The sequence below is a fragment of the Medicago sativa genome, chromosome 2 (assembly GCF_051527215.1).
Source record: "Medicago sativa cultivar Bolivia chromosome 2, Bolivia_mono, whole genome shotgun sequence".
Classification (NCBI taxonomy): Eukaryota; Viridiplantae; Streptophyta; class Magnoliopsida; order Fabales; family Fabaceae; genus Medicago; species Medicago sativa.
The window spans coordinates 52,359,643-52,422,660 of NC_140750.1; the positions used below are offsets into that span (position 1 = coordinate 52,359,643).

General features: G+C 33.7%; 2 protein-coding genes and 1 long non-coding RNA gene across 7 annotated transcripts; 2 read left to right on the forward strand and 1 right to left on the reverse strand.

Annotated features, from left to right (window-relative positions):
* The first annotated feature begins 3,624 nt into the window (after nucleotides 1–3,624).
* On the forward strand, nucleotides 3,625–8,770 carry LOC146948793 (YTH domain-containing protein ECT2-like). 4 transcript variants are annotated; one of them, XM_085744992.1, is made up of 9 exons: nucleotides 3,625–4,023; nucleotides 4,155–4,225; nucleotides 4,398–4,566; nucleotides 4,820–4,907; nucleotides 5,502–5,936; nucleotides 6,196–6,714; nucleotides 6,838–7,050; nucleotides 7,160–7,312; nucleotides 7,952–8,770. In XM_085744992.1, exons 4-9 carry the CDS (start codon nucleotides 4,821–4,823, stop codon nucleotides 8,075–8,077), a joined length of 1,533 nt encoding a protein of 510 aa, XP_085601118.1. In that variant the 5' UTR covers nucleotides 3,625–4,023; nucleotides 4,155–4,225; nucleotides 4,398–4,566; nucleotide 4,820; the 3' UTR covers nucleotides 8,078–8,770. The 4 variants fall into 4 exon arrangements, with proteins under 4 accessions (XP_085601118.1, XP_085601116.1, XP_085601119.1 ...); XM_085744990.1 differs by having other exon boundaries at nucleotides 4,831–4,907; XM_085744993.1 differs by having other exon boundaries at nucleotides 4,161–4,225.
* A 1,095-nt stretch (nucleotides 8,771–9,865) lies between these two features.
* On the forward strand, nucleotides 9,866–10,287 carry LOC146948794 (uncharacterized). The gene is made up of 2 exons (XR_015027022.1): nucleotides 9,866–10,005; nucleotides 10,109–10,287. It is a non-coding gene; the product is annotated as an uncharacterized LOC146948794 (long non-coding RNA).
* Nucleotides 10,288–12,679: 2,392 nt separating this feature from the next.
* On the reverse strand, nucleotides 12,680–44,177 carry NUA (nuclear pore anchor). 2 transcript variants are annotated; one of them, XM_085744994.1, is made up of 46 exons: nucleotides 43,764–44,177; nucleotides 42,415–42,789; nucleotides 42,209–42,301; nucleotides 42,055–42,120; nucleotides 41,184–41,273; nucleotides 41,001–41,078; nucleotides 40,593–40,702; nucleotides 36,987–37,107; nucleotides 36,799–36,891; nucleotides 35,072–35,120; nucleotides 33,413–33,516; nucleotides 33,270–33,338; nucleotides 32,218–32,358; nucleotides 32,026–32,130; nucleotides 31,813–31,926; nucleotides 31,455–31,533; nucleotides 30,150–30,202; nucleotides 28,902–28,975; nucleotides 27,196–27,298; nucleotides 26,978–27,112; nucleotides 26,788–26,886; nucleotides 26,674–26,715; nucleotides 26,534–26,587; nucleotides 24,654–24,833; nucleotides 24,515–24,562; nucleotides 23,857–23,901; nucleotides 22,630–22,713; nucleotides 22,478–22,552; nucleotides 21,779–21,963; nucleotides 21,600–21,702; nucleotides 21,090–21,206; nucleotides 20,179–20,271; nucleotides 19,528–19,683; nucleotides 19,385–19,438; nucleotides 18,707–18,820; nucleotides 18,476–18,553; nucleotides 18,162–18,311; nucleotides 17,988–18,059; nucleotides 17,247–17,402; nucleotides 17,107–17,160; nucleotides 16,873–17,002; nucleotides 16,495–16,562; nucleotides 16,296–16,424; nucleotides 14,997–15,101; nucleotides 14,356–14,512; nucleotides 12,680–14,184 (listed from the first exon to the last, which is right to left on the reverse strand). In XM_085744994.1, exons 1-46 carry the CDS (start codon nucleotides 44,067–44,069, stop codon nucleotides 12,833–12,835), a joined length of 6,258 nt encoding a protein of 2,085 aa, XP_085601120.1. In that variant the 5' UTR covers nucleotides 44,070–44,177; the 3' UTR covers nucleotides 12,680–12,832. The 2 variants fall into 2 exon arrangements, with proteins under 2 accessions (XP_085601120.1, XP_085601121.1); XM_085744995.1 differs by lacking the exons at nucleotides 26,534–26,587; nucleotides 26,674–26,715; nucleotides 26,788–26,886; nucleotides 26,978–27,112.
* Nucleotides 44,178–63,018: the final 18,841 nt, after the last annotated feature.

Sequence of the window (63,018 nt, forward strand, 5' to 3'; positions counted from 1 at the left end):
ATGTGTCAATAATGCATTATGGGAATTGAAAGGTTTTGCCTAGAACCTATTATTTGTAGGACTTTTGTTTAAGGACAAAGAAAGTTCTAAGTTTGGGAGAAGTGATAAGTCCAAATGAACCTTATTTTATCTATATAAATCATGGTACTTATTGATTAATTTTGCAATAAATATCATGAAAACCCCAAATTATTGTAATTATTAGAGTGCCAAGATTATATTAGTACTACCTAGCCCAACATAATGTGCATTAATTCAAAAAAGAATGAAAGCTGGAAGCATGGAAAATTAGAGACTAAAGCTCAAAGTAGGCGAGCCACGTCATTCACCCAACAAAGACAAGTCAGAGACTAAAACTCTAAAAGAGAGGAAAATTTCCTAGTGAAGCTACTAAGTTTCCCATCAGAGAAAGGTGGTTTAGTAAGATGGAGTTTCACCCATTGAAGCTATTAACTTGCATGACGAGTAAAGTTGTTCTAAAAAGTCCCACTTGGGCTGATGTGGCAGAATTTCATTTGAGCACAAGCGGTTGCTCGCCCATCAAACACTTATTCACCTAACGAAGGGTGAAGTCCATAACCTATAAATATAGGTTGCAACTAACTTGTAAAATTTTGTAAAAAAAAAAAAAAAAAACTTGTAAAATGATGCATTCAATACTTAAGTTAGAGAAAGCAAGCATAAGAGAGTACTAAAGGGTAGAAGAGGGGTGGAAACATCGAAGGCTTTAAGATCAAGTCGGCTAATGCAACATCTCGACATCCTTTCTTATGTCTTGTAAGTTATACACTATGTGTATATAATTTCTCTTTGTGTTAAGATTAAATGTAATTATTTAGGGATCCAATGTAAATATTTAGTCTGGCTGGCTATAAACTAATCAGATTTCGTTATATATGTGCTCTATTACAATTCTTAATGCTACTCCAACGTGCAATCCAAGATTGATATTTTAACTTGGGGCATGCTAGACATAGACATCCCTTGTAAGGGACATGAGTTGGGGCATTTGTAGATGTTATTTGCGAGACATCGGGCTAGGTTTACAATCACACACACTGTTGAAACTTAATGTTTCTCTATTAGCTAACTAAGCGAGACATTAAAAGTTAGAGACTAAAGATGGTATCCCATTATTTGTGAGACAACGAGATCTATGGAGGGCGATAAGTGAAGATATAATTGGGATAAGAGGAGTTTTTAGTTGATTAAGGAAAGACATTAGTAAACAAACTAATGAAGATTAACCCTGACACAAATTGTTAATTGTTTGTTTCAACCCACTCATATTCTATCAATAAACACCTACAATCAACTAAACACTACCTGTTATAAGTATAAACCTTTTAATAATCAAACAAACCAACAATTTATTACCAAGTCCATGTGGATACGATAAAACAAAATACTTTGATGTCATATTGCTACATTACAGATTATCAGCAACTACCATCGTCAATAGCGGTTGGGGGGCAACACGCCACATCTTTATCTTCTCCACTTACCTAAAATTTAAACCCAGAAACACATGGAAGCATATCATTCAAGCAAAACCTATCACATACCCAGAATTCGCCCAAAAATTTTATCAATAATCCAGGAATTCTTATAAACCCAAAAGTTCATACATCATACCAAAGTCCACTTAACAATTCTGACAAACAAAAAGACATTATGATCACCACATACCTTAAAAACTCTCTTGTCTCACATTATTGAAGAGCATGTGATTGTACACAGATCAAGGGGTGTGGGACTTCCATATAACGAACTCGTAACACATGGATCGTTGACCCTATGCTCACGATAATAGGTCTGATTACAGAAGGTCCGACATGAAAGTTGGTCCCTTTTTGAGACCCGAACCAACGAGAGCAAGGAACAAGCTATCACATTATTACATCAATTAATAGCTTAAGGGGCAACTGTACCGAACTGAGCCAAGATCCATTTCCCAAAAAAGGACGAATGTTCACCTCGCATATAATGTGTGGGCAGAATATCATGGACTCTCCCTTGAAAATACTAGCTCAAGGCCACAAGGAAACATCCAAATCGTTCATCCTGGATCCAATGATAACTTGTCATAATCTGCTCACAGGTGTCTCTAAATGACAACATCTCAGGTTGCAGTTTAAGGGTTTGGAATCCTAATTCATTATTATAAAGGCTTAGTCATATCCTTCATCGAAGTACTCTCACTTTTTATCCTAGATGCACCTACAACGCTTACTGACTTGATCGTCAGAGTGTTTGCAGATACATTTTTCTCTAAAGAATAAGGCAACTATTTATGAAGGCCCTCCGACAAAAATCAATAAATAAATCTAGGGATATAAGGATGGTTTGATGGCTCAGATGAGCGAGTTAAGAGATTAAGTGATAAAGAGATCATTATTTCTTTATAATGAAAACTATCATTCATGTTTACGATGTATATAAACAAAGATAAATTTTGTATTGAACTTGAGAAATACATTTAACTACTATTTGATGAAGAAACACAAAATTTAATCCGTAAAATATTACTCTATCACCAATTTAGTTACTAAACTATTAAAATCAATTAAAAAGTTTCTAAGCTATTATTCCACCAAACTATTTTACTCCTTAACTAACAAAATTGCTTATCTCTTATAATAGTTCAAGGACTATATTAATTAAATTTACACAATTTAAGAAATTTTGAGTTAATTTTAATACTAGTTTAAATACTAAGTTTTTTGGTGGTGTCCGGGATTTAAACCCCGGACCCAGGGGCGGATGCATGTTGGAGCTATGTGGGACTATAGCTCCACATGCTTTTCCCTATTTTTTTATTTTTAGTAGATAAAACACATATAGCACACACGCACGGTAGCAACTGCAAGTGTTGAACATATTTTTTCAGCTATGAAAGTTGTGAAGAGTAATCTATGTGATAAAATGAGTAATCAGTGGTTAAGAGATGCTCTATTAACAATTAGCAATGATGTCATTTTATCTCATTTTCAACAAATGGATATGAGATGATTTTCATTGTAATGTATTGTATCAAACAATGAGTTAATAATATTTGTCGATTAAAAAACATTGTTTGTATTATTATTTATTTGAAATTTTAGCTCTACATGTACCTAAAGTCTGGATCCGCCCCTGCCCGGACCTTGTTTATATTATACGTTGTCCTTACCATAGTTAAATTCACGGGGACAGCTTAAAGACTAAGTTATCAAGATAACAGTAGTTTTCCTAAAAAAAAAAAAAAAGACTAGTTTAGAAATGAAATTGAATGCTTATCTTAAACCTTTTGAATTGAATTTACGCGGTTAGTTTCTGATGCAGACACAACAATTTTACAAATTAAGTAAACTCAAAAAAGGAAAGTATATAAAAAAAAAGCTGTAAAATCTTTTCCTTTCTTAAACCAAATTAGTAATTAAATCACTTTCCATAAAATCAATAAAGATAATGACGTGGAACTTTCTCCACCGTCCCTTTTTCCTATTTTTTATAACAAAAAAAGATACCATTTTCTTTTTCTTCTCCATTGTTCTTCATTTTCTCTCTCTTCTTTGTTCTTTCTTTCTCTCTCTTCAGCAAAGAAAAGCCTTTATATAGACATTCTATTCAAAACAAAACAATATCTTCCAACCAACATAATAAGATTATCCATTCACCGTGTTTTTCTCTTTCTTCTTTTTTTTCCATCTCTCATTTTTACACCAAATTCCATTTTTTTAGCACCCAGAAATCTAGACACAACAAAATCCTAAAATAGTTCTTGCCCAGATTTTCTTTTTCAAAAATATCTTCTGGGTTTTTTCTCTTTTTTTATTTTTTAAAATTTCATTTTTTTTCACCTTTTCAGTTGAAGAGACAAAAAAAGATTAATATAATTTTTTTTTAAAGAAAATATTGTTTTTTGTCTTTTGGGTTTCTTGCATGTAGTGGATTGTTTTAAGAGGTTTTGAGAATTTTGGTTGTATTATAAGAGCTTTTGGATTATAAGTGCTTCTTCTATGGCTGCTGAATTGAAAAAAGGTATTTGTTTTCTTTGTTCTTCTTGTTTATTTTTTGGTTTAGATTTAAATTTTATTTCAATTTGATTATGATTTGAATATTTTGATTTTTTTTTTAATAAAAATGAGATTTTTGCTGTGTTTTTTTTACAGCTGCAGATGAAATGAATAAGAAGAAGCTGCATGGTGATTCTTCTACAGCTGAACATAATAATTCCAACATGGTAATCTTGCATGTGATTTCTAAGTATTTATTTTATTTTTATGTTTTATCTTTTTATTTTGTGCCTTAATTTTGAATTTTGAAATTAACTGTTTCATTAGTTATATGCATGAAACATGAAGAATTACATGTTTTCTTATTGTGTTTTTGGATTTGTTGTATGTTATATCAAGGTTTCTTCAAAGGGTGGTGGAAGTTCACCATCTGATGCAAGATCATGTGTATCATCAATAGGAGATACTTCTGGTAGTTTTAAAGAAGGCGATGTCGATCATGAATTCCAATCCACTGATCAGAATGTTGCTTATTCTGCTGGTAGTTATTATGGATATTACTATCCAGGTTAGCTTCCCATCCATGATTCCCTATTCGTCAGTGTTGTCAATTGCAGATCGCGGAAACTAGCAGTTTGTTCAAATTATGATATGCTATATCGCATCTGTTGATGCTATTTGACAACAGTTTGTTTAAAATAGAGAACAATAGCGATTTGTTCAGATTCCGCTATGCGGTAGCGTTAATGTAGCTGCTATTTGACAACACTGCTATTCGTTTATGTTGATTGTATATTTATGTTTTTCCTTTCTTACGGTAGAATGATTACAGGTTATGGTGGATTTTATGGAGAGCAAGAAAATCAAGGATATTATGTCGGCGCTGATGCTATGGATTTTCAGTATCCTGTAAGTTTCTTGAGCTGGTTTATGGTTTTTTTGTCATGATAATTGTGTTATTATGGTTCAGTCTTTCTATGTAGTTGCCTTGTTGCATATCTGGTCAATTCAGTCTATGCATTTGATGCCTGTATAAATACTTGAATCTGATAATTTGCATTGCATTAGGCAAGTCTTTAGAATCATATTCCATTGTTTCATGTTGTTGTGAGAAACATGCATGTGTCTCAAAGAATCGTATTCTTTAAGCATATATCTTAAGAAAGGGTTGAATAGAAAATAAAACTGTAATGATGATGTATAATGTTTTTTAGCACATTTTGAATTCTGAAATAAATTTGGGATTGGCTAATTTTGGCTTGAAAATAACATGTTAATAAAAGGCTTCATTCATATTGCATTACACATGAAAATGGTTAATATTTTAAACTACTATTTACCCGACATCATCTCTGATGTCCTGTAACATTCAAGGAAAAAATGTGGCTAGTAAATATGATTTCATGAAATGATAAGAATTCATTATGCAGACATATACTTGATCTCTCATATGTTCTACAACATATATATGTAAATATCTAAATTTTTGTTGGTTTTATTTAGGTCATGCAAGCAGATAATGGATCTTATGTCTATCTCATGCCAGGATATCAGACTGGCTACTCTTCATACTTTCCTGTGAACACACCTGGTGTCGATGTCCAGTATCAGGTTTACCCTCCCGGTTCCGTCTTTCAACAACCAATTGGATCCCCTGGCTATATTTCACCTTATGGTGAGTTACTTCCATCAACATACTCATGGGATTCATCTTTAACCACACAAGATGTAGCACAAGGGAATCGTTATAATGAATTGGCCAGTAAACCGAGTGGTAGATCGATCTTTTCTTCGCAGAGTCGTACTGGCAGTGGTATTGTGTCAAAGTCTGTGCCCTCATCTAATGTGAGCAACTCATCAGAAGTGAAGGGTTCGCCACCAATATTAGATGTTTCTTCAACACATGTTAAGCGCAACCAGCCAAAACAAGCAAACAAGGTAACCTTACTTCCTCCGTTCTGTTTTAACTATTGTTTTTGTTCCTGTTTATTTGTCGCTGTCTAAGTTCAATGCAATATTAACTATTGTTTTTTCGATATATGCTTACCTTATAATTTTAGAAAGAGAAATAAGTGAAACTATATATTGAACTGTTGGGGATTTCGTAGGAAAACAACAAATAATTTCATCAAAAGTAACAAAGTTTATTTGTTATCCTTAAATTAGATTATTCTAAATAGTTTGTGGTGTTTTTCAGGCATCCATTTCTGGTCCTGTTCTCCATTCAGATGCAATGCCAAAGGGTTCTTTTCCCGTCGCAAAGTTTTCTACATACAATCAAGGAAAGAGTGGGTTCCCCTATCAAAACAACTTTCCTAATATGAAAGCAACAAGTACCAAGGGATGGGTTAGTACTGAGAAGCTGAAACTCAGAAACAAGGTTAATGATTCACTTAATGAGCAGAATCAAGGTCCTAGAACAGTTAATGCAAAAGGTACTTTAAACTCTGGAGGTAATTCTGGAGATAAGAGTGTCAATGGTGACACCAAAATCAGGACAGATCAATATAACCTTCCTGATTTTCCAACCAAATATGATCATGCACTTTTCTTCGTCATTAAATCGTACAGTGAAGATGATGTTCATAAGAGCATCAAGTACGATGTATGGGCGAGTACACCTAATGGCAATAAGAGGCTCGACAATGCATTTCAGGATGCACAGAATCGAATGGAAGAGAAAGGAAGCAAGTGTCCCGTATTCCTTTTCTTTTCGGTATGCTATCAAGTTCAATCTCTGTTCTGTTAAGACCTACGGCCCGTTTGTGTTTTATTTGCTCATTTATTTATCTTAGAAAAATACGACTCACATCAGTGTTTTGATAATTGTTGAGTTCAGGTCAACGCTAGTGGTCAATTTTGTGGAGTAGCCGAGATGATTGGACGAGTGGATTTCAACAAAAGTATGGATTTCTGGCAGCAAGATAAATGGAACGGATATTTCCCTGTCAAATGGCACATTATAAAAGATATTCCAAATCCTCAGCTACGGCATATTATCCTCGAGAATAATGATCACAAGCCTGTAACAAATAGTAGAGACACTCAAGAGGTTTGCATTTTTTAACATTCTATTAAAGCAACTGTTTACAGAAATGTCCTAGTTATTTCTTCTGTATCTTCACTATTGTGTTAATTGTGTTAATGTTTCGACTTTCCAGATTCATTTTCCGCAAGGTATTGAAATGCTCAACATTTTCAAAAACTATGTATCGAGAACATCGATATTGGATGATTTTGATTTTTACGAAACCCGTCAGAAGGTCATGCAAGAGAAGAAAATAAGACAACCTATGCCACATACCAATGTACAGGTTTGATTTTACACTTGTACCTTGTTCTTATTCCAAAGTTCTTACTTCTTACTAATGATAGCACTAGCACTAGCACATATTGATTCCAATGAATTCTTTTTTGACATTATTGATGGATGAGTGCATGTGATTGTGGGACCATTTTTACATAATTGTGGTTGGAGGAATCCTTTCACAATATTTAATAAATGCCTAGTTGACAAACTATTCTAAACTTGATACCCTTTTTGGAATAATTTGGAGTTGGGAAATCTCAAAGTAATTAATAACTCTTTGGAGCATGTTCTTTTATTTATCTCTTTTGTATTTCCCAATTCTTTATTTTTCTACTATGGTTGATGTGTTCTTTTGGTGTCCAATAATTTATTTAGAAGTCTTAGACCCACCTTTTTAATTGTGTTACAATTATGTCCCTTCTTTACTTTTCATTTATATAAAACTCCCAAATTTTCATAATCTACTCATAATTTTCACACATTTAATCAGCTAAGTTTTTTTACACTTATTTTTACTCGAAACTCGGCAAAACAATTCAAGACTAATAGTTGCGCATAGTCCAAACTAGTCCGACCGAAAAAACCATTTCATTTCTTTAGTTTTTACTTTGATCTCTTTGCTTATATATAATTTTGGTTGCAGCATATAGAAGACTTAACAAGTGCACTTGGATCAGTAGACATATCAGCTGTAAAAAACATGGAGGATCCTAAGTTGGTTGTAAAGAACATGGAGGATCCTAAGTTGGTTGAGAAAGTGAATGACTGAGGAGAATGCAATCTTATGCTATTCTTGTGGACCCCACCATATCATCAAGCTGGTGCTATTCCTGAGCTATGAAGTAAGAGATCATGAATTTCAAGTTGAAGTTCTAAGAAAAAAATTCTTGCTGATGCTTTAGAAGGGAGAAAAAATAATTGATATGAAAAAGTGATGGTAGAAATCCAAATTTTACAAAAAAAAAATAACACAAAGTTGAATTTTTCTAGTGGGAAAGAACAAGGTGATTGTTGTTTCAAGGAAACATTTAGTTTAGTTTTGTTTCTTTTCTTTATTTTGTGCACATAAAAGGTTCAGTTTGGTTCCTTGTTCTTGGTATTTTCACTTTTTTTTTTTTTTCTTCCTTGTAGTTGTAGAATTGAATAGTATATAACAAAAAAAAAATAATAATATTACCTTGATTAGGACATGTTACTTGCCAGAAATAATATGTTGAAAATGATAGGTTGTTCAATGGATGATAGAGAATTATTGGAATTGGAAAGTTTCTAACCAATCATAATTTGAGGTGTATACTTGTGGCCTTCAACACTGTATTTTTCTATGATGAAGATAAGTGGTCCGGCTATATGAAGTCGGTAGAGGGGTTATTCACCATCTAAATTGATAAAATAAATATAACTGTAAACTGATGCAAAAATTTGAAATTAAATAAAATTGAATTTATTCATTTTTTTTCAATATCTTTATGTAAAAGTTGATCAAATCGTTTTTATTTTGTTTTAAAATATACACTAGAATAATTTAATTTATTATTTGTTTAATGTAAATATATAAGTATATATCTAATGAAGATTGAGTCTACCAGAAGACAAAAGAGGTTAGACTCTTGTAGCATAGTGAACCAATCTTCAAATCGCAAATACGAGAGGTACATTAACTATTGAAAAATCAAAATGTTAAGAGAGAGAAAAAAAATCATATGGTAAAACTTGTTGTCATCTATTTGGGCTCTACAAGACTACGCAGTTGCACGCAAATGATTTTTAAAAAAAAATCCAAAAAATACATTATATATATTTACATACAAATTTCATAAAAAAAAAAAAATTAACGAAATTAAAACATAAATTTTGTCTTAAAAATATAAGTTTTTAAAGTTCAAAAATATGGAATGCACAATTTCCTATAAAATGTTTCTATATTTAGTTTCTTAACTTAACTTGTGCCTTAAGGTACAAGTTAGCATTTTTCTATGTTTATATGCACCATCGCTGGAGTCTAGCGTTAATGAATAGTATGTAGGTGTGAAGCTACCTATACTCTGGACTATTGAATTTAATTTTCAATGATAAAAAATATCGTTATATATTCTTTTTTTGGCAAATCGTTTTATAGTTTTTGTTGAGAGGATGTATACTTATTTATCTAAAAAAAATTCTTCTAAATTACATTTTAATTAGATTCAACAAATGAACTAATTATCAACAAATGTATTGTCACCTCTTTGATGCATTATTTCTACAATTAATTCTTTTCAATTTTTAGATTTACCTCTTTTCCGTCATGAAAGGAGATAAAAGGTAAATAAAAAACTATATAATGATATTAATATAAAAATTAATTTTTATGATCATCAAGATTTCATGCGAGATTTTTTTTCATAAGGTTAAGATAACCATTGAGTGAGCTAAAGACATAAACACAACATATTGATGTATCTTAAAGACATTTAACATTAATTTCAAATAAATAACCAATTCTTATAACTCCTAAGGGCTAAAAACATTTTCCATAAAAAAAAAAAGGGGCTAAAACATTTACTAATAAAAAGGGCTAAAACCTATCTAATTATAAAGGGATTAAAAAATTAAATTCTATTTATTACATACAAGAGAGGAAAAATATGGCTCAAATGCACTTGTTTGTTTATATTTTCATCATCATTCTTTCTCTATTTATTGCAGTAACTAATGGTATTATGTCATTTTTCACATTATTTTCAAGTTTTTAATTTATGTTATACACAATATTTTATCACCTTTATTAACGTATCTTTATTTTCATTTGACCTTGCAGCTCTCATTTTCTGCTTTGAAGACATTAATTGTCCATTAGATAGGTGTTTCCCTCCTCAACTTCCGAAGTGCATAAATTTTTTTTGTGAGTGTGTGTAAACAAAACACTTAAGTTGAAAATTAAATATCCTTTCCAAGAAAAAAAAGTTTAAAATAAATATATGTTCTGTTTTTGTTCTATTGGGTTGATGTTTTGGTTCTGAAAAATTAAATATATTGCCAAGCATATAATTGTATTTGTATGCTATACTATTTGTATTTTTATAATTTATCTCAAATTTTTATTTATGTTTTTCTAATTTTTCAGCTTTTATGACAAGCTCAAAAGTTTAGTATTATATTATGCAAGTAGTAATTATTCGACAACAACGGTTTTGAATTCTCTCTAAAAAATAGGCTTTTGTATAATTATAATTAGTTGATATAATAAATAAACTAAATTATGATTATGAAGATTAATTATTTATTCTACTTCTGCATTTAGAAAGTATTTTAAAAAATCACCGAAGACCTAAATCTAAAATAGGCCAAAAGAACATTTCATACCATATACTACTTGCAGAATCACATATAGTAAACAAATGATTTTCTGATTCCAAAATCCATAGAATGAAATATCGTACTGAAATGGCAACCTAACTACCTAAATAGCTACATCAATTGATATGGCAACAATATAATTGAAAAAATAATGAGTTTTGTTGAAGAATTAAATAGGAATATATATAATATATGAAGAAAAGACCCTCTAAAAAAATGAAGAGAAGACAAAATGTATCATAATCATGAGTTTTGTTAATGTAATTGTAAGTTTTGAAATTTTTTCCAAACTTACTCTCATAATTCAAGAACAACGGTGAGAGTCTTTGTGAGCTTAGCTCAGTTGGTATAGACAATACATAATATATGCAAGGTCCAGGGTTCAAAGTCTGGCCACCACGAAAAAAGAACAACGGTGAGACATCATGCCACAAATTATTCAGTAAATGAAAGTAGGACTGATTCAGATAAATTGGATAGCATAAAGGATTTAACTTGAGTTTCGTTCATGATAGAATATAAGTTTTACAAATTGTACGTTATGTAAATCTACACAAGATAGGTTGTTGAAGAGTCTCACGTTGAATGAAAGATGGCTTGAACAAGTATTTATAAATAGGATAGTCATCACCTCGCAAGCCGGTTTTATTGGATGAGAGATATGAACAAGTCTTTGTAAGTGGGGGCAGAACCCACATCACATGTCAATTTTGTAAGGATGAGTTAAACTCATATTTTAACATGGTACCAAAGTCTAGCGATTCACGCCACCTAACTGTCCACGCACCAAGTTCAATATGCTAAGCATGAAAATCCAAGTCCCACATTGAAAAGATATGATTCTTGATAAGAGTATAACGAGTGTGACTCCTTACATTACAAACCGGTTTTGTAAGGATGAGTTAGACCCAAATTTCAACATGGTATATGAGCCTAAGACTCGTGGACCACATGTTATCAAGTTTCTTCATCATATCATCCATCATTATATCCATACATCAAGCTCTCAATAATGCGGGACGTGTAGGTGTGTATTGAAGAGTCTCAAATGGGATGATAGATTATCTGAACAAGTGTTTATAAGTGGGAGGAGTCATCACCTCACAAACAATTTTGTAAGGTGAAATGTTTGACTCCAAATGTCATTTTTACTCCCAAATTTAGTACGCAACTCACTTTTATGCGGATGTTTCTAAACATAAATCGCCTAACATTTAACTAACTTTTAATAAAAAATCAGTGTCACGTAGAACTAACTAATCACGCACAAACTAACCAAATACATGACTTTAAGAAAGTCAAATATATTTGATCTTTATTTAAATCAAATACATGACTTTAAGTTTATATTTAAGACCGGTGAATGTACAAGCCTTGTACAATATAAAGATGCAATTTAACCTTTAAAACAATGGATACAATATTATTATTTTTTTTTTTACAATTTACCGTTTTAAAACAGTATTTTAGGAATAAACCGGAAAATGTATAGATCGCAATCATGAATGAATTTGATTACAATAAATTCAAAATCATTTGATTTTTTTTACGATTTACCTTTTTAAAACAGTATTTTAGGAATAAACCGGAAAATGTATAGATTGCAATCCATGAATGAATTTGATTTGATTTGATTATACAATCAAGTCCAATTTTAGAAAGCATATAAAGTTGAAATGCAATCAGAATTTTCAAATCAAAAAATTTATCGGTCAAGCGTACTTGTATAAAGATACAAATAGCTTCCTATTACTAAAAAATGCATGTCACTTTTGTCAATTTCCTTTGTACTTTTCCATTAGATAAATAGAATTTAAGTATAGAACTGTAATTAAATAGAATGATAATAAATTCTTTAATCGAGATAAAATAAAATCACCATTCTTTTTTCCCTAACATGAGCACCTCGATAATGGAATGTGCATGAAATAAAATCACCATTCGATTATGATACCAAGCTTGTAAATCGATCTCAATTCAGCAATAAGGTAATATGTCACGGTATAATGAAAACAAAACTAGAAAGCAGAAATAAGTGCAAAACAAAATTGTATTTACATAATATTATAACTGATTGCCATTTACACCTACTCATAAATCAACTGTTTTACCATATTAGAGGAAGTTCACAAGACCTAATGCAAAAGTCAAATAGTTTTGTCAATTACAGATGCATTCATTGCATTCATGCATCACTAGATGGTGGTCTGCGACCACGACCTCTAACCACCCGACCACGGGGAATTCTGCCACGACCTCTTGCTGTGGTGGAAAACACCCCAGCTTGTCTCAATTGAGCTCTTTCTCGGGCTCGCTCTTGTAAATTAATGGTAGTAGTAGATGACATATCACTAATTGGTGATGTTGGCTTTACCGGTGATGTTGGCTTTACGTCTTCTGTTTTAGAGGGAGACCTAGTCGCCCCTTGCTTTGAAACAGGTAATTTTGAGGTACTACTTTCTGCAACGCTACTCTGCAAATTACTCTCGCTCGCGACAGGTGCAGGCTCAACCACCTGATCGCTCTCAACTGATGTTGCTTTGTTAACATCAGCTAATTTATCAGATCCATCAGCAGCATCCTCAACCAAGTCACCTTCATCATTCTTATCATCGGTTGAAACCTCAGGCGAATTAATCTCACCAGCCTCTAAAGCATCATCATCATCAACCCTAGCTGGGGAAGGTTCAGGAGTTGCCTCCCGAGATTCTTGGTTTTCCATGTTAGATCCATCAAAACCACCCTCAGGATCTCCGGCTTCTGGCATCATCTCTCCCTCTTCTGTCTCACTACTGAGAGGCAATGTTGATTGCTGGTTGTCTATCTCAGTATGATCCCTCTGCATCTCATCAGACACCATTTGTGTTTCTGTTGGTTGATCCAGATTCTCTTCTGAAACTCCAGTCTTGTCATCTTGTAATTCCTCTTGACCAGTACCATCCATGTTTGGTGGATCTTCGGATTCTTCATCCTTCCCCACAGCATTCTCATCATCATTTTGAGCCTCGCCTACCTCCTCATTTTGGCCTTGTGGCAACTCACCACTTTCAAATGATTCTTCAGCAACTGGATGACTGCAAGTGAATTCTGGGGTTGTAGCAGGTTGTTCTTCACCGCTGTCTTCTGGAAACTCAGATCCTTTGGGCTTCTTTAACGCAGGTGCTGCTACATCAGAGCTCTTCTCACCAGGTGCCGAAGATTCTTCACGTAACTCAGATGTTGAGGTGGGAGCAACACGTTTCCGAGCCACTGGTTGAGATGATGTACCAAAATTGCTTTGGGTTTCTGCGTCACTAGAAGGTCCAGGTTTGTTTCCCCCAAGTCCTTCAGCATCAGACATTTCAGTGTCCCCTTGTGGTTCATCTGGCTTTACTAGTCGCGGCCTGACCAGTCTCCTACCAATTTTACGAGTTTCAATGCTAGATTTCGTCAGTGCAAGCCTTTTCTCACTTTCTCCAGTGGCCTTAGGTGGTAAACTGCTTGTCACAGGGGCCGTTGAGGGTAATATGCTTGGGGGTTGAGTGTGGACCAGAGACCCTGCCATGATGTGGTTATTATATCAGTATATGAAGGATTATAAGAACCATTTCAAATTTACAACATATTGAAAACTGCATACTTTGCGTCTCATCCTTTGTAAACTCTTTTTTGAAATACTTGCATTTAAAACAATCATGCTGCAAGGGATATATAAAACAATAAAACAACCTGTAGCAGCTGCTGAGCTATCTGTAGCTGTTGATGGATCACCAAGAGTGACACATACTGCATGAGCTTCCTTTTCAAAATTTTCAACAGCAGCCATATAAGGAGCAGAGAAGTCATCAACATTGGATCCCGAAAGAAGTTGAGCAGCATTGGTTCCCTAAGAAATAGCAAAAAAAGGAATGGCAAAGTCAACTAATATGTATTAAGAATTCTTGATTGATAAAATATAAATTTATATATTACAGTAACATTTTGGTTGAATAAAATAATGATTTTTTGGCGTTTGTTTTTTAATTTTTTGCTGTTTCAAATTTTAAATTTATTTATTTATTTTAGTTCTACTGTCAGACTCTCCAAGTGATGACCAGGAGGCTAACAGAAGTCCGTCAAATTCAGTTATGGCAACGTGGCATCAAATCACCTCACAATCAGCAAAATCCCTCCCCATGCCCTCCACTGAACTAGTTAACATTTGATAATTTTTCAGGTGTCTAATTTTCACTTTCCTTTGTTTTGATTATTTAAGTCAAATATAATAGCAAACAATCGAGATACGTAACATAATCCCAGTAAGCCAAATCATGTCTGTCCACTCAAAATTAGTTCAGTTGAACAAAAATTCCTTTTTTTAAATCATGTACCTCAGGAAGATTACCAACAAGAGTCTTAAGCTTTTCAACTTCATCAGACAATCGCTTCAGTGCCTCCTTATGCCTATCGAGGTCATTAACAAACTGTTTTCTCTCCTGAAAGTAAATAAACAAATATGGTTGATAGGACTGGACAAAAGTAAAGGAAACAAAATAAGATTCTGGTATCTCATTAATTCTACTGATAAGTGAACTATCAGCAGTAATTGAATTGACACAGATACAACATTTTGTCAATGCACTAGTGTCAGATATGTATCCGTGTAAGATAAGTTGGGATACACCGATGATAATCTGGCAGAAATGCTAACCCTGATAGCACATGTCACTAGCAAGCTAGACACATGACATACCTGTCCCTCAATTTACATTAACATTGAAATATGGTTTGATGTCGTTCACGATTATACACGAACATGGAAAACAAAGACTATAAAGTTCAATTTAATACAAAAAAGAGTATACAATGACCGTAGATAATTATGGGAAGTGATCGGAATTGATTTTCTTTTCTAATTTGTATTTATTAGTTGACTTGAACAATTTGAATTATAGGAAACCGTATTTTCCTCCAGATTTTACAGGTTAGAATTAATTACAAGATCAACAATTCTTGTATTATTTGAATGTATCGAGTTCATCAAGTGAAAACAGTCTTAATTTTTCCGCATTCATCTTTATACTAACAAGAATCCAAATCTGAATTAAATAAAACAGCAAAACAAATCATAATAATTGAATAGTAATATGAAAATTATAATACATTTTCATCCCTCCAAACATAATTGATGTGCCAACTACATATTTTCCTACATTATCAGAGTTGTTGTCCCATTATATGCCTAAATTTTAAGGATGCTTCGATTCACCAGATTGTGTATCTCGCATTAATCGGTTGAATAGATAACATAGTATTCTAGTCATACCAACAAACAACCAATTGTTTCCCACAAGGAATGTATAGCTACATGGATCAAAACGTGCAATAAGGTCTATAAACTAAATAAATATCTCCATTCCGAAACACTACTAATAATCAAGTGCATTTAATAATATATTTTCATTTTCTTGAAAAACCAATTGTTTCCCACAAGGAATGTATAGCTACATGGATCAAAACGTGCAATAAGGTCTATAAACTAAAAATAAATATCTCCATTCCGAAACACTACTAATAATCAAGTGCATTTAATAATATATTTTCATTTTCTTGAAATATATGGAGGTATAGCATCTAATTATGAAGAAGGAAAAAAACAAGCAAAATTTATATGGTGAAGTGGCAAATACCAGGTCAATATTTTTGTAAGAGTCCGCTATGGCCTTTTCATTTTTCAGTCGCCTATTTCTCTCCGCAGTTTTGTCTTCCTTCTCCTTGTTTAAGTCAGCTCTCACTCTCTCCAGAGTTCTTTCCAGCATCTAGCAAACAGAAAGTTGAATCACTTGTTTTCCTTCATCCTAAAAACCGGGAAACAATCCAAACACTAACCTGTATTCTGGTGTCCTTTTCTTGATTCATCGCTTGTTCACCAGCTGTATCACCTGTTGATCTTTTCCCTAATATACACCATACAATTTTAAGAATGCATTCCGCGAACAAGTATCAGATTTTTATATTGGGTCTAACTCATCCTTACAATACCGGCTTGTAAGGCGAGGGGTGCCTCTTGTTATAATCACCACACAGGCCATATCTCTAAGCAATGTGGGACTAAACCTACCCCCTCAAACTCAACACAATAAAGGTGTTGAAGGCTGCAATTAAGGCAACCCAAATGCCACAATTAGGTGGCAAGGGGCAGACCACAATGAAGGCGGAATTTCCAATAATATTAAAAAGGTACAAAATCTTAGAATGTATAATTACCTTGTTTAATTTCATCTAACTGTCTAGAAAGCTGCTGATTCTCTTCCTTTTCCTTATTTAACTGTCCAGAAAGTTGCTGATTCTCTTTCACTAGCTCTTCCTTTTCCGTATTTAATGCCTCCATCCTTCTCTGAAAGTACGAAAAAGGAAACGGAGTATGAAAACAAACGCGAAACAGGAATTATCAATAAAAAAATTTGTACTATACAGTGACAAATAGAAAATACTACTCACCTTAAAATGGGCCAGCATTTTCCTATTCTTATCCACATCCTGTTTATGGTTAGCCTGTTTGAACAACCATATAACAACAGTTTGTAAACAAAACAAAATACTTTTTTCCAATTATTTAAAAAAGACAATATGTCAAAGACCTCAATTTTCGGGATTTCATTAATTCTCTTCTCTTTTTCCACAAGTTCCAATCTGCAGTTTGAAAGGTCTTGCTCTAAACGTGAAAAAGATTCCTGTTTTTCTGAAAGAATTTTACTAGTTTCCTCAATCTGAGCATCCCTGTCTCTTAGTTTATCCTGACGAGAAAAATGAAGATATTTCTTCAAATAGAGTATAAAAAATTGAAAACATAACAAGCATGCATCTGTGCCAAGAACCGTAGACAATAAAATTGATTTGCAACTTAATTCAAGTATAACAACTTTCAAATCAAGTGCATAGCAATGTTCAAATAATCAGGCTCCACTTGTTTTCAATTTGATTTGTTGAATATGTATTTCAAGATGAGTATATGTTGCAAGTTGCAAACATAGATGTAGAACCATCTATACGTTTTGTTTCACTTATTGAATATTTTAAATATGTACACGCATGTTAACTATTTTGAATAGTTAAATTAGATGCAGAACAACAACTAGAATAATTGAACAGTAAAAAGAAACACAATGCAACTAAGTTTGTATGATTGAAATACGAACAAATAATTCAAGTGCGTAAAAAAAATTATGAAAGGAAGAGTTTTAGTCAACAGGCTATACATTTTCAGGGGACTAACAGATTTCGTGTATAAAAGGAAAAGGAACTCTTCAAAATTAATGGCTAGACAACTCCAAAGGGTGAGAGACAAGAATATGGAAAACAATGAAATTCACTATAACAACCTGCAAATCTTGTACAAGTTTCTTCACTCGATCATAATCCTCCGCATCAACATTTTTACACCTTTCAAGCAACTTAAGATGATAAAACAGAAAGTAAATTAGAAATAACAGTGGAGGTGCACTATAAAAGTGTAAAGCACGTTAATAAATTTCTAGTCTTTCAAAATGAAATACCTCTGAAACCTTGCAATTGAGATGTTCCTTTTCTGTTTTTAGTGATTCAATCTCTTTTTTCTGGCCTTCCAGTTCACTTTCTCTTTCTCTTACAAGATTCTCTAGATTATCTCTGGCAGTCCTTGCCTGTTCTGCCAGTTCACGCAATTTCTAACAAACAATCAACAAATAATTTATTAGTCACAGGAGAACCGTGTCTGAGATGAGGTTTTCTTAGCTTATCAATAGCATTTCTATGAACTGTTATGATGAAATAACAACAGAATAAATAGGAAGACCCAGAAGAAAGTATGGTAGATGAAATATTTGAATACCTGACATTCCTCAAAATTGTGCTTATTTTCTTCCCTGAGCTGCATATTACTCTCACGAAGCAAGTTCATTTCCCTGACCTAGAAATTATTTTGACAAAGCAACCCATTACTGAATTGATCAAAATAACATCATCTGGAAACACTTTTACTAGGAAAAGATCAACATCTTATACTATTATGAATAACCATAAAAAATGAATGAATTTAGTTCCTGAAAATAGGATCAATAACCTGAAGTTGTAAGGATTTGAATTCTTCTTCAGTAAACATAAATGATCTTGATTTTACACGCTGAGCTTCTAGAGATGCATGAGCAGATTCTGCTGACTTTAAAGCACTCTCAAGCTACAGAGAATCATGAGGTCAAACAACAATATACCACTTCAAAACCATCAGAATCATCAGAAAGTTTACAAAACCAAACACAATTAGCACTTGGTTCATGTATTATCAGAATAACTGTTACTGGAGATTAATATCATGAGATTAGATGAAAATAAGCACAACTACTTAGGTTTAGGACTTCACTCAATTTTACAAAACCCACTTCTAGTATGACAAATTGTCATTTATAATCTCTCTGAAGATTTTGTCTAAAGTTAATGAGGGACTTGTATTCCCCAATACGCCTGCAAAGACCCAACACAATTTGGATTGGTGTGTGGATAAGATGGTGGATGATACGATAGATCTAGGATATGATCGGATGCCATTTGAGGGTTTTTGATTAAAATCAACCCCAGATAACCGGTTTTTAGGGTGACGGTTTATAGTCAATCTTGGACTTACGTTTTCACAAAAAACTCGAGCCAGAAAACAGGACAAAATGAGATATGAAATACCAACTTAAGTTTGATGTCATTCACCACGTTATACGAAATATAACAACAGCATGTGTATAAATATTACCTGTGACTGTAATCGCAGCTTTTCCTGTTTTAATAATGAAACTTCTGTTTCTGCCTGTTAAAGAATATAAAAAGTATTAAATAACAAGATATGAACAAACAATTGAAAGAAAGAGAGAATATCAGCAACACAAAGGTGTTTACAATTTCTTTTGAACGGCGGAGATAGTTCACAACGTTTTGAAGGCCAGCATCACCAAATGTATCACCCCTACTTCCAGGTGAAATACCAGCAGCACTACGCTCCTTTTCAGCCCATTGAATATGCAATGCCTCAAGTTGGCTGTGTAAGATTTTATTCTGCAAATATGTTGACGTAGTTGAGTATGTAAATGAAATGGCAGCAACCAATACAGTAAAATATAAGACACATACGGATAAGTAAAAGCATGCATGCTTGATAACGACTAAGTTCTAACTTCCATATATTAACGATCCTCAATATAAATTACATATCATCAATGGTTATCCCTTCATGGCATATGGGCCAAATATTAATACCTATTTCACCCAATCACAATGTATATGGGCCATACATATATAATAAGGTTTGTCCATGTCATTTTATAAGCCAGCTTGAGATATGAGAAGTGTTATAAAGAATATAAATAAGTTATTTATGGTCAGATTCTGTGTTGTATATTGTTATGTAGTAAATTAAAAAAATGCCAATATTCAAGTTTATCTTTTTTCTTTTCCTTCTCCATGCACGGAATATTAGGTAAAAGAAAAAGATAAATCCTTTTGAACTAAAATACATAAAAAAAAACATTCACAAAAGATATTCGTAAAAACCTGCTCATTTATTTCATCGTATTTCTTTTCAGCATCGCACTTAGACTTCTCTAGTCTTGCTTTCTCCTCTTCCCACCTAGCCTTTAGTTCATTCTGTCAACACAATATATATGAGGTGAATTAGGTCTACAACAATGAAAGAAACAATTAAAAAAATAATGAAGTATGACACAACAACTGGAAAAACTGCAAAATTTCATAAACATAGGAGCTAAAATTATACATGCAGCACAATTAGCACTGTCATAAGCCCAGTCTAACATGTAAAACAAGGACGGTAAAGAGTTAAGACTCAAGTGATCATTAAAGTACATAACAAGAAATTGTTAAAATTAATGGCAAAAATATTTACTTGTCTGTTAATGATATCTTTTCTATAACAAGGCTATTCATGCCTAATGAAAACACAATATTTCTTTGATAAGTTAAATAACAAATTATTCACAAGGAAAATATGTTTTATACATATCCAACAACATTTCATTATATTGTCAAATCATATATGGATGCAAACCAGAACCACATAATATTTTGTGATTCTGGTTTTGCTTAAATTGATTCTGATCTGCATACATTGATGCAATGCAAACCAGAATCACATTATTGATTTCATCATATTTCTTCTCAGCATCACACTTAGACTCCCTCCATCACAATAATTATAGCATTTGGTCATTTCACATATATATTAAGAAAATATGATAAATAGAAGAAAGAGAATGGTAATTTTACTAATTTACCCTTTGTTAACTACTTGTATATTCCCATTACAATAAATGCAAAGTGGAGAATAATAATTTGGGAGTGGTGCAAATTGTATAAACACACAGGAACAATTAATATACTTGTACCTACAAAATAAATGTGAAACAGACAGAAAACATAAATATTCTAAGCGTAGGAAATTTTACATTTTCAATTTTCTGGGCATCAGCTAATTTACGTAATTTAGATGCTTCCTCCTGCAGCAAGGCCAGTGTTTCAGATGTTTTAGTCAACTCCTGAATAGTCTCGGACTGGAGAATAACCTGAGAAATAAAAGTCATCAAAGATTGGAAGCAATGAAAAGAATGCATATTAAGCAAAGATGCAATATTTTGTCTTCAATAATTGTCATATTAGATAACCAAACAAATTAGCCACTGCAGCAGTAAGAAATCATAGAATATGAGAAGTTCAACTTATAACTAAGGAAAATAAAATATTAGTTAAGAGGATGTTAAGTTTGATGACGGTTTTTAATTCCACAGGGTATGCTTTCATTTATATGTTTTTATTCTGTTTCACTTCGTATTCCCGTATTTTACATTTTTCTATAAGAAATAAAATTAATACAAAGTGGTAGATTTGTAATGATTAAATAAAATAACAATTGAAAAATAACTTATTTATGCAATATAACGAAAGAACCATGTCCTAACCTGTCTTTCATAATTCGTTTGAGCTGCACGCCATTTCTGATGCTCTTTGTCCAGGTGTTCTTTTAAACCAGATATCTGAACTTCCATTTCCGAGATTTGAGAACTGCGTGCAGAAAAATTAAGTTTCATCTAACCGAACAGCGGTAAATTTAGCAATGTGGTACAAAGATAAAACATACGTTTTTGTTAAAATTTCTTCTTTAAGATGTGTTATCTCAGCCAAAGCAGATGTCAGAGCCTCTTCCTTTCCAGCAGTTGCAGATACAACCTCATCAGATTTCAAACTAGCGTCCTTTTCGAGCTCTGAAATCTTCTCTCTAAGTGAATTCAGTTCAGCCTCTAGAGATTTCTTTGTATTGTCAACCTAAATATATTAACAATGATTACAAACAAAATATATTTAGTTATGTTTAATTACACTTTTAGTCCCCTAGTTTGGACCATGATTTTGATCACTCTAGTTTTTTTCAAGCTAACTGTGGTCTTGCTTTTATGACGGATTTGATATAAAATAATTTATTTAATATAGTAAAATTTTGATAAAACTGAGGGAATTTTACAAGATGTGATATTAGGTTTTGAAGAGAAACAAGATTCGGAATTTTTTATTTTTCCGTGAAAGTTTAAAATATTGTAGGGCCAAAATTGTTAACTCTTTGAATGGAAGTGACGGACAGACTTGATTGTATCCATTGAAAAGTTGAGGGACTAAATTTGATCTAAATATTTTAGGGCAAAAATCACTAGCAGTAGTAGACAGACTGAAAATACAAGCCTGCCCATTTAGAACAATAACAAATGGTCAACATCAAAAAAAGAACAGAACAATAAAAATCGCATTCAAAATAGCTTTCAAGATTTAATCATTGCTAGAATACCTCTATCTTGTAGTCCTCGTGTGCACTTTCTATTTGTTTCAATGCATCTTCATTCACCTCAGCAATGCTCTTATACTTCATTGTAAAATGCAAGCAGGCGGTAAGTTTAATAAAAAAATAAATAAATAAATTGAGAAGAATAAAATAGTAACCTGCAGCATGTGTGCTTTGTTGGCATGTACTTCCTCTTTCAGTTTCTCAATCTCTTCTTTTGCTGTTTGCAATTCAGCAACAACCTAAAGCATGTTATAAAAATAAACGTCAAGCAGAAACACAACACAATTACACAAGTCTAAAACAACACAGCAATGCAGAAGGAACTCGTGCATGGTTTTTCTAGCAGAACACATTCGAACATAAAAAAGGAAGATGTCAGAAGGAACTCATGCATGGTTTTCTAGCAGAACACATTCGAACTTATTTATACTGATTTTTGTATTTGATTTGAATTTTAATATGCTGTCTGGGAGGATTCACACTCCTCTAGCCTAAATCATGAAAATTTTCAGCTCAATAATAAGCTATATAGATAGAACAATAACATTCTATTCTATTCTATTCTATTCTATTCTATTCTATTCTATTCTATTCTATTCTATTCTATTATATACAAGAACAGAACAATAGACCATTATGCCATAATTCGTCTAATCAACTATTCTATGTGGAGCTTGTTTTAGAAAGAAGAAGAAAAAACACTACAACCATCATATTTAAGCCTTTGTGTTTTTAAAGATAATGTCATAAATTGTCCAAACAAGTCTATTTAAAAAGCAGTAAACTTACTAAAGCTGGAAACCATTTTTCTATTAAACTATCATTTCATAAATCCCAGAATTCCCATGCACAATAAGAAATAAATGGAAAGACTTAACAGTAGCAATGAATGTTAGCCTCTAAATCAAAAAGTTTCAAAGGTCAAAGCCCACGTAGCTCATTAATTCAAGCCATGTGCATGTTGAAATTAATTTATCCCGAGCAAACTGCTTGGCAGTTGAGAAACTACATGAATTTGTTTTATTGATTACCTCGTATATTTAATAACCTAAATTTATAACTCAGATAACTGGGTGGTTAATTTTTCAATTTAGTTTTATAATAATGATGATTTTTCAACTGCTTCATCCTGGTTAAAAAAATCAACCATTATTATATACACAAATACATAATTCTAGTAAACGAAGAGGCTTCGCCCCCAATAATAAAAACAAGCCATTTTTTAGGGGCAACAAAGTCTTTTCACTTACCTACAATATATATTCATCTAAATACAGAGCACTTTAATAGCATAAAAATTTGTTTATTTCATAACAAATAGCATAGCACCAGCAAATGCATAGCAGTAGAGGCGAAATTAAGATATAAGAATGTGCACCCACCTCATCTCTAGATGAAGATCCACTCACTGATTCCGTATTGACAAGCTATATTCAGTTAATAGAAAATGTTAGAATTAACAGAAAAAAATCATATAATTTTCGGAACGTGAATGTGTAGGAAATCAATAAAAACAGCAATTAATATAGAACATGGCACAAATCAAGGATCTATCGGTAATGAACAATATACTTCATAAAAGCTTTATCATATAGATACTACAAGACAAAATACCATTTATACTTGCCTTTCTTCATCGGCACAAAGAGTTGAGAGTTTACATGGACTTAAGTTTGAAAGTTGAGAGAAAAGAAACTCTCAGATATGAATTTTGTATTCTCTATGAATCATGATGTGTACACATGGTATTTTTATAGGAATGAGGGTTAACATGACCTAATATGTTGCAATGTAACTGAATACCAGTAAGCTGAATAAAAGGAACTACCTATAGAATTTAAGTTTCAAAGAAAGCCATCATTAGGGGTATGGATTATAAGAGCCAATTCAAGAATGAATGTAACATGACCAGATGACTCAACCAGTTATCGAGTTACACTTCCAGAAAAGAAAAGAAAACATTGCATGATTACTCCGCAGGCTTTTTTATAGGGGCATTGTGGTATAAGTATATTCACAACAATAATAATAAAAACAAACCTGCCGATCTGTGGAACTCATTTGTTTCTGAATACTTGAGAGTTTTGCCTGTACACGAAGGCCAGTGCGTTTCAATACAACTAGAACAATCAATGATAATAAAAATAAAGCATACAAAAGCGAGCAAACAAAGAAATACCTCAGCGACAGCAGCCCTAGATTCTGCAGACGCAAGTGCACCCAGTGCATTAGTTAACTCTTTGCTCATATCCTCAACCTGTCTCAGAGAATTTTTCATGGTCTGGTCCCGATCAAGCGCAAGTCTCCGCACATTTTCTCTCTCTTCCTGTAACTCTTTCTTGGCTTCGGCCCATTCCCTCTGACATGAGACAATAGCAATAACAAAAATCATTAAGAAATGCTAAATATGCACTCTAAAAAAATTAATTTAACAACAGGAAAGGATATGACATGGACTGAGGATATGGAAAGTTTTAAAAGTAATAGGACAGCTATAAAATTGATATAGCTAAGAAATTGTAGACATAATATACCATAACTTAATTAATTCTCTTTCGATATATTATTTAGAAGGCGCAGGTGGTTGAAGCACATCGAATGTACACTGAAAGATGGTAAAGTTGACCAATGGAAAATGAACGACAACAAAGGAATGTTTGAATACGCCGTAGGAAAACTTGAACGCAAGCTGAAAGGATGACACAGCAGAAAAGAACAAGTTGGAAAACCAATACGCCAGAAAATCAGAAGCAAAGAACCCTTGAAACACACCTCAATAATGGGACCCACAAGCTGAACTTTTGGCAAGAGATAAGCCAGGGAGAAGGCACTTTATATAAAAGGTTCCCTTGACAAAATATTTCAGACAAGTAGCAGCACATGGCTGCTTCAATGAAAATTTTGTTGTAGTGGCTGGGCATATGCACCAGAGAAGGGTTGTCGAAAACCAAAGACAAGACTGTTGAGGAGGCTCGTGAAAAAAAGATGCAGAAACGCTGCAATAGAATGACATTTGCAAGGAAACTTCTGTGGTGGTGGATGGTGGTGGCAGTTCAGATCTTGATCTTGATCTGCTACCAGGTTGAAATTGTGATTTTTGTGCCTAATCAGATCATATCCCTATTTATGATAGCGTATAGAATAAATAATATATATGCCATATGGATTTATCTTTGATTCTAACAGACATGAAGACCATGTTTTATGTTATTCGCTTTTGATCCTAACTTTATCTTACATATTTTCATCCACAACCAGGATTCTATGTCCATAAGTTTAAAGTTATTGAATTGCCAAAACTCCCATTGCTACCTTCTTAATGCCATTGGCCATCTTGCCCGATATACACTTGTGTCTCCCAAAATCCTCCTTTTGAAAGATCCTTGGTTTTCCTTCAACTGCCACCACATAATACTTGAAATCTTAGTGGTGGCCAATACTCTTCAATCTCCTCTTTACCCTTACATCCATAAACAAAATTTTCTAGTGGGCAGTCAAGCTCTCTTCAAGTATAACTTCACAATTATTCTATCCAATTTCATAATACGAAAGAAATATATTCGATAGCAAACCAGCCCTTTTTTGTAAGTGATAACATGTTCCTCTGGTTTTCTAAAGCAGCATTGGTAGTTTTAAGATCAAAGCAACATGAACAACCAAATCAAATCCCACTTATAGGAGACGGTTGTGAGGATCAAACAATGATATAATATTTTATCATATAGTTCATATCTCTTGCCAAAACATTGACCTCTAAGTCTTTTTTCGTAGTTTTTTATTTCCTAGTTTCTCTGCATATCTCCATTTCAAACCTTCATAAGCTCTATAGGTACTCTCAACATGAGAATTTAGATCTACTCCAACAAAATTATTTTTTCGTAGTGGTATTTCCCAAGTTAAGCCTACAAAGTCGTCCCAAAAAAATGTTCTTTAAACCCTAGATGAGGTGCATAAGCACTAATTACAGTAAAAGTGTCTTGTTCCTTGCATACAATTCGTTGGGAAAATATATAATTCACCAGTAAATAGAGAGTATTCGTACAGAAGAAGAAAACTCACCTCCAATTGCTTTGTATGTTCTTCTTGTTTTACCCTCTCTGCAACTCTTGCTTCCTAAAAATTAGAAAAAAAAATAGGGCTTCAATACAGAACGTGTTGATGAAATGATGAAGCAGCACACATTGATGAGAATAATCTACCTCTCTAACTTCTTCAGCACTTTGAATGGTACCCAACGTAGCCTACAATGGTAAGAGTAAGAACATGCATGATTTGTGAAATATAAAGAGTATTGTATACAGAATAATCCTGACCTGCAAGCGATACACCCTTTCAGATAAATTGCGAACCTCGTCAGATGCTCTCTTTTCAGCATTTGATAAGACTTCCTTTTCATTCTTTAATGCCGACAACTATAATAACAGCAAATGAGCATTAAGAAAAGGATCTATCTCAGCTCACAAAATTAGCCAGAAATTTTTTTAACTTCAATGAAATTCCGACCTCCATAGAAAGTTTCCGTGAGAGCTCCTCAGCAGCATTCATTGACTCTGAACTTTCCCGCAATTTCCGTTGGTAATCTACAACTAGCTGAGAAAACTCCACATTTCTTGCCAAAACGCCTTTTGCTTCAGCTTTCTATATTCTCATCGAAAATTGATAAGTTAGTATAAAACAGGCATGCAAGAGCAAACCATTTTATATTACAAAGAAGTAATTACCTGGTATTCAAATTCCTTCATAAAGCTATCAAGCCGCTCTCTAACAAAATTTCCTTCTAGTGCAATTTTGTCACGCTCAGATCGTAATACAATAATCTCACTCCTAAAAATAAACAAAAGTTTAGCCTAAGAAATTAGCTATCTAGCTAAAAAGAAAGAAAGTGGCAGTAGAAGGATCATGAATTTTGGGTAAGCATCCAAAGAATCATTAATAGATTAATAATAATATCAATAAAGGGAAAGGAGTATTATAGTCTGACAAATGCACACAAAACAATTCTAACATGGGATAAGCGAAGATGGTCAGAAATTTGAAAATATTGTTACATCAACAACTATGAGAGAAATATCATATGTAATGTAAAGCTGGAAGCTTAACTAGTTCAGTTATTTCAGTTTAACTTTTACAGCTTGGGTAGCTGGGAAACTGTTTTAATAGATTCTCTCTACGCTATCAATATATTTCTATTCGATGTATCAAAAGACTCAATGAAAATCAGTTTTTGAATACCGTTAACCAACAAGATGGAAAAATGGTGAAAAACAAGGAGCTGCCAACATGTGAAATAAGGCAACAAACTATAGAACTACATAGTAGATGTTCACAATAGGAAATTTGGTAGGATTTGAATTTTTCTAGGTTTCTACTAATTATAATATTTCGAGCCAACAAGACAAATTCTAAAGAACAAGATCAAAAAGAAATGGCATCCCATAGAAGATCACAAATTACTTGAAGAATGAATATTCACATTTACAAATTATGTGCATCTAGGCTACACCTTTCCTTGTGACAAGACATTACAGCATTAGTTAATCCCATGTAACTTACCCACAATGTGGAAATTGTTTTCTGTTGGTTATTAAGCTATTTTTTCCATTTAACAAATTCAATCTAGAGACTACTATTGCAGTTATAGTTAACAAATGAAGAGAATAAACAAAGACCAAGAATTTGGAATATGATGCAATAAGAATGTGGAATTTTTCATATCTAGTATTGGCATAGTAGCCAACACATACTCAAATAAACACACGGGGAAGGGGAAATGTGGACCAGGGATTCCACAGTAAATGTCTTCACAGCCAAACCCCAAGGTTGTAACAACGGGGACAGCAAAAAGATTGTGGGTGATTTGATGGGGATAAACTAGACAATAACCCTTATTTCTACTAATATAAGAACTTCAAATCCTAGTAACAATATTATAATATAGAATAGCCACCTTAAATACAGTCTACTCCTAGCAGGCTTAATTGTGGCAACGATGGGCAATCAATGCAGTTTCCAGCACCTTCATTGTGCAGGTGTTTAGGGGTGTGTATCCCAAACAAAATTTGTGAAGTTGGGTTACACCCTTAGCACAAATTATAGTATTATATCCTAGATTTTTTTTTTTTTTTTGAAGAAGCTAAATTAGCCCACCCAAATTGACACTGGGGAGAAGTATTATATCCTAGATCTAGTGTTTAACTTGAAGAGATAAAATGGAAAGCCGCATGAATTGCGATCTGCCATTAGCCACTTTCATAGAGGCAACTTTGGGCCGTCTTCGTTGCAACCTATAGCACCTCGTAGTGCTGGATTTAATTTTTTAAGGAACATGCTTAGTCTCAATATCGCCTAAGTAGTGCTTATGAACATTGAGCACAAATTAAAATACATTATAAACATCAATGCAAAAATAGAAAGTTAGTAACCTTACCTAGACTTTGCTAATTCATCCTCAAGACATCTTACACGCTCTGCAGCTTTTTCAAGAGACTTCTTAGCAATTTCCTATATTAATGAAAACAGTAATAAAAGTATATATAAGTGGTAAATATAAGTCCTGTCATTAGGTAGATACATACCATGAATACGTTACAATTTAATAATCCGACAGGTTAGTATTAAAAAAAAAGAAACATTTGACAGGATACAACAAAATAATCTCAAACAATGATCACAATGATCAATACATACAATAAATAAGGAATAATCATAGAAGAAGAAAAACATGAAACCAACCTAAGATAACTAACAAAATCAAGTATTATTCGTAATATAAAATTTCAATTTTGGCGCAAGGTACAATGGGCAAATGCAATCTGCACACTAAAACTTAAAAAATACTTTGCATGCTACGTCATCAATCTGGATAAAAAGTGTGGTCCGACATCTGAAACATTATAGATGTTAGGCGGGTAGCAGCATGGCTGCTATGTTCAATTGTATGGGAGACGATACAAGCAATTTATTGTATGTATTGATCATTCATAACAATTAATCGAAGTTCATTATTTCCAATATTTAAACCAAATACAAAACAAATATGTTTTAACCTCTAAGGCTTAGAATAACTCATCTAAGCATTTAAAATAAATACAAGTGATTCCTTAAATGGGATTACTATAACCAAGCTCTTCCTCATCATCATGTTCACTTTCTTCCCAACCAAAATCATTTGTTCTACATCCTCCTCTTTGACCTCTGTTTTATGTCTGTCTGGAGGCACATAGAGAGGATCAAACAAAGGGAGGAGCCAACTGAACAAAGAGGGTCATTTAAATCACACAAAGGACTGTTGAAATATTACAGAAGCGCGCCATTTAGGGTTTAGGAGGACAGAAACAAAGAATTTTGGTGCAGAATAAATAAGAAATCAGAACTTAAGGGCAAAATGACCATAAAATCCAAAAAAAAAAAAAAACACAAGGAATGGCAATAAGTTGAGGCCATTGTCAGGTTTTTGCAATAGCTTGACAATTGAGACCACTATTTGGCCACTACTTACAGCCACTTCCTAAGCACAACACAGCTTCAGGGGTTGCTACGGACACTATTGGCTACAAGGTCATATTTTTATAAGCCATTCACAAAACTTCACCTAATAGCTTAAACTTTGCAGCATTGCCCTCCACAAGAAGTATGAGATTATAATTGTATCCAAGTGTCCTAACAATATATTTACCTGTGAACTTTCAATTGAAGCATTGACATTGTTTCTTCCAACTTCTGCAGCAGCTGAAAAATCAAGAATCAACTAATATAAGGTAACTTGCCAACTGACAACAATCTATGATCTAGATCTGTCTGACCATAGAGAACTAAAAAGTGATGGCTAATTTACAATAATTTTACAAATCAGTTTATTTGCATTATCACATTCCACAACCAATATCCTCCTTCCCTAAATATAGAACCCCATTGAGTAAATCGAGGGAATTAAGAAAGTTGGTAGCAATATTAAATTTGTTAACAATTGATTTTGCAGAAAAAGATGTAAAATAATTAGGGGTGTTAGTAAAGATATAATTAATATAGTTAAAATTACATAGGGTCCTATAAAGAGGGACAGAAATTTCTCAAAAGGGTCTTGTATTTAAGGACAGGGGTAGTAACAACTGAAGAACTAAAATACAACAGAATTACTCCCATTCCCACTCCCTCCGTATTTTATCATATAAGTCACTTTGGAAAAAATATGTGATTTATTATATGTCACTTTACACATCATTAATGATTTTTTCCTATCATATCCTTTATTACAAGTCTCTTCTTTCTATTCTTTTAATCTCTTTATCTCGTGTCAATAATAAGGGATAAATTTGTAAAATCACTCATAATTTATCTTTCCAATACAAAATTAACTACATTTCTTAATGTGTGAAAACATCAAAACGACTTACAATAAAATGCGGAGGACATGATAGATGTCTCCAAAACATAAAGGCAATAACAGGGGGTTCAAATTTGTAACCGAACTATCTCTATAATACCAAGAAAACAAAAACTCTATAATACCAAGAAAACAAAAACAAATAATTGTTACTTTTGATGGAATTGTGTCTTTCTTCTACAATACCCTTAACTATTTATTATTGTTGAGATATTGAAAAGTTGTGACAGTTTAGTTTTAACTAAACTATTTATTGTATTGATTAATCTTCTTTATTAATTAGGGATTAACTAGGACAGTCCTACCTATATAAATGTACATTCTCCCCACATAATATGATATAATAAACATATTTTTTGTCTTAAGAATTATCTCATTCCAAACTTTACTCTCTGCAATAAAAAATTTGTGGGCAACCTTCTATTTACAATGGATGTACCCAAATTCAACCATTTATTGAAGAAAAAAAATATTGTTTACAATTTGCCATTTTGTTTGCAAATAGAGTGAAGGTCAGCAATCCCATCAAGCCCCATTCCTACTTATATTTATTGCATCAGAAAGGAGGTTGGGGGAATAGATAAATATTTATACAACCTGCAAGAGCTTCTGAAGAATGGGTGTGAGATAAATGAAGACTATGCTCCTCCTCATACAACCTTTTATACATTGCAACCTACAAGAAGTAGGAGTTGAAAGTATATATTCAGAGGCATGAATGAGAATATGACATACGTAAAAGAAACAAGAATACTACAAGACAAATGGACCATAATAATTGGAGCATTCAGACCAACACTAAGTTTCGCTGCATTTAGGATTTCTATATGTATATGGCGTTTTGGTCAAACCAGGACCTGCAGGGACCTCTCTAAAAGAAAAGAAAACCCCAATCCCCTAACCAGGTTGTGAACCTTCCACTGTTGTTTAAATATAAAACACTATAAATGCTTACAGATGTATGAAGCGATTCAATCATCTGCCCTTGCTCTTCCGCTCTCTGCAGAACAGCCGCAACTTTAGAAGCAGCCTCTTCCGTATGTTTTTTGAGTTCCATTTCAAGTTTTTCCTACAATTCAATTGTATATAATGATAACCATATAATCTAAGCGCCTTTATGTTCCGTAACATAATAATGGGAAAGAAAAAAAAAACTTTCCCAACCAACCTTGAACTCCACCTTCTGATTTTCAAACTGTTCATAGAGACTGCGTACAAGGCTTCTGAGTTGGACATTCTGCTCAACTAATTCATTAATGTCCTTGAAAGTTAACTGCGTCCGAAATTGAATTGAATACACATAAGAATGAAATACAGAAGTTCAAAAATTAGAGATAAAAAATTAACCCAAAAAGCTTACAAGGTGCTGTGATATGATACTTTCAGCATCGGTCGCTGTATTTGTTGTTGAAGAAATATTTGTTGCATTAGCATTGATATTGTTACCAAATGACCCACAACGAACTTGTATGTCTTGGCATTCCTTCAAAAGTACTGTCACCTGTAAAGATTCAAAAGTAACAGTTGATTTTGTTGTCTCCAAACTTGAAAAGCAGGATTTTGTTTCCCAATAAGACCATCAGCTTTGGACAAAAATTGAGGAGGAATTGACAGACAAACAAGAAGCTCATAAAGATTGTGTCATAGATAAAAGATTGTGTCATTCAACTTCTGAGAGATATTGAGCGCAAAAATGTAGATTAGAAGATTCCAATGAAGAGTCATCAGCGAAGAATGCGCGAAATGGAGAAGGGGTCTCAGAAGATGGATTGGCCATGATTCAGAATGTGGATCTAGATACCCTATAAGAAAAGGAGAGAGAAACCTTGTTCTGGAAAAGAGAGAATCACAAATAAATTTCATGTTGGGTGGATATTGGTTGCTGTCTACCTAAGAGACTAAACAGAGAATATTAAGAAAAATCCAAGGCAACAATGTTGTATGTTAATGAATGTTGGGAAGATATTCAACTGAAAGTTAAGATTGGAAAGATAAATTACACTCTCTAATACACTCTTTTCAACACAGACTCTTCTAATGGTTTAAATTTATATCAACCCCACCAAAATTTATGTGGGACCCACGTGATTCAATAGGGATCATTTGATCATCCAATGTGAAAAAGCATGCAAGGCAAATGTGTTGCCAGCACGGAATTCACATAAGATGATTTGATCATGTGAGAAGACCAATGACCAATCCAGGCTCAAGTGAGAAAAGAAGACAAATGGAACACAGCCCTAGCAAATGATCAGGAGAAAGAGAAACCAGCAACAAAGACCATAATCTGAATGGTCATACAGAAATTTTGGTTTGAATAAAGCTTTGTAGTGTGTAAATATAAAATGAAAAGGAAGAGTCCAAACTAACATAGTAAACTACTATAAAATGAAAAGGATTCTCTCAAGTCACCTGTTTTCGAAGGTCATCAATTTCTTTCTGGGCAAGATTATATTCACGTTCATGCCTTTTGAGGTCAGCCTGTAAAAGGTACACTAAGTAAATCTAAATGTAACAATGAAAGGGAAGATGAAACTGTGTTTTGTTATACAAACCTTCAGTTCCAGGATGGCTTTCTCTAAGTTGGAATTTTCGTTGAGGGAATGTTGCAGTTTTTGGTTCATCAAAGAGTATGCATCAGCCATCTTGTCATGTTCCACTATATGAAATGCCAATTATTTATTTTAGCAAAAAAGGCACGGCACTCAATGAACAAAGATAATACTTGCATAGCTTTTAGTCTACGGTGACATCAAGTACAAGCAGTTTTTTGTTGAACATTTCTCATGATGAAATATGACTAGTCATATCATATTGAAAAATCCAAAAGGAATTACCACTGTAAAAATGATAATATGCAGGTGCAAATATAAAATTAACGATCGCCCATTATTGGCACCAAAGTATTCAAGTATTCAAAATCAATGTTAGATTATGATTAGAAAGGGGAATTAGATCATAAATTGCAAGATTATAACAGTTAAGCAATCTACATTGGGTGAGATAAAGCCTGAAAATGTGTTTGTTTATAAGTGGTGGGTAATCCTCACCTTACAAGCTGATTTGGTAAGAGGGTTGAGCTACACCCAACCAAAATTCTAAGATATTAGAGTTTGGCTCCGATCGGGGACTGTTCAGAGTCCCATATTGGACGAGGTATGGCTTAAAAGTGGTGAGTAGTACTCACCTTAAAGTCAATTTGGGAAGGTTGAGCTAGGCCAAACCCAAATTCTAATATGGTATTAGAGTCTATTCAAGATCCATTGGGCCACCGCTATCGGGCAATTCAGGTCCATGCTATATATGTCCAGTTTTGAAGGTGATGTGTGTTAAGAGTCCCACAATGGATGCAATATAGCCTAAGAATAACTATATAAGTGGGAGACATCCCTGACCTTACAACCTGGTTTTCTAAGGGTGGAGTTAGGTTCAAGCCAAATTCTAAAATTTTACAAGAGTCTACCCAAAATCCATTGGATCACCCGCAATCAGGAGTCTCGGGTCATACTCCAGATGTCCAATCTTGGGTATGAGGGAGCTATGTTAAGAGTCTCAGATTAGATGAGCTAAGGCCCAAAATGTGTGTATAAGTGGTGGATCGTCATCACCTTACAAGTTGATTTTGCAAGGACTGAAGCCCAAGCCAAATTCTAACAGATTTCTTGTTGTTCTTTGATGTGTATATATTTCATTATATAATATATGTTTTAATTTAATTCGGGTGTTTTAGTTTCATAATACATATGTTACCTAAACTAATACAAACTTTAGTTTCAATATTCAAGATATATGTTTCTAAATTTAAATTTGGAAAAGAATTGTGTTGTTATGCGCAAACTTGTATGCAAAAATGTCAAAACTAAAATTAGTAGTTAATTTTGGAGTTCCTTTAATAAAGGTGTATATGTTTCTAAATTTAAATTTGGAAAAGAATTGTGTTGTTATGCGCAAACTTGTATGCAAAAATGTCAAAACTAAAATTAATAGTTAATTTTGGAGTTCCTTTAATAACGGTGAAAAGGGAGTATATAGTTAATTTGTACCCAAAAATTAGTAGTTATTTTTGTACAGTTACTTTTAAGTTTTTTGGTCTTTCTTCTTGACCTTGTCACAAAACAACAAGGACAAAAAAGTGGACAGGATTTAAATATATCTTCTTCTCTAAGTTAACGAATTATTTACTGACACACATTCAATTCAACAAAAAGATGTACCTCTCTCATCTTCTATGGCTTCTGCCTTCCCCTCCAATTCACTTAGGACCTGTAACAACAAAGAAGCTCGCTTTATCTTACAATTATATGTATTTGTGTCTACATGTATATTAATAAATTTGATATAATGCTAGTTAATCAGAAAAATGAAATAATATATAACAGAGAACAATACTATCAACAAATACGACAAAATGCACTACATATTTTAGCCAATTGTCATGCTCTACTTCATTTTCAATATGCATCAAACATCATGTTGTGGGTCTTCTGTAGGCACCTTACATTCCATTTGGGTGTTTATGCAAATTAAAGAGAAAATGAAACGGATCACATTCAAACAAATATTACATAATAACACAATTAATTAGTCAAGGCCTCAAATCAGAAAGTTCTGTGTGAGAAGAGGTAGGAGAGAAAATAGGGATCAAAGCTCGTGAAGTCCTTGCAAACAGAATAGCTAACTACAGTTAGGTAGTTGGAGTAGTTTGGAGAGAGGGATATATATATCTGAAGACGAGTATGCAGTGTATTTCAATCAATTTTGTAGAGAAAAGAAGGGAATTTGGTGCATTTGATCAAGTTTGTGAGAAGTCCAAGTCTCCAAAATATCTTGGAAACCCTTATCTTTTCTTACTCCAACCCCGACCTACCCTAATTCTGTGAATCTGCGGGTAGAAATTGGGAATTTGAGCTCATTCAGGGTCCGTTCGGTTCAGGGTATTTAGAGGGGAGGGGAGGGGAGCCAAATCCCTCCTAGACCCACTTTTTGCTTCCCCCCAAAATTGGGGTTTTTTAAAGGGAAGGGGAGGCAAGATGTGTTGTTTAAAATATTATTACGTTCTCAAAATTATTCTCAAGTTTATTTTAGACTTCCAAAATTACCCTTTTCTTACTCCTTTTTTTTCTTGCTGCTGGTTCTCTTTTTCTTTCCCAAATTTATCATCATGCTTCACCTTCATGTTGCCTTCTTAACATAACATAATCCAAATATTCTCACTGCCACTATACCATTATTACTCATGTTGCCTTCTTACATTGTTATGTTGCCACTTTACTACTAATACTACTTATTTTGTTGTGTATTCCGTGCTTGATTCATTCGTTCAGATTATAAAACACAAAAATTCAACAGACCACGAAAAATTGGATTAGGTTAGATTATATTTAACATAATAGCTGAATATCATACTTCGATAGTGGATAGAGTAGAAAATGTAGATCATTGGATTAGGTCAGATTAGATGTAACATAAAATGGTGGAGGTTAAACATGTGAGTGTTGTAAAATTTTAAGGGTAATAAGGTAAATTAGTTTTAAAATCCCTCCCCTCCCCATGTGAACCAAACATATATTTAATTAAAATCCCTCCCATCCCCTCCCCTCTTTTGAACCGAACATATAAAAAAAAGGGCAACCCGGTGCACTGAAGCTCCCGCATACGCAGGGTCCGGGAAGGGGTCCCACCATTTCCCTCCCCTTTTGAACCGAACATATATTAAATTATAAAACCTTCCTTCCCTCCGTTAAAATCCCCCCCTCTTCCGTTGAACCAAATGGACCATCAATAGAATTTCAATCTCCTTACCTTTGTATCAAATTCTATCAAAATGCTTCTTCATAGTAACTAACTAGTTACTCCTATCAGTGAAGAAATATATAATAAATGTTTGCTCAAATTTCCCTCCTATCAATGTTACATAAAAAGATGACGGCATCAGTCATACCCGTTGCAAAATTGACTCTGACTCCTTCCTTCCCAATTGTTCATGTCTCAAAGCATCAACAGCCTCTTGGTATTTCGCATACATCTTCGCCAACTTCGACAAATAGAAGGATACAATAAGAAGATTTAGTTGTGCAAATCAAATGAGAGAACATGTCAAGGATTGAAAGTAAAATGTAATTAACTCACACTCCACCCATCTCGCAAAAGTGAAGCAGCTAATGCTGTTCCCGAAACCCCAACAGGAATTTTTGAGACTAGTGCATTGTTTTCTTCATCCATGTTATCAGTTACAATAGCTGTCATCCACCTGTAACAAAAACGGAAAGTACTAAGCAATATGTTCCTAGAGCAAATAAAGGACTGAATGGCCATGATTAAGCATTTTTCAAAACTAATGCAGAAAGATTGAGGATAGATTCAATTATATAAGCCAATTGCACAAAATGCATAAAGGAAAACTTACATTACCTTTCACTACTACTGAGAAATTAAAATTGTTGATACTAATTTGGACTGGTAAGCGTCCTATTTCGGAGGTAATTAGTGATGATACTTCCTGGCAGATTGGGGGTGGCTCTCGCATTAATTTTTGGACTGAACGTTGGTTGTTTAGGCTCGTGGTTGATTTGATCAGTATTTCTAGTAATATTCATTGCCTGCTGCACACACGTGTCCAATATTTTTGGACTGAACGTTGGTTGTTTAGGCTCGTGATTTAATCAGTATTTCTAGTAATATTCATTGCCTGCTGGACACACGTGTCCAAGATTTTATTGTTGTTGGTTCTTAGTCGATTTTGAATAGTAACATATATGAAGTGTTGGGGCATGAGATTAAAACATCACCATTCCAACTTTTAATAAAGAAGATCAGCTTGCTTGGTCTGCCTCTGCTTCGGGGAATATGAGTTAAAGATGTGTATAATAGGCACCCAAAATGGCCAATCTATTCTTGTCTAAGATGATCTGGAAAAGTTGCATCCCTCCATCAAAATCCTTTATTATTTGGCATATTTTCTCTTATAAAATGCAAACTACTGAAAATATTTGAAAAAGTGGTTATAACTGATGTTTCAGTATGTTCCCTTTCTAGCCAAGTTTGTTGATGACACTAAGCATCTTTCTTTTATTGTCCAGCATCTTTCTTTTATTGTCCTTGTGTTAAAAGTATCTGGCTTTGGCTAGGAGCATTCCTAATGCTAATTTGGACTATTCTAGTATGATTTCTGTTTTGCAGGTTTGTGAGAAAAACTAGAGCTTTCGGATGAAGGATGATTGCCGATGTTTTATGGGCAATTTGGTTTTCTAGAAACCAATCGAGATATCAAAACAGGACAATTAACTATCAGAGTTATTTCAATGATTATAATTTATATCTAATGTTCCCATTCTGGGAATTAATTGTGGAAAAAATGTCACACTCAGATTCAGATCTTTCAGTTATGTGGTCTTTTGAGGTTACAGGTCAACCTCTTGCCCACAAAAAATTATCCAGGTTAATTGGTATCCCCCCTCCTAGTCATATTATCATATATAATACCTATGATGCTACTAAAGGTTGTCTTGTTTTGTCAGCTTGTAGTGGTAATTTCATAGATCGTTGCGCAACCACCTTAGGATGTTTTACGCGCAACCACCTTAGGATGTTTTATGGCTCGTGAGGATACCCAGAATACTTTTTCTGCCGAAGTTATGGGTGCAATTCTTGAAGTTGAGATAGCTTTAAAAAAAGGTTTGAATGAATTGTGGTTGGATTTGACTCTATGCTAGTGATTGCTGCTTTTAAAAATAATGATCCCAATCCATGGCGTCTACAACACAGATGGCTTAATTGCTTCAAGCTTACAAGGCAGGTGCAAATTTTCTTCTATTCCCATATTTTTAGGGAAGAAAACTCATGCGTATATAAGTTAGATGATAATGGTATAATTTGCCAGGGGTTCGTCAGGTGGACTTTAATACCTTATTTTATTTTAGAAGACTTTTTTAGAAATATAATGTTCTTAATTTTCATAGGTACGGTTTATGTCCCTCGTGTTTTTTATTTTAGTTCTTTTCAATAATATCTTGGGGTCCTGCAGATGATTGTTGGGTAATTGAGGTATCAACGCAGTCGGAATATCAATAACTCGTGATGATGTCTTTGTGCTCCTCTTGTCTAAAAATAATGGCAACCATGGTGGCTTCATGGCTGATTGCGACGACAGATTTATGCTCCCATTGTAAAAGCCATAGCCATAGACATAATAAGGACAAGTGCCATTTCTTGCATTGTTTTTCTATAGAAATCCAACAGTGTGACTCAATCTCAACGATTAAAAATTGCAGCAGCATCTAACCATGAGGATGCCAACCTTAATATTTTTTTAGAAAATAAGTACCCAAGGTTGCTCATCAGAAACATCTTAATTAAATGTATCCCATAATAGTCATTTTAAGGATTACACCTCTCATTCACAGTTCCCTGACTTTTGAAACCGCGGTTTTGGATTTTCGTTATTCCAATCGCATTGAGGGCAAACCTCTTTTTTCTCTAATTTATATTCTCCATCACATTACCATTGCAAATACTCAAGCCAAAGCCTCTAGCATTGGTCAAGACAAACAGTATCTAAATCTAGTGTTAACAATAACATCGGACATGGAGACAGTCAAGCCTATTGTGTTGATACTTGATACACATAACTCTCTGCGCATTCCTGTTTTCAATTTCCAAGAAAGTCTAAACCTTGTTCAGTTGGTCATAACAGATTAGTGATTCAATCCCAATTGAACGCATGAATTACATCAATCCCTTAAACTCTGTGGCCGACCACTTCTTTTTTGGCATCTAGATTTACAATTTGAATCTTCAATTTTGAAGTTCACGTATATATCATTATCAGCTTATGTTTTTTGATCATGTGTCTAATAATCTATAATAAGATTCAATAGTGAGGAATCAGGCAATCAATAACAAGGACGCAAATAAAAGAGGGGAAAAGTAGTGAAGCGGGCAATCACTCTGGGTTTTTTAGCATTCTTATTGTCACTGTCTCACTGAGCAGAGAAGGTTCCATTCTCTAATATTTTATTTTTGCCAGTATTTTCCTGCACTTTTCTGCTAAATCAGACCTTGGATCTCTTCTAAAATAAATCTAATTCCTATTGCATTCCAACACTACAATCAACAACAACAACAACAGCCAAGTCTTATCCTACTAAGTGAGATTGGCTACATGGATCAAGTTTAACCAAAATGTTCTATCATATACCATATTTCTATTCAACTCATTAATCTCTAGATCTTTCTCAATAGTTTCTCTTATAGTTTTTCTAGGTCTTTCTCTGCCTCTAGTGATTTGACTACCCTCCATCTTATCTACCCTCCTTACTACAAAATCCACATATCTTCTCTCGAAATGCACAAACAACCTAAGCCTAGTTTCCATTCCACCATCTTTTCTACTTTTCTACTATAGATGCTACCCCAACTCTTTTAATGTTGTCCATTTCAAATGTATGAAAGTCACAATTGCTCAATGTTATCAAATATATGTTATTCACCATGGTTAAGTTACTTAAATATACCAAGAGCTACATCATCTTTCAAAGCGAAGTGGTAGATTTTTGCATATTTCAGTCCTTGATTCTCAAGCAAAAAATGAGCATGAAATTCTATCTATTTATGATGCACCCTAAGGCTTGACATATCCAGCTACTTGAGGGAGAAAAGCAGCAAACACCAGAATAAGATGGAAAAATGAGTATAGTCAAGTGCCTCAAAACAGCAAAAAGACCAGGAAAGACATACGGTTCAGTGGAGAAGCTTTGGAGTGGAAGATTGCTTAGTGCATTCATCTTCTTGCTTGTCTCAATTTCAGCTTCACACTTCTCTAGCTTTTCTTTCAAGTCAGCAGCCTCCTACAAGCACACAAATAGACATAAAATAAGATTATATGCACATTTCCGCTCATGATGACTTTGAGCCTAGATCTACCCAGTACCTACAAATAAAATGAGAGAAACAACAACCCCATGTCATCTAGGTACTAATCATTTTCTAGCACTACCTATAATAATAAAGTTCAAAAAATATAACAGCATACAGAAAAATTGAAGTTACTTACTGTTTGGTATATAAATAACAACCTGTTCAATACAAAACAGGAGAGCAAATAAATACAGAACATTACAACCAGGCTGACAGAGAATAAAATACCTTTTCAAACTGCTTTCTAGCAGAAAATTCCTTCTCGAGTCTGTCTTTATAATCATCTTCAACTTGCTTTAGCTGTGACTGCTCAAACACAAGTAATATTACCAAAATGTATTCAAACACTCGAATCAATAATATGACAAACTCCAAACATTAGAAAATAGTGTAATAGAAAATAAACTTCACCTCCATCGCTTTTATAACACCCTCTAGGTCCGCTGCTTTTCTTGACCATTCCTCAGAACTCTCTTTGTAGAGCTCATTAAGCTTGTTGACCTATTAACATAACATAACATATTTAAATTCAAATTTCAAATACGTAATAAAATATAAAATACAGAACGTAAAAGCAATGCTCATTATCCTGAATAATACATCAGAGTTGTTTAGGACCTCAAATGGGTAGTGCACACAAGCTGCCCAAGTTTATATTGTGGCGGGTTTGTGCCAAATCATGCGTGTAGCATTTTTTCCCTATAAACATATTCAATTTTATACCACAATTCATGATATTCCTGACACATGGTGAATAATGACTTATTTATTATGCGATTTTGACTGGCAAGCTGAAGTTTAAAATTCATTGACAGGGAAAAATATGGGGAAGGAAACCAACATTCACTTATTGTTTACTTCGATTTTGGATGCAATGTAGTTATTCATAGAACAGACCACTAAACAACTATTCCAAGAAAACATTGATAGAAATGATGAAAAGGACATCAAAATTACTATGAATACAAAATATGACTTCCTATAGATTAAATTTAGGATATAATTACAAAAAAATTAACCTTTAGTATATGCTATGATCCTATCATGTGTCGGTTTATTGTGATTGTCATTTTCAAGCATTGTCAATAAAAAAAATAAAAATTTGCAACCTTTCTTTTCTTTTAACTGCTATTTCCAACATATTCCACTATTGTGCCACAAAAATGAAAGACAGATAGTCATGCCACTATATCCGATAGCTATGCATATTAAGCAATATTTGAAAGGGAAACAAATTGGGGTTTTATTTTGGGATGGGATTTGTGTACACCATAGCACTCACAGTTGAAAGTTCAGCAGATAATTGCTCTTCGTTGGCTGCAGTATCACCTTTAGCTGATATTAATTCCTAGAAGCATATAAAAGATCGATCAAGCAGGGTATCAGACGAAATGAATCTTTAAACATTTCAATATAAATGATGGAACGTTGTCAACCTCTTGCGTAGACTTCAGCTTCATTTCTAGCTCCCTTACTCTATCCTTATTCCATTGTAGAGACTTAGAGCATTCACTGAATTGTCTTTCAACCTGAAAATGTTGACAAAATATCAAATTATGATCAAACAAAAAATAAAAACAAATTAAAATTCAAAGTAAATAATAACTCTATTATAATTATAATAATATAATATTAAACTCACATCTGCAAGTTTGGAAGATATATCGGTTTCCGATTCTGTATGTTTTCTACGCATCTCTAAGAAACTGTTGATTTTAGCAGTCAACTCCTCATTAAGCCAAGCATTCTGCCTCTCAACAATCTCCTTCTCCTGCTCGAGGCGGGTGCAAGCAGCCCGGCATCTCCCCAATTCCGCCTCAACTTCACTAACGCGTGCCTCCTTATGGGCCGCATTTTCCGTCAAATGAACAATTTTATCAAGGTAACTCCTGATGGTTGTGTTCTTCTCACTAAGCTCCAGATCCTTCTGTTCATTCAACTCAATCAATTGCCTCTTTGACTTGTGCAGCTCACTCACCTCCGTCCTCAACCTCTCTACCTCTCTATCCTTCTCGACCTACAAAACTCAAAACCAATCACATCAATACAGCAACAAATAGCAACACAACAATACACATGCCTGCGGCCAATTTCAAAGATTCTAACCATTGGCCAGTTTAGACAAAATTCTCCCAATGGCCTTATGATAACAGGATCAAATAAAAGAGTTTACAAAATAAACTTACAAAAACAGTTCACATAATATAAGTTGATATTAGCTCGTCCAATTCAACTTTTATCGAAAAAAAACTGCCAATTTCATACCCTAACTATCACTCTCACCAATTTAGTACCTAAACTATGAAAAGCAACAAAAAGGTCCCTAAACTATTCTCCCATCCAACTCTTTAGTCCCTCAGTTAACAAAATTGGTCGTTTTTTATAATAGTTTAAGGACTAAAATGAAGTATTTTACATAGTTTAGGTGCTTTTTGTTGATTTTCATAGTTTAGGGACCAAATTGACTGTTAATTCTATTTTTAACCTAGCTCTCTTGTTTAACTAATTTTTAAACCAGCTCTCTCGTTTAACTCTGTCTTCACATGTCAGCTCCATAGCATCGACACGCCTTATCTAAGGTGTGTAACATGCATCAGTGTCCAACACCAAAACATGTGATTGCATTCAATAATGTCATTTTCTCAAATTATTATCGACGTGTCAGTGTCGTGTTCGGTGATTACATTGATTTATGTCATTTTCTCAAATTCTTATTGGTGTCCATACTTCATGGCATATAAGCTCATAGAACTCTACCATAAGTGAAAAATCATAAACTTCATTTTAATTGACAAGCTCCAAAACCAAGAAACTACTCTAAACAAGAAAAACTACTTAAATTATTCGAAAATTCAAAAGTTTAAAGGAAAAATAATTCATAAAATTATAAAAACAACGAAAAGTATACACAATTATCACACGACTATGAACAATGAACTAGCAACAATAAGTAAATTTTCATTTCAATTTCGAAGGTTTAGCGAAACGCACCAATTGCAAGTGAAATTGGTGATTCTTCGCTTTCGCATCATCGAGATCACGAACATGTTGATCAAGAGTCGATTGAAGATTAGCGGCATGCGATTCAAGCTTAGAGAACTCAGCGGAGAGGGAGAGATACTTCTGTTCAACGAGAGAGCAATTCTGTTCGGCGTTGATGTCGGAAGCATCGGCTTTGGCGCGGATAGTGTCGAGTTCGTTGAGGAGGTTGCGGATGAAGGCGTCGGCTTTGGCGGCTACGGCGGTGGAGTCGCCGGAGAGGCGATGGAGGTCTTCGTCGGAGATAAAGAGGGGCATTTCGATGGTACCCTAGAGAGAGAGAGAGAGAAGAGAAATGAGGGTAACGAGGGGGAAGTGAGAATTTGAAGAGAAGAGGAGGGGTGTTGTTGTGATATAGGAGGAAGTGGTTTTTGATTGTTTTGTGTGTGGGTTTTGTTATTGGGCTTTAGGCTCGGTTTATTTTTGGTTTTTGAAAATATGGAACACTTTCGGGGTTACGAGACATCCTGAACTGACGATTTTATTTTCAATGGTAGTTAATTATTGTTCGATGTCTGTCGTGGTTAACTGTCGTTCCCTCAATGCCAGCGGCAGTTGTGGTCTTAATATATTCCAGAACAGAACAGTAACCTCCCACACTTCTTCAAAACACAGAAACACAACCAACATTCATCAAAACTCTCACAGACCAACCTCCATCAAATTTCTTCAAAGTCAAACAACTCATCAATCATATAATAAGTAAATGTTCAAAATCCCTTAGCATTCCCATTCTTAATTTGATATGTTGGATTTTTCTTTTAAAATTGTTTATATGTTAGTGTTTTGGGTTTAGGAAGTGGTTAATTTTTTGGGTAGTGTATGATCAAATGCTTGCACGTTTTGATTGTGTATGTAGTTTAACATAAGTTTAAGTGCAATGTGCTAGTTTAAAAAAATTAAATGACACAAAAAACAACGTATGTATATTTTGTGCTTCAAATGTATGATGAAATGCTTCAAAAAATAGTTTATTGATTTGTTTTTGTTGTTTGTTGTGTGCATATGGCTGACAACTCAAATAGGCGCAAAATATGCAGGGAAACTGCAACCAGTGGCACGTGAAAAAAAGAGAGCGACAAAGAACCCTCTTCCTAAACGGGGACGAGGGCGTATGAACACCGATGGGAAAGGAGACTCACAAACGAGTCCATCACAAATGGTCGACCCTACATGAGCCTAAGCAACAATATGAGCGTGAGCAGCAGCAGTATGACGTGATTCAGGCTGACGACAAGCAACATGAGGCTCCATTGTAACGCCCGTCTTAACTATTTAATTAATTCAATGAAGTTTAGAATATATTTATAAATATATGCTTATATGATTTATAATTTGAGTAATTTATGTGATTTATGATTTGAGTAAGTTATACGATTTATGAAGAAATTATGTGGAGTATATGATGTTGTGAAGTTGTTATGTTGGTGTGACTTATTTTATTATTAAATAAAATAAAAATATTAGAAGTTAGGCTGTGAGGTGGAAAGAGTAAGTTTATAGGTGAGATGAGTAATAAGAGTAAATAAATAATACAGACATAAGTGGGAAACGTTTTTACGTGAAACGCTTTTGGAGAAAAGGGAGAAAAGTCAGAAGAGGAGAACCAGAGGGAGAGGCTATCGATTCTGCAATTACAAGGTAAGGGTGAGACTAATTTTCAATATTATTAAGGGTATAATTCTATAGGATGAATTTAGCATGATTAGGTTAAGTTTTGGTGAGAATTGGGAATTAGGTTTAGGATCAATTTTGATGAATGAATCAAGAACAGATGTTAGATTGATGCAAAATTAGTGTTCAGACCTTAGATATGACTTAAGATGATAATTAGATGCTATTTGGATGAAGGAATCGTGAATATAGTGAAAAGTTGTGATTTTTAGGTTTCTGGCCGTACTGACATTCATCGCTCGCACCTGCGAGCAAGAACACTCGCATCTGCGAGCTAGAACCCAGAACTCGCAACTGCGAGCAATGCAACTCGCAACTGCGAGTGACCTGTGAGCCCGCAACTGCGAGCAGAATAACTCGCCACTGCGAGTAATTACGTAGGAACCCAGAATGCACACTTTGCTCGCCATTGCGAGTGAAGTTACTCGCCACTGCGAGTTAGGCTGTTAGTTGCCCAAAATTGTCCCGATGCGATCCCTTCGCACGTGTAGTCTTGAGATGACCTTAGAAGTAAGTTAGAGAGCTGTTTAGGATGCTTTCATAAGCTCCAGAAATCTGTTACGGTGACTGAAACTAGAAGTATTGCTGCATGAATGTTATAATGATGTTTTATGATATTTATATTGATGTAATTAATTCTTTATGTGAATGTTAACACATTCAAGCGTTGTTAATTGTTGTATGTTGCTGCTGTTTCCTGTTGTCGACTGTTAGTGTCTTGAGGTTGCATGAGTCGGTCTATGTTGTTGGAATTGAAGAAGTCGTCCGTGATTATGAGTCGTATGAGTTGTACACGTCGTTGTCTAAGTTGTTGGAAGTTGAGTTCATTGCATACTCATTAAAGTTGGGGGCTTTAGGCCCGGCAGCCTTTGTGCTCATTAAAGTTGGGGGCTTTAGGCCCGGCAGCCTTTGTGCTCATTAAAGTTGGGGGCTTTAGGCCCGGCAGCCTTTGCGCTCACACGTTGAAGAGCCTATTATGCTCATTTGTTGTTGATTGGTACCACATGCATTTGCATATCAAGAAGTTTAATGATGTTTAAGTTGTCAAGTTGTTGTCAAGTTGATAAAGTTGCGTGGTCTAGATGAGTTGTGTTGTCAAGTTGTTGTTGAGTTGATAGAGTTGCATGGTCAAAGATGAGTTGTGTCGTCAAGTTGAGTGTTAAGTTGATTATGATTTGTGATGAAAATTAGTAATGATATTTGATGATTGTATTTGTTATGACATGAAAAATATACTGATTGTTAATTGTTGACATGTTATTAATGTTTAAGTTGTTAAATGCATTTTATTGGATTATATGCTTAATGTATTGATTATGAAATCTCACCCCTTCTGCGTATATGTTGCCTCGACCGTGGGTAATGTGCAGGTAATAAAGATTAGAGGCGTTCATGAGTGGACTCTCAGTTGGTGTCTAGGTGCTCTGATACGTAACGGGATGGGGGCTTGCATTTACTTCTATTCCTTACGTGTCTCTTTTATGAACTAATTTATGAGATTTTTCAATAAGGCCTGCGTGCCAAGACTTTTAAACGTTGAACTAATTTCCGCTGCAATAGTTTAAGATTTTTCATGATGTTGAATTTGAAGGATAATTATTATTATCCATTTTATGATTTAAATGAAGTATGTGACATTCCGTTGTGATCAAAATACTCTGATTTTAAATGAAATTTTTATGTTGGGAAAACGGGGTGTTACAATTGGTATCAGAGCAGGTCGGTCCGTCGGACCAAGTAGTTGAGTCGCGTTGTGTCGTATTACAGTTTTGTACTGTATTTAAGCTGTACTTATTGTTGATTGTTATGTAGAGAACCAATACCTGGTATGAACTGGTTGGAGTACAACCATGTTCGTATTAATTGTTTTAGTTAGTCGGTGTATTTCTCTTCTGCTGAAGAGGAAAGTGGAGCGGAGTTTTTGTCTATTAAGCAGCTGAAGCAGTTAGAACGTGATGGAATTTTAATGTTTTCTTTGATGGCATCCTTATCTTTGGATAGTCAAGCAGTGATCGATAAGTTACAAGTGGTGTGCGATTTCCCTGAAGTTTTTCCCGATGAAATTCCTGATGTACCACCGGAGAGAGAAGTTGAATTTTCTATTGACCTTGTTCTGGGAACGAAGCCTGTGTCTATGACACCTTATCGTATGTCAGCTTCTGAGTTGGCTGAGTTGAAGAAACAGTTGGAGGAATTGCTAGATGAGAAGTTCATTAGACCGAGTGTTTCACCTTGGGGAGCGCCGGTATTGTTGGTTAAGAAGAAAGATGGAAGTATGAGGTTGTGCATTGATTATCGACAACTGAATAAAGTAACTATAAAGAATAGATATCCACTTCCTAGAATTGATGATTTGATGGACCAGCTGGTGGGTGCACGTGTGTTCAGCAAGATTGATTTAAGGTCGGGTTATCATCAGATTAAAGTAAAAGATGAAGATATGTAGAAGACGGCCTTTAGGACGCGATATGGTCATTATGAATATAAGGTGATGCCTTTTGGTGTGAGTAACGCGCCTGGCGTGTTTATGGAGTATATGAATCGCATTTTCCATGCATTTTTGGATCGCTTTGTGGTTGTGTTCATCGATGATATTTTGATTTACTCTAAGACAGAAGAAGAACATGCGGAACATTTGAAAATCGTTTTGCAAGTGCTGAAAGAGAAGAAGTTGTATGCTAAATTGTCTAAGTGTGAATTCTGGTTGAACGAGGTAAGTTTTCTGGGCCATGTTATTTCTAGTAGTGGTATTGCAGTTGATCCATCTAAAGTTGAAGCAGTATCACAATGGGAGACTCCTAGGTCAGATACAGAGATTAGAAGCTTTTTGGGTTTGGCAGGATACTATCGAAGATTTATAGAAGGATTTTCTAAGTTGGCACTTCCGTTAACACAGTTGACGTGTAAAGATAAAGCCTTTGTGTGGGATGTTCATTGTGAGAACAGTTTTAATGAATTGAAGAAGCGTTTGACGACGGCTCCAGTTTTGATTTTGCCAAAACCTGATGAACCTTTTGCAGTGTATTGTGATGCGTCCAAATTGGGCTTAGGCGGTGTACTTATGCAAGATGGTAAAGTTGTTGCTTATGCATCAAGACAGTTGAGAACTCATGAACGAAACTATCCTACTCATGACCTTGAGTTAGCTGCAGTCGTATTTGTCCTTAAGATTTGGAGACATTACTTGTATGGTTCGAGATTTGAGGTGTTTAGTGATCACAAGAGCTTGAAGTATTTGTTTGATCAGAAAGAACTGAATATGCGACAGCGGCGGTGGCTCGAATTGTTGAAGGATTATGACTTTAGTTTGAATTACCATCCGGGTAAAGCTAATGTTGTTGCGGATGCCTTAAGTAGGAAGAGTTTACATATGTCTGCTATGATGGTGAAGGAATTTGAACTACTTGAACAGTGTAGAGATATGAGCTTAGTTTGTGAAATGTCGTCTCGGAGCGTTAAGTTAGGAATGCTGAAAATTGATAACGATTTCTTGAAAAGTATTAGAGATGCACAGAAGGTTGATGTTAAGTTTGTGGACTTGTTGGTTGCTAGTAATCAAACTGAAGATGGTGACTTTAAAGTCGATGATCAAGGTGTGTTGAGGTTCCGAGGTAGGATTTGTATTCCAGACAATGATGAGATAAAAAGGATGATTCTGGAAGAGAGTCATAGGAGTAGCTTGAGCATTCATCCGGGAGCTACAAAGATGTATCATGATTTAAAGAAGCTGTTTTGGTGGTCAGGATTGAAACGTGATGTGGCACAATTTGTGTACTCTTGTTTGATTTGTCAGAAGTCGAAGGTAGAGCATCAGAAACCTGCTGGGTTGATGACACCGTTAGATGTACCAGAATGGAAATGGGATAGTATATCCATGGATTTCGTGACAAGTTTGCCGAATACTCCTAAGGGAAATGACGCTATTTGGGTGATTGTTGACAGATTGACGAAGTCGGCACATTTCCTTCCGATTAATATTAGTTTTCCTGTGGCTCAGTTGGCAGAGATTTATATTCGAGACATATTGAAATTGCATGGTGTTCCTTCAAGCATCGTATCAGATAGAGATCCAAGATTTACTTCTAGATTTTGGAAGAGTTTGCAAGAGGCTTTAGGCTCTAAGTTGAGATTGAGTTCGGCTTATCATCCTCAAACAGATGGTCAGTCGGAAAGAACGATTCAGTCACTCGAAGACTTGTTGAGAGTTTGTGTACTTGAGCAAGGTGGAACTTGGGATAGTCATCTTCCGTTGATAGAGTTCACTTATAATAACAGCTATCATTCAAGTATTGGGATGGCACCTTTCGAGGCTTTGTATGGTCGGAGGTGTAGGACTCCGTTGTGTTGGTTTGAGACCGGTGAAAGTGTGGTTCTAGGACCAGAAATTGTTCAACAGACTACTGAGAAGGTGAAGATGATTCAAGAGAAGATGAAAGCGTCGCAGAGTCGACAGAAGAGCTACCATGATAAGCGTAAGAAAGACCTTGAGTTTCAAGAGGGAGACCATGTGTTCTTGAGAGTTACTCCAACGACCGGTGTCGGTCGTGCATTGAAGTCAAAGAAGTTGACTCCAAAGTTTATTGGTCCTTATCAGATATCCGAGAGAATTGGCACGGTGGCTTATAGAGTTGGCTTACCACCTCATTTATCGAATTTGCATGATGTGTTCCATGTGTCGCAATTGAGGAAGTATGTTCCAGACCCGTCCCATGTGATTCAGAGTGATGATGTGCAAGTTAGAGACAACCTTACGGTAGAGACCTTACCCTTGAGGATTGATGATCGCAAGATGAAGACGTTGAGAGGCAAGGAGATTCCTCTAGTGAGAGTTGTTTGGAGTGGAGCGACTGGTGAAAGCCTGACATGGGAGCTAGAGAGTAAGATGATGGAGTCTTACCCAGAGTTGTTTGCTTGAGGTAAATTTTCGAGGACGAAAATTCTATAAGTTGGGGAGAGTTGTAACGCCCGTCTTAACTATTTAATTAATTCAATGAAGTTTAGAATATATTTATAAATATATGCTTATATGATTTATAATTTGAGTAATTTATGTGATTTATGATTTGAGTAAGTTATACGATTTATGAAGAAATTATGTGGAGTATATGATGTTGTGAAGTTGTTATGTTGGTGTGACTTATTTTATTATTAAATAAAATAAAAATATTAGAAGTTAGGCTGTGAGGTGGAAAGAGTAAGTTTATAGGTGAGATGAGTAATAAGAGTAAATAAATAATACAGACATAAGTGGGAAACGTTTTTACGTGAAACGCTTTTGGAGAAAAGGGAGAAAAGTCAGAAGAGGAGAACCAGAGGGAGAGGCTATCGATTCTGCAATTACAAGGTAAGGGTGAGACTAATTTTCAATATTATTAAGGGTATAATTCTATAGGATGAATTTAGCATGATTAGGTTAAGTTTTGGTGAGAATTGGGAATTAGGTTTAGGATCAATTTTGATGAATGAATCAAGAACAGATGTTAGATTGATGCAAAATTAGTGTTCAGACCTTAGATATGACTTAAGATGATAATTAGATGCTATTTGGATGAAGGAATCGTGAATATAGTGAAAAGTTGTGATTTTTAGGTTTCTGGCCGTACTGACATTCATCGCTCGCACCTGCGAGCAAGAACACTCGCATCTGCGAGCTAGAACCCAGAACTCGCAACTGCGAGCAATGCAACTCGCAACTGCGAGTGACCTGTGAGCCCGCAACTGCGAGCAGAATAACTCGCCACTGCGAGTAATTACGTAGGAACCCAGAATGCACACTTTGCTCGCCATTGCGAGTGAAGTTACTCGCCACTGCGAGTTAGGCTGTTAGTTGCCCAAAATTGTCCCGATGCGATCCCTTCGCACGTGTAGTCTTGAGATGACCTTAGAAGTAAGTTAGAGAGCTGTTTAGGATGCTTTCATAAGCTCCAGAAATCTGTTACGGTGACTGAAACTAGAAGTATTGCTGCATGAATGCTATAATGATGTTTTATGATATTTATATTGATGTAATTAATTCTTTATGTGAATGTTAACACATTCAAGCGTTGTTAATTGTTGTATGTTGCTGCTGTTTCCTGTTGTCGACTGTTAGTGTCTTGAGGTTGCATGAGTCGGTCTATGTTGTTGGAATTTAAGAAGTCGTCCGTGATTATGAGTCGTATGAGTTGTACACGTCGTTGTCTAAGTTGTTGGAAGTTGAGTTCATTGCATACTCATTAAAGTTGGGGGCTTTAGGCCCGGCAGCCTTTGTGCTCATTAAAGTTGGGGGCTTTAGGCCCGGCAGCCTTTGCGCTCACACGTTGAAGAGCCTATTATGCTCATTTGTTGTTGATTGGTACCACATGCATTTGCATATCAAGAAGTTTAATGATGTTTAAGTTGTCAAGTTGTTGTCAAGTTGATAAAGTTGCATGGTCTAGATGAGTTGTGTTGTCAAGTTGTTGTTGAGTTGATAGAGTTGCATGGTCAAAGATGAGTTGTGTCGTCAAGTTGAGTGTTAAGTTGATTATGATTTGTGATGAAAATTAGTAATGATATTTGATGATTGTATTTGTTATGACATGAAAAATATACTGATTGTTAATTGTTGACATGTTATTAATGTTTAAGTTGTTAAATGCATTTTATTGGATTATATGCTTAATGTATTGATTATGAAATCTCACCCCTTCTGCGTATATGTTGCCTCGACCGTGGGTAATGTGCAGGTAATAAAGATTAGAGGCGTTCATGAGTGGACTCTCAGTTGGTGTCTAGGTGCTCTGATACGTAACGGGATGGGGGCTTGCATTTACTTCTATTCCTTACGTGTCTCTTTTATGAACTAATTTATGAGATTTTTCAATAAGGCCTGCGTGCCAAGACTTTTAAACGTTGAACTAATTTCCGCTGCAATAGTTTAAGATTTTTCATGATGTTGAATTTGAAGGATAATTATTATTATCCATTTTATGATTTAAATGAAGTATGTGACATTCCGTTGTGATCAAAATACTCTGATTTTAAATGAAATTTTTATATTGGGAAAACGGGGTGTTACATCCATCACCACCACTAGTGAACCCATCACCAAACCACCCTGACCCAACGACACTTGTTGGTTTTGCTAGTGCTCATCAAATTTATCTTTGCTGCCTAATTTTGCTTGTCGTGTTGTCATCAGGCTTTGGACAAACGATGATGTAAGTATAATTATCTTTGTAAAATTCAAGTGTTTTTAAATTCAAGTGTTTATTCTAATTTATATGTGTTTAACTTGGTTTTTTGTACTTTAGAGTAGTGAGTGTGTACTCTGATGCATCGTGCATGACATCAATTTCACATAATCAAATAATTTACAAATTATACTTAATTAGATAAATCATTTTTGCTCATTAATTAATATCTAATCAATTCAATTCATCATCTAATCCTTATAATGAGTATACAATCCTTATAATGAATATACAATCCTTATAATGAATAAAACTCCTCCCTTACCTCTAGTTTATAGAATTTGATGAATTCCTACTGTGAAATCTCTCTCCTTGTTCTTCTCATTATGCCTCCTTGCCTCTTCTCTCCATAACCATAGTTTTCCTTTGATCACTAATCTTTACTCTGTTTGTTGTAACCCTATTTTCCTAATGTTCTCATCTATTTATAGAGACTATTTAGGTTTTAGTTGTTCTGAAACTTTGTCTCTCTTATCGTTTAAAAAATTCAGAATTTATTTATTTTTTATTTTCTCACATAAACTTTAGACACATTAACTATCTGCACCCTCACTTCCATATTCTCTCCAAAAAGACTATTTTCTTATTAAAAATTATTTTCTCCCATTCTATTTTTAATTAAACTACTACCATTAATGAAAGTTATAGTTTATATATATTACCCTTATTTGTCCAATGTCTCTATCCCAATTAACTAAACAAGCTCACCTAAACATGTGAAATACTGATTTAATTCAAATAAAAATAATAAAAAAATAATTATGTCAAACAATCACTACTACTACTACTACTACTACTACTACTACTACTCTGCTACTACTACTGATAATAATACTAATATTATCTAATAATTATATTAATAAATTAATATAACAAATTGGAGTGTTACAGAATCAACCATCAATTAGTCAAAACCCTAGTTGAAATAGGTTAGTTAAATCTAAATTTAAACTAAAGAATATTTTAGTTCAATCCTAATTTAATTAAAGAATGATTTAGTTTAAACCCTAGTTGAACTAATGATCAATTAGTCAAAACCGTAGTTGAACTAAACATCAATTAGTCAAAACCCTAGTTGAACTAAAGATTAAGTTAGTCTAAACCATAGTTGAACTAAAGATTAAGTTAGTTCAATCCTAATTTGAACTAAAGAGTAAGTTAGTTTAATCCCTAGTTGAACTAAACATTAATTAGTCAAAACCCTAGTTGAACTAAAAATTATGTTAGTCAAATCCTTATTTGAACTAAACATCAATTACTGAAAATCTTGGTTGAAATAAACATCAAGTTAGTCAAAACCTTAGTTGAATTAAACTTCAATTAGTTAAAACCTTGGTTGAAATTATAGAAAAAAATCTAGTAATGTTTTATTTCCAAAAAAAAAAATTAATAGCTCATTGTACAAAAATTATTGAAAATTAACAAACTTTATAAAAGTTTATAATTTTTTTTCCTTCGAAACTCTTTTCACCCATTGTTATTTTCACATTATTTTGTCACATAAACTTTAGACACATTAACTATCTGCACCCCCACTTCCACATTCTTCCAAAAAGACTATTTTTTTTATTAAAAATTATTTTCTCCCATTCTATTTTTAATTAAACTACTACCATTAATGAAAGTTCTAGTTTATATATATTACCCTTATTTGTCCAATGTCTCTATCCCAATGAACTAAACAAGCTCACCTAAACATGTGAAATACTGATTTAATTCAAATAAAAATAATAAAAAAATAATTATGTCAAACAATCAATACTACTACTACTACCGATAATAATACTAATATTATCTAATAATTATATTAATAAATTAATATTATAAATTGGGGTGTTGATGAACCAACCATCAATTAGTCAAAACCCTAGTTGAAATAGGTTAGTTAAATCTAAATTTAAACTAAAGAATATTTTAGTTCAATCCTAATTTACTAAATTTAAACTAAAGAATATTTTAGTTCAATCCTAATTTAATTAAAGAATGATTTAGTTCAAACCCTAGTTGAACTAACGATCAATTAGTCAAAACCCTAGTTGAACTAAACATCAATTAGTCAAAACCCTAGTTGAACTAAAGATTAAGTTAGTCTAAACCATAGTTGAACTAAAGATTAAGTTAGTTCAATCCTAATTTGAACTAAAGAATAAGTTAGTTTAATCCCTAGTTGAACTAAACATCAATTAGTCAAAACCCTAGTTGAACTAAAAATTACGTTAGTCAAATCCTCATTTGAACTAAACATCAATTACTGAAAACCTTGGTTGAAAGAAACATCAAGTTAGTCAAAACCTTAGTTGAATTAAACTTCAATTAGTTAAAACCTTGGTTGAAATTATAGAAAAAAAAATCTAGTAATGTTTTATTTGTAAAAAAAAATTAATAGCTCATTATATAAAAATTATTGAAAATTAACAAACTTTATAAAAGTTTATAATTTTTTTTCCTTCGAAACTCTTTTCACCCATTGTTATTTTCACATTAATCTTTTCCATATATATATATATATATATATATATATATATATATATATATATATATACACACACACACACACACACACACATATATATATATATATATGTATGTATAAGACAGGATCCGTTGACACCGGGTGTAAGTCATATGACTTACACCAAATCTCAACCGTTGAAATTAATAAATCTTACGGTCATGATAAAAAATTAGATATTGGCACACCATAAACTCCTTCCCCTTCCTCAACCTAACTTCTTCTCCAACTGCCAAGTTGTAATTTTGTTTCTTCCCCACTGGGTGAGGAACAAGAGTGATGCACTGCTGCTTGAGATCCATTTCGTTACCAATAATCTCACTTCATTGGCTCCATATCTTCATTGCCTCAATACCTAATTATTCACTGTCTTCAATAAATATCTCAATCGGACATCAAATAGATGAACAATTATGAGATTTGAATCAATTTTATCAATCCAAAGTAATTTCAAAAATTATTTTTCAATTAATCTTTTATATTACCCTTTCAGCGTTTCTTTTCATAACATGAATGGTTTTGTGCTATATATGATCACTTTATGCAAAACTAAAGGTTGTGGTTGGTGTTCAGGAAATACTTTATGTTTATTAGAAAAGATTCACGATCAAGTCTATGAAGTGATGGAAATTTCCGATTGACTAAAGGTTGTGATGGAGATTTCCGATGAGTATAGAAATACGCCTGAGAAAACCCAAGTCCAGAAAGGGGAAATATTGTATCGTGTGCCAATATCCAATTTTTCATCGTGACCGTAAGATTTATTAATTTCAACAGTTGAGATTTGGTGTAAATCATATGACTTAAACCTGATGTCATCGGATCCTAACTATATAAAGTAAATTTTATCAATTTTAAGTTAAGTCAAATTTAATTAATATAATATTAAAAATGAAATTAATGGGAATTTTTAAATTGTATACAATTGTTTTTAGCCCGCAAATCCATTTTCACACAATTACAAGGTTCTGACTCGGCCCAAATTTGGCAAAATGCTTGGAGAATTCTGCTCTTTACCCAAACGGTTCTGCTCATTCCGAAAGTAAAAGTCCAAAATGCCCCTACGCATGTTAACATGCGTTAGTGTATTATGAGCGTATGTTAAGTCACGCTACGTGACTTAACACGCGTTAGTGTAGTATGAACGTGACTTAAGTCACGTACCACTTAGCACTAGCGCAAGTTAACTAACGCTAGTTGGCCGGTGAAGAACAAACGTTTTTCCAACTTTGGTCAGCTTTTCAACATTCAATGTACACGTATTTTTACCACTTTCACACGTTTTTTTTGACCACATTTATGTTAGATACAACCTAGGTTCACATTTCTACCTATAAATACCCTCACATACTTCCCATATTCCTCACATTATCTCCTCCCACTCTCTCACTCTAATTCTCTTCTTTCTTTGTTTTTTTTTTCAATATTCTCTTTGGGGGATAAAAAGTGATAAAAATTCGTCGGGGTAAAATAGTGAGTAGCCGACTTGGGGAAGTGATCGACACTTGGGATAATTTTAAATCTGCTTTTTTAACCGCAGAATTTTTTTACCGTGGGTAAAAAGAACTTCTTGTGGTAAAAAAAAAAACCAGATTTAAATTTAGCCCAAGGGTTGATGATGTATTTTCCCCAAGAAGGCTGCTCACTATTTTACCCCACGAAGATTGATTACTTTTTACCCCAAAAAGGATAAAATAAGTAGATTTAGTGAATTAGTTCAAAATTATTGTATGAATAATTGTAATGAATAATTGTAATGTATGAATTATCAATGAAATAAGATATTGTTATATTTACTTTTATTTATATTTAGTCCATTTGCTTTTATTAATTTAGTCCATTTACTTTTATTTATATTTGTATTTATTTAAAGAATAATATCGAATCAATAATTTAGAATAATGTTAACAAAATAATTTCAGAATAATGTTAATAAAATAATTTAGAATAAAGTTAAGAAAATAACTTAGATTAATGTAAACAAAATAATTTAGAATAAAGTTAAAAAATTAATTTAGAATAAAGTTAAGAAAATAATTTAGATTAATGTAAACAAAATAATTTAGAATAAAGTTAAAAAATTAATTTAGAATAATGTTAAGAAAATAATTTAGATTAATGTAAACAAAATAATTTTAGAATAATGTTAATAAAATAATTTAGAATAAAGTTAAGAAAATAATTTAGATTAATGTAAAAAAAAATTATAATAAAGTTAATAAATTAATTTAGAATAAATGTAACAAAAAAAAAAAGGCCTAATTGAAAATTATTTAGTGCATAGTTTTTATATGCACTAAATGCAGTCAAAAAATAGTAAAAAAAAACGTGTAAAAATCAATAAAACTATGGTTGAATAACCGACCAAAGTCCAACAAACGTGTTCTTGAGTTCTGACCACCGGCCTAACTAGCGTGAGTTAACTCACGTTAGTGTTAACCTGTGCGTGAGTTAACTCACGCTAGTGTTAATCCTTGGCGTGAGTTAACTCACGCTAGTGTTAGTCCTGGGCTCAAGAACACTTTTTTTGACTTTGTTCAATGCATTTTAATTGATTTTACACGTTTTTGTTAAGTTTTTACACGTTTTTTGACCCTATTTATGGTAGATATAACCTATGTTACAATCTCCCCCTATATATACACCTCTAAACTTCCCCATTTCCTCACACCATCTCCCATTCTCACTCTCTCCCCCTATGAATCTTCTTCCTTTCCTTCTCTTTTTCTTTCTTTATTTTGGTGTAAAAAAAGAAAGGATGATAAGTAGTGGGAATGCTGTGGAAAAGATAAGTAGGGAGCAGCTTTCTTGGGAAAAGAACCATATTGGATAAAACTAAATGTGCAGATTTAGTTTTACCCCAGGAAGGTTGGTTTTCTTCTGGTTTATTTTTAGGTTTACCTGAGGAAGATAGGTTTTCTGGTGGTTTTTATTTTTCGCAGATTTAGTTTTACCCCATTGTAAATGTAATAAGAATTATATTAATAAAATGATATTTTATATCCATTATTTTTGTTTCTTTATTTTTGTTAATTGTTGAATTTATTTTACGATTGCGTATTGGAGAATTAGAATAAATTCAGCGTGAATTCGAATAAATATTGCGATAGCGTTAATTCGAATAAAAAGTGCGATAGCTCGAATTCGAATAAAATAAAAAGTACGATAGCGTGAATTCGAATAAAAATTGCGATAGCGTGAATTCGAATAAAAAGTTTGATAGCGTGAATTCGAATAAAATAAAAAGTACGATAGCGTGAATTCGAATAAAAATTGCGATAGCGTGAATTCGAATAAAAAGTGCGATAGCGTGAATTCGAATAAAATAAAAAGTACAATAGCGTGAATTCGAATAAAAATTGCGATAGTGTGAATTCGAATAAAATAAAAAGTACGATAGCGTGAATTCCAATAAAAATTGCGATAGCGTGAATTCGAATAAAAAGTGCGATAGCGTGAATTCGACTAAAATAAAAATTGCGATAGCGTGAATTCAAATAAAAATTGCGATAGAGGTATTGTTACATTACATAAACGACATCTATCTCAACAATTACATTACATTCCGGAATGTACCTAACAAGTGCAACAATTATCTTACCACTGAATGAGGCAAATTCAAACTTGCTAAGCAGCAAGACTCCAACATTCGATGAGCATCTTGAACGATGGTATTCAAGTGCCAACGAAATGAGGTCCATTCCTTGACACTTGAATACCATCGTTCAAGATGCTCATCGAATGTTGGAGTCCTGCCGATTAACAAGTTTGAATTGCCCCATCCAGTGTAAGACAATTGTTGCAGTTGGAATGTGCAATCCAACTACAACAATCATCTTACCTCTGAAATGGGGTAAATTCAAACTTGCCAAACAACATGGACTCAAGCATTTCGCTCGACATTCATGCTTTCCTTTGAAAAGAATAAATTTTGGTTAGGCTTGATTTAGATTAAGGTATTCAAGTGCCACCGAAATGAGGTCCATTCCTTGACACCTAATACCTTCATCTAAACCAGCCTAACAAGAATTTAATCTTTTCAAAGGAAAAACATGAATGCCGAGCGAAATGCTTGAGTCCTCGCCGTTTGGCAAATTTGAACTACCCCATTTCAGAGGTAAGACAATTGTTGTAGTTGGAATGCACCTTACCCTAACTAACGACGATCTTCTGGCGGAATCAAGCTGTTGATGATATCTTCAGTTGATCTCAACAACGTCACCCGCATATCGATCCACTGGAACTTGGTGTGCTCCCAAAACATGCCCGTCACGTTTTCGTCGTTCTTTAACTCCACCCAAGTGAATGATACCCTCCGATCGTCGACCTTGTGTCTCTGGGGTTGACTCCTTGGTTGAATTCATTCAGTTGATCCTTAAGACCTCTTAACGTTACATAAAGGCACCGAACCTTCAACCTCTGAGGTTCTCCGCCGTTGAATTGTGCATGAACGTCGATCCACCCGGCCATTGCTTCAAATCTACACAATTACAAATTAAACACAATCAATGAAAAACTCATTCAAACATTTCATCAAACACTTGGAGTGCAAATTATACATAAACCCTAAATATAATAACTACAACATAAACATGCAAAGATCTAAATAATTAAGCAATATTACTCATTTGCATGTAACATTTTATCATATGTTGCAAAAAAAAAAAATTTAAACAAACCCTAAATCTAAAAAAATCTAATCTAAGTGTAAAAAATCTAACATAATCATGCAAACATCCAAACATCATAACAATTAGCACTATAAGTCATTTGCATGTAGCATTCTATCATTTCTTGCAAAAAAAATTAAAATTTTAACAAAACACTAAACCAAAAAAAATTCTAGATTAAGTGAAAAAAATCTATCATACCAACATAATTTAAGTGAAAGCTTACTTGTTCTTGTTGTTGTAGTGTTGTTTGATTTGAAGTTGAAGGAATTTTGGAGTTGGGTAATTTGAGAGAGAATTGAGATTTGAGTGTGTGGTGTTAGATAATGAGGCAGAATGAGGTTCTGCCTGGGCTTATAACAGCACGCAACGCAACTTAAGTCACACAGCGTGACTTAAGTTGCGTTTATTTTCTAACTAGCGCATGTTAACTCAAGCTACACATGTTAACATGCGTAGGGGCATTTTGGACTTTTACTTTGAGAATGAGCAGAACCGTTTAGGTAAAGAGCAGAACTCATGCTTGGATATTTATCGGTCCATGTCTATACCCGATACATGCAACCATCTTCACAAAATGACAGCAGTATTACTGTGCGGTAAGTCTCATAGTAGGCTTGGATGGTATCTAACTTAGACATCAGGTAGTGGACAGACAATCACAACCGTGTATGTTAATTAATAAAAGGTTCATTTAGGTCCCTTAACTTTATTTCAAGTATCGGTTTGGTCCCTTCTGTCAATTTAATGCAAAAAAGCGTTAAATTTTGGTCCCTTAATTAACTTATTTAATTAGTATTAGTTTGGTCCCTTAGCTTATTTAATTAGTATTAGTTTGATCCCTAAACTTAACGTTTTTTGAATTAAATTAACATAAAGGACCAAAGTGATACTTTAAATTTAGTTAAAAGACCTAAACAGACCTTTTATTACTTATGAGACCAAACCAATACTTGAAATTAAGTTAAGGGACCAATTGAGCATTTAAGCCTAATTAATATTATATCAAAGACCAATCCAAACTAAAATTAACCCTGTTTTATATCCCTAACAAATTGGCAAGTGCTTCTACACGAAGACGGGGAATTCATGGGATGTGGGAGCTTTATATCGGGTATATATGTTGATCAAAGTTGCGAAATTTTAGCATTCATGTTTCCTTCAAAACAAAGAATATTCCTTAATATGATATTTTTTGTTTTTGTTTTCTTGTAGTAGACTAGTAGCATTATTATTATTATTATTATTATTATTATTATTATTATTATTATTATTATTATTATTATTATTATTATTATTATCATCATCATCATCATCATCATCATCATCATCATCATCATCATCAAGGGGAAAATAACGGTTAGTAGCCTAGTAGCATCCTAATTCCAATATGAAAGTACTTTATTTATTTACAATTACTTAACCTAAATGTTAGAAAATGTAAGAAAAACAATCAAGTTGATGAATGACCAATGATGCTTCTGAGAAGTACAAAGAACGAGAAGCTTAAGCTTATTGCGGATTCATAATATTATACCATCAGTCTAAAAATGAATTAAATATTTTGGACACTATAGGGAGCTAAAGTATGTAGGCATTTGGATTGACAAAAGTAACATGTATTATTTTTCTTCCTTTTTGGGTGTTTGTTAGAGATTCCTTTAGAAAGACTTGAATTAAAACGGTCTGCTATAAGATAATATAATTCATTATGAAACATGTTAGATTCATGTAACTAACTCTACTCGAAGAGAATTAGAAAAAAGCACTTTGGTTGTTATATATACATGTGTTTATATATATATATGTTTAAACCTGTGGTTGCACCAATAGTCGTGATTAGATTTATTTTTAACAATGATTGGAATCTTTGATGATATTACACAAAATTGTGATTAAATGCTTCAGTTAATAAGGTCCCAATCGCAGTTATAGAAAACATAAAAATATTGATGTTGTTATCTTGTACTACTATAAAAGAGGACAAAAGTCTAATATAGGAAAGCAAAAACTAGGGAATTAAACTAACATTCTTAGACATATAAACTTTAAAAATATAAAAAAACCGAGGCTTTTTAGCTTGTGACGAGGAGTTTCCAAATCATTCATAGTCATAGAATTTAGAGAAAAACCAAAATTAGCTAGCCAATCTCTACACCAGTAACCCTACTGCGTAATATGAATAAGTTGAAATGATCAATTTAAAGGTACATGAGATTTTTGATTCGACTAACCACATTAGGAATACCGCAATTAGAAGAACTATTGTTAGTAATCATATCAAACACTTTCTAGTCACTTATACACTCATCATCATATCATATATGGAAAGAAGAGTTAACTATCTATTTGTTTGCATTAAGTACTGTAATATGAAATTAATTAATTGCTACAAAGTTAATCATGGATCAATAAGTTGTTGATACCTTGTAACAAGGTGAGACTTTCACAATGTTTAGTAGAATCTTGTTGTTTTTAAAGGTTTTGGTATAGTCAACTACCTCAAATTAATGGTCCATTCATTTGTTACTTTTTTGTCCCGGAAATTTGTTAGGGAAGCCACTTATATAAATTCTCTTGCATTTGCAAGTAGTCCCACTATTAAATGCTACTACAAGAATAGTTATAGCCATTAATTTTAAGTTTTAAGTATATTCAATGTTTGAAGTAACCAATTAGAAGTAAGAAAGTAAAGGGAGCACATGGGAGAAGATATATATTCTTATCTTATCTAGTTATATCATTTTGAAAAAGTATATAATACATAACCCTATAATATTAGTAATCAAATAGTACATGAGCACATGACAATTGAATTGAAGGCCACTCAAAACATCCACACCAACTCGAAGATATATTGGAAAAGGGCATAATATCATATTAAGAGAATACACCCTCCGGTCACTAATATAAGCAAAAGTTTGATTTCTAGATTCATTCATTAAATGATGTATGTAGTCTATAATAAAGACTACATGCATCATTTAATGAATGAATCTAAAAATCAAACTTTTGCTTATATTAGTGACCGGAGGGTGTACAATAAAGATGAAATAACAACTTCATAAACAAAGCAAAGAGAAAGAAAATAGAGTTTGTTAAGGTGGTCCCTACACACTCTTCAACAAGTATCCCAC

Excerpts from the sequence above, each read along its gene's own strand:
- LOC146948793 (XM_085744990.1), top strand. The coding sequence starts at position 4,002 with ATGGCTGCTGAATTGAAAAAAG. Across the intron at positions 4,226-4,397 it reads AACATAATAATTCCAACATG|GTTTCTTCAAAGGGTGGTGG; the intron begins GTAATCTTGCAT and ends TGTTATATCAAG. Across the intron at positions 7,051-7,159 it reads ATAGTAGAGACACTCAAGAG|ATTCATTTTCCGCAAGGTAT; the intron begins GTTTGCATTTTT and ends TCGACTTTCCAG.
- NUA (XM_085744994.1), bottom strand. The coding sequence starts at position 44,069 with ATGCCCCTCTTTATCTCCGACGAAGACCTCCATCGCCTCTCCGGCGAC. Across the intron at positions 31,534-31,812 it reads TTGAATCGCTTCATACATCT|GTTGCAATGTATAAAAGGTT; the intron begins GTAAGCATTTAT and ends TACTTCTTGTAG. Across the intron at positions 27,299-28,901 it reads GATGAATTAGCAAAGTCTAG|GAGTGAGATTATTGTATTAC; the intron begins GTAAGGTTACTA and ends GTTTATTTTTAG.